Here is a 56845-nt window from a genome sequence, read left to right as displayed (position 1 = left end):
TTATGACTTTTGGGGTAGTAACAAAGTAACCGAGGACTTAACAAGGCGGGTAAAAGTTACGAGGCCCTTATACGTAAATAAGAAAGGCCCAAAATGCAAAATTACCCCTCCGTAAAACCAAGAGCCAACTGCAATAATTGTAAAAGATTTGAAAAATCTTACAGTAGGTCTCAGGCGGGCCACGTAAAGTTTGTCAAGAGTTTATGCGGGCCGCGTGGACAGTAGAAAGATATGGGTTCTGTCAGAAAGATTCAGACGGGCCGCGTAAAGGTTAGAAGAACCTTACGCGGGCCGCGTCAGCCTCCCAGATACAGAAAAAGTTGGCAGCAGCACTGTTTGGTGTTTTAACCGACTTAGAGCCATTATTAATAGCATGGGCGCCCCCTAAACGACCCCTAGGACTCACGGACACTTGTTGGTGATCTGGGATCCAGTGTAGACTTAGTTGTAATGATCCTAAGCATCCAAGATCACTATAAAAGGCCCTCATGTACAACCATTGTATCCACACCTTTATTCTGCATTCTTGATCATTTCTGGAGCTCAAGAATCCTCTCTAAGCACCTCTGTTCGTGTACTAGACTTCTGTAAGTGTGCTTAACCCTTCTTAGTTGAGTTTTTGCTTATTTATAGCTTAAAAGTCAAATCGTCGCAATTAACGGTTGACTTAACGATTAATCACAAATGGTCCAGTGATTAGCCGAATCAAAGGTAGTTATATGTTGGTAATTATGTGGGAATTAAACCCTTAAAAGGGCACCCTTTGATTCCCACTCTAACTAGTTCAAATGTCGGGTCAAAGTTGCTTAGAAAAAGTCAACAGAATGCTAATTTTCGATTTAACGCATAATTAACAACGTAGAAGGCTTGTAACCTATTTTATCACTCATACAACTTGATAATAAGTATAAGAACTGGTCTAAGCTTGTTTGATCCGACCATTTACTGTTTTGACCCGGTTCGGAACTGAAAGTCGCAAAACTTTGACTTTTGCTTTGACTTTAGTTCTGACCCGAAGTAGTATGATTTAGATATGCCTTAGGACTCTCTTAGGACCAGGTTACATGATGGTATAACCCTCTGTGGCTGGTCCGTTGTTTGTCCGAGTCGTTTGCACATTTCCGTTATATGCTTAAAAGTTGACCATAATGCCCTTATGACCTTAAAACGAGAATTTTGGACATGTGAAAGGACAATAACCTTAGTTACTGATTTCTAAACATGTCCCTAAAATTCCATGTCAATCCGAGGTCTAGAATAGGAGTTATGCTAAATAGCGCAATTAAAGAAAACTTTTGTAATTAAACGGCGCATTTAGCATAAAGCCTATCTAAACCCGAATTTCGACACCAAACCTTTTACACACTGATGTAAAATAATATTTTGAAATTTTTAAAGATTTTTAATTATTTTTAACCTGCTCATAACCTACGGTTATGACCTTGATTCGGTAAATACCAAATATACCCTTTTCGGGCATAAAATGAGTTCTACATGGTATTTTGACCCGAATCCAATTGCTACTGATTTCATATAATAAATAAAGTATTTTGAACTTTATAACCTGATCAGAAAACTCAGATTTCCTGTATAACCCGGAAATCGCTTTTATAATCATTAAAATGACCAAAATACCCCTACGGGGCATATATGGGGATTAAACTCGTTATGGACATAATGGAAGGTATCCTACTGATATCACAACCTCTTTAGAGCATATTGACTTAGGAAACTTGTGTAAGACTCTTACGGTTACCCGTTACGCCTTTTACGCGTTCGGTACAGTTTATGTAACTAGTTTACATAAATTAGCCGAAACGGGTCAAACCTTGTCGTTTTTATCTCAAAATCCAGAATGTGATTGGATTACCCATATTAAACAAGTCTTCAAACTTGTCGGATCTAAATCACATTCTATTCCGGTCTTCGCTTAACCGTGCGTTCGAACCACATCTTTCGTTAAAACTAACCGGTCTAAATTTGAGCTTAATCAAAGACCCGTTAGGATTCTAATAGGTTATTATTAAACCTTCGTTCCAGAATAGGAGACCCGGTAAAAGCTACTTGCACTTGCTGTTTGTGAATTATACTTGCAAAGGTAAATACTTTTAACTTATTTCCCTATACGGGCTTGGGGTACGGTATATAAAATACCGCTTGGTCGGGCATTTGATCTTAATCGATTAGTGGTTAAGTATTATCAAGATGACCCGTTAAAAATTTGATTTGTTGCTTAAAGCCTTTGGGGGGTTAATGACCATGTCCCGGATATCCCTGGCATCATCTTACGAGATGGCCACGACCTAAGCACGGGGTGTAGGCGTACACCTGACAGCTGCATATGAAAAATGGTATCTCACTTAAGGATTTACCTTGTGGGTATTATACCTGTGGTGTGTCTATTGGTCTTTAACCCGGTCTACGGAACAGGCTACTGAACGCAAGGAAACATGTAATTCGTTTACAAGTATTATATTAAAATAATTATCCCAAGTTATAAAAGTTTATGCCACGTGCATTCAAATCAATTTTATTAAACCTTTTACAAAAATGTCGGTTGAATGTATTTACCAGTGTAAACTGACGTATTTTCCCAAAAAGGTTAAGTGCAGGTACTAAACGAACTATGCTGGCTTTCTCCTAGCGTCCGCAATAAGTCTCGCAAGCTTGGATGTCAACTGTTGAACATCATTTCCTATTTATTTTTGATCCCCTGTGGATTATTTTCAACTATTTGTGATACATGATATTACAATAACATTCAGTTGAAATATATCTATTTTTTGCTTCCGCTGTGCATTTATATATTGTGTTGTTTGACTGTATTGTTGCCAACTACGTCACGGTAATCCCCCACCGGACCCACCGGTGAAACGTGTGGAAATCAGGGTGTGACAGTAAGCAGGTGCTGGGGTCATACTTTTGAAGTTTGTCAAAAATGGCCCTTGGACTTGTATAAATGTGTTTTTATTATTTCTAACCCCTCAAAACTTATATTTAAGTTATGTAAAGGATATTTGGGGTATGTGTAACTTATGTTCTTGTCCCATTACGTTAAACTGATTACATTAAGTATCGATTAACGAATCACTTCCAAAAGAAAAAGTTTTTGAAAGTTTGGAAATTTCCACAAGGGTTACAGTATTTGCCCCTGGACTTGTATTATCGTATTTTTTGCATTTTTAGCCCCTTTAACCTAATATTTAGGTTATATAAAGGTGTTAAGGCATGTGTAACTCGGATTTTTGTTCCGGAAATGTTGTGAATATCGTTTCGCTCGATCATTCGATTACGTATTTCGTAAATAAAATATAACATTCTATTGAATACGAAAATGATCAAAATTGTAATGTTGAAAAGTGCAATTGTCAGATATTATTAATAGATTTTATAATTTATAATTATATTTATAATTGCCTGTGTTAGACTATGGGGTATGATTCGGAAACAAGCTTTGGGATGCAACCGTGGAGGGGGTTCCCAATGGGGAACACCACCACCCCCCCTCGCGTCCATACTTCAGTGCCTATGGGAGATATTCCCCGTTCTCCCTGATGATGATTTGTGTTATTTTGTGTGTATTTTAGAGTTTGTTTATTGATTTTTTTTTTTGTTTATTTCTCTATTTTTGTCACTCTCTATTTTGCAGGTTTATGAAGGGGAGCTGGTTTAGGAACAAGGGGAGGAAGAACGGTTTAAGTTTTAAATACAACTTCAAGTTTGTTTTTTAGTTGCAAACCTCCTCAAGTTTGTTTTAATGTTGAATTATACACCTTAGAATCTAGTTTAAATTTTAAAAAGACCTTTCAAATTTATTTTAATTATACATATTAATGTTTTATTTTTAAAAAAGCTCCCTCAAATTTGTTTTTTAAATTATGTCTTTTTTAGTAAAAATTATGACTTTAAAAAAAAGTATGTCATTTTTATTCTAGTTTATGTACCTTTTTTTTTAATTTTAATGAGAAGTTTTTGTATATATATTTTTTTTTGCATTTAAGTATTAAAAAAAGGAATAAAAAATGGAAGGGGGAACCACATCACAACTTGGGGAAGGATGGTAAGGTGGAAAAGAGGGTGATGTGGTGGACTTAGAGTAGGGATGAGCAAAGGGTATAAAATACTGTCCCGATCCCGATCCCATCCCGATCCCGATCCCGAAATCTCGATTCCGATCCGTTTTCGGTACCGGAAACGGTATCGACTTTTGTGATTTTTCGGTATCGGTACGGTATCGATAAAATACCGACTTTTACCCTTAACATACCGATACCGTACCGATACCGTCCCGAACCGATGTATTTCGGTACCGGTATCAGTACCAAGTTTACACAAAATTCAGGATTGGTATTGGTCAGGATCGGAACAGTATCGGTATTTGCTCATCCCTAACTTAGAGAACCGCATCCGATAGCCTTATGTTATGGTAGTTTCTCAAAGTTGAAGGGGTGTAAGCGAAATTAAAATTGCCTACGGCTATAGGAACATCATGTGCTATATGAAAAAATGTTTATTTCCGGTATTACCCTTTGTTAAGACGACATCGTTTGGTTGTTGAGGCTTAGAAATTCTAGTGGCAGTAGGGTAATTCCACCGTGACTTGTGTCGTTTTTAATTACCATCACACACACACCCCTTGTGCTCCTTCCCCCAGTCATTCTCTCTCTATCTTGTTATGAGTCAGTCGAGAATGGCGGAAACGTAAGGACAGATTATCGGAATGGATGAAGCAAAGTGGGCGAAACATTACTGTTCGGATCATGAAATACTACTGGTAGGAGAAGGAGATTTCTCGTTTTCTCTTAGTCTGGCTAGGGTTTTTGGCTCTGCTTCTAACATCGTAGCCACATCGCTCGATTCTTATGGTAACCCAACCTCATCATCCTCATCCTTTGTTTTGGTGTTGTTATTTGTTGCTTTGCTTACCTAAGTTTGATTTTATTAGAACTTGTGATCAAGAAATACGCGAGAGCAAGAACAAACCTGGACATGTTGCATAAAGCTGGAGCTCAGTTGTTATTTGGAGTGGATGCAATGACAATGAAGCTTCATCCTGATCTTCATTGGCGGAAGTTCCACCGGATTATCTACAATTTTCCGCACGCTGGTTTTTTTGGAAAGGAAGATGATCAACTAGTCATCGAGTGAGTAATATGTAGTTAATATCCCGATATATCAACCGATATATCGGTTATTGGTCCTCTGCCGAGATAGCGATACAAAATATTGCTCAGAATATCGGTACCGATAATATCAGCGATATTGTCCGATATTTAACCAATATAGGACCGATATTTGATCAATAAATCACCGATTTTCCCGATTATCAGTACCATTCTTCTTATTTCTACCATTCATTTTTCTTCTTATTGCTGCTATTAGTGTCTTAATTGTTAGTTGTTACTGTTAAATGTTAGTGTTTAAGTCTTAGTCAGTGTTACCTGTTACAATTGAATTTAGCATGATATTAAAATTAGCGATATCCCACCGCGATAACCGATATCTCAAATATCGGTCCTTGACCGATATCCGATATTTTACCGCATTAACTAGTTAGTTAATAATTTGTGCCACTTTAGTTATTTATCAAAGCATCATTCATAAATGGGTATACCCAAGTGAACATTGTTTTATAAGTGGAATCCATTGGCATCCCTAATTTGGTTTAGCAATTTCTTCCTTGTAGCAAGCACAGGTATCTGGTTCTCGGTTTCTTTGAAAATGCAAGTCGTATGCTGAGGCCGGGAGGTGAAGTTCATGTATCCCACAAAACTACTCCCCCGTTCGAAAGTTGGAACATCAAAGAACTCGCTTCTAGAAGCTTCTTATCGCTGCTTGAATGTGTCGACTTCAAGATTGAAGACTACCCGGGTTACCACAATAAAAGAGGAGACGGGTGTAGATCCGACGACCCGTTTCCTTTAGGAAAGTGCAGTACTTTCAAATTCGTTGCATCTTCAACATCCAACATATCAGACATCCCACGTCATACTCGTCCTCCCTGTATGAACAACAAAGAATGCCATTGGATTTTCAAGGAGTATCTTGATCAAGCACTTTTGACTTTTGGGAAACATGATGACTATCTTTGCCATTCTGTTCGGGATACACTGGAAATCGGGTTCGAAAGATGCAAGATGGTGAATCCTGCAAATCCCTTGAATGAGTACATCAACCACGTGAAAGAGCTTCACGAAAAGAGTAAAGAAAGGATAGCGTATTTGCAAAAACTTTTGCTGGAAGTTGATCGCCGTAATGGGTTATAGACACCACCACAGTTTTATGGGCTAGAAAGAAAAGAGCATGCATAAATGTGGCTGACTCTTGGCTTTTGTAATCTCTAACTATAGGTATGAAAAGAGATTGTTACTTTCAAAGATCTGCATTGCTTATAACCAACCACCTATGAAGTGTATGCTAAAACTTTCTAACCAAGATTGCTTGTAACTTTCATGTTTTACCCGCGATCAGGTCTACAAAATCTATCCTTCTGATCTTCGACTTCCATAAAACTGTTATGTCTTTGTATAGTGTATCTCCAGTAGACATTTAGTCTTAACAAGCTCACTTAGAGCCTGTTAACTAAAGCATTATGCATGGCTAACCACTGACCAACAAATGGCCAGTGGTAAACACATGGGTAATGATTTGCCTCCATACATTGTGCTTTTATTATACACAAGTCTGTAATCGATGACCTTTTAAGGAGTCAGCGTATAGAACACTTAGGCAAATTATTTGCTTAAGACGACAAACAAATAATCATGACTTTTATAAAGGTCCATCGACTATGTTTGAACTGGATAACACGTATCTTATACACTATAGAATAATGTTTGTCATCGATCATTTCTAAATAACGCATGAGACTAGTAAGGATTAAATTGGGAAGGGGAGCAACTGGAAAGCAAGTTATAAGATTGCTGAAACGCAATACATGCCTTTGGATGTACACAAACAGTCGTTGAACCAACAAGGAGAAGTATCAAAATCCTCTGATAACCAACTCCAAGCAAAATTATTGCTACTGCGGAGATACCCCCAAAGTAAATATTAATGCTGAATGACTCCGACGAAATAATACATATACATATTGATTAATACAAAGTTACCATTTTTAGTTTACAACATAAATGACAATCTTTACTGAGTTCTAATCATAACTTGGTCTTCTCAGACACGAGTTCCATCTATACAATGTAATGGTTCTAAAAGTTTAAACCGTTTACTGAAAAGAAGCCCGGTTTAAATGTAATACAAGTAGATGAAATGAAAAGGTTGGAAACTGTAATGGTTTGATTCAAAATGTAAAATCAAATACTAATAAAAAGTTACAGATAATGTCACATGGCATTCTCATACTAAACAAAAGCCTACTTAAAGCCATATGTCATTTTCTCCTTCAATTCACATTTATTATTATTATTATTAATTATTTAATTAATTAATACAAAACAATAAAAAATTCCTTAACAACTTAATACTAATAAATATTTTATTGTTTACTTATATATTAATTATTTAATTTTGACTTATCTAAAATATATAGTTAGTTATTAGTAAAAATTCTACTTATAATAAACAATTTCATATAATGTCAATGTGACAACACCTTCTTATTCTTTAAAAAAGATTTCTTTACAATAAATTATTATTTTATATTATAATAATAAAAAAGGTAAATAATAGGTTAATCTGATATTTGAAAACCGGTTTACTTCCATGCTTTGAAAACACTTTTAATGTTATTAAACCTATGTAACAAACGCGTTTAAGGATATAATATCTTCATACTAATTTTGATACAAGTCTATACTCACTAGATGTCCTAAATGGAGTTATATTTTTAGGCTTGCCATACCATTGATAATTAACAAAGGTCAATGTTCCAGTGACGTTATTAAGAAAAATTCATTGAAAGAATAGTTTATATAACGAACTCGACTACAGGTCCTATCACTAGGTGACTAGGTTATTGAGGCACTCATATTATCCTCCGGAAGTAATAATAACACTTGAACATTTATCCCTAGATTTCGTTTAATACCGCCAAATAGAAATATTTCATTTATATTGAAAAGAGATAGATTCCTCTCGCCCAATGTTTTGCCATGACGATAAATAAAAGTATAGGACAATTTTTATGTAAAGTTGGTTTGTTTATAAGAGAATTAATTTTTACACATGACCAACTGTTGCATCATCTACGGTAAAGAATTCACTTATATAAATTTACGAAGAGAATATAAAATTAAATAATTTACAAATTTATATCATTAAACCCGTGAAGTACACGGGTCTAATAATCTAGTTAATTGAATCAAATAGTGCAAGAGTATAACAATGTAACAATATAATAATATAACGGAAAACATGATATAATGCACGGTCAATAATTTAAAATCATATATCATAACATTAGATATTCATATGTTAAAATCAAAATATCGAAAGTAACACAATACAAAATGTAGCAAAGTCAAAATATATATATAACTACCAGAGTTAATTGCCAAAATCGTCCCGGGGGTTTGGGCAGGTTTGTCATTTTCGTCCAAAATGACACTTTTGTACCAAGTTGCCCCCAACGTTTTTAACTTTTTGCCATTTTCATTCAAACCACTAACTTAGTTTATTTTTCCTGTTAAGTTGAGGATATTTGGATGAAACTGGCAAATATAAAACCACAGGGACGATTTTGGCAATTTACTCAAACTCTTTTAAATTTCTTTTATTTAATTAATTTTGTTACATATATAATAAAAAATAATATACATGCAATTTTTATATGAAAAAAATAACAGCTTTGTCACATAATTTTTATAAATTTTCATCCAACCACTAAGTTAATTTTTCTATTAAGACGAAGGATGTTTATAAACTAAGACAAAAATTAATTTCTAATTTTTTATATAGACCAGTTTATAAAAATAAAATCTTCTTAAACCTCTAAATTTTATAAAACTAAAATGCTGGTGACCTTATTGAAAAAGGTCAAATAAAAAATCTTATCATATGTACTAAGTTTATAATTCATCTTCTACTCTTTTAAATTTGCTCCTAAGAAAAAACAGAAGCCAGTCCCCCCCCCCCTCTATCATACAATGTATCGTTACCAAACTTTAAAATTACCCATCAAATTGTAATTATAATGTTAAGAACCAAAAGTTTCTTTACTCAAGTCACTCAGAATAAGTATTAGTTAGTTACCCTCATAATCTTAATTAAATAAATATTTTATTTCTACCAACATATTTCCTAGGTGCTCAACACATTTAAAAAATATGTAACGTTTTACAATTTTTTTCTATCTCTACAACTGATAAATACTAAAAGTTGTAATCGATTGTTATGTTTTACACACCAATGACGTTTTCTCTTTATAAAACTGATTTATATAAAGAGGCTGTAAATTAATTTCTGTCTTAATTTATAAATTTAAAACATCCTTCACCTTAATAGAAAAAATAAACTGAGCTAGTGATTTGGATGAAAATTTATAAAAATTATGTGACAAAACTATTATTATTTTTTTTTCTAAAAACTCCATGTATATTCTTTTTTATTATATATGTAACAAAAATAATTAAATAAAAGAAATTAAAAAGGGTTTGAGTATCAGTTTCATCCAAATATCTTCAACTTAACAGAAAAAATAAACTAAGTTAGTGGTTTGGATGAAAATGGCAAAAAGTTACAAACGTTGGGGGCAATTTGGTACAAAAGTGTCATTTTGGACGAAAATGGCAAATGTCACACCCCAACCAATGGCGGAAACATCGGGATGAGACGAAGTGTGAAGATTGCTAGAGACATCATAACGCTATTTGTGACAATATTTAGAAAATCCAAATTTCATTTCATTTCATAACTTCAAATAGTCAACATTACAAGAAATTCAAATACAACAAGTTCAACAAAACAACATGATAACATAACAAAATTTGATACAACATATTAAACCCTAACGTCTATATGTGTATCTAGGCATCAACGCTATTTCTTTTCTTAGCATCGTCCTCATCAACCTGTAACATGTTTAAAATAATTCAATGCAAAAGCAAAGGCGAGTATACAAGTTTGGTACATACATAGCATAAGATAAAAGTGTGAACAATTCCTCATAGCAAGCATGCGGTTCAAGATAACATTAAATATGGCATGTGTATAACATATCAAACCAAGAAAACGCAACTTGCTCATGACATAACCAAAGTTTCAGTAGAGGCGGGTCGTTAATCCTATAGCGCTACATATGTCAAGGTTTGGCTCGTACGAAGTTAATGATAAGTTCAACACATAAGAATCACCCAAATTTAAAGTATCAAGCCATCACATATACAAGCATTGTTATAGGAATGTTCGTGTGTTTAGACAAAAGTTCATGTGTAAGTTTCAATTGGTAAACATGTTACACCCCAAAAGTGGTAAAAGTAAAAGGGGAAAAGTACGAGTATACTCACAAAGTTTGCATATGTTTTCCGATTATCCAATTGTTGACGAGTAGAGATTTAGAGTCCGAATGTATAAGGGTTAAAGTTCAAGTATGTTTAGAGTCGAGATTCGGTGTTTAAAACAACATAAAAATAAGATATGAGAATAACATGGAAAATAATCATTTAGTACATATGATGCTTGTTCTTGACACTAGGAAACTCGAAGGAGTTTAGATGTTTTCATGGAACAAGGTTCCATTAGAATCGTGACAAGTTATCATAGTCTAGGATGATGTAATCTAGTACCCCGACATATGAACACTAGTTCATCATCAAAGATTCGATTATTCGAATAATATATTTAGGTTATATAATATATGTCCAATAGTTCAAGCATGAGGTAGAAGATTAAAATCTTCATTTTGGTACCTCTAAATGTCATAGAAGTCATGTAGGAGGTAGGAAGATCAAGTCTTCCATTTAGGCACCTCTATGTGTTCACCACTACACTTGATGTAAAAAAACAACCAAGGAGGGTCATGAACATACAATAAAGAATAAGAAATATACACACTAACTAAGAGAAATCATCAAATCATGTGAGGATTGTATGTTTGGACAACCCAAGTTGTTCCATAATCACTCATGTATCAAAGACAAAGTTTGACATGACTTGTGGGTTAAAAACCCTAAACAAAACACCAAGTTTATGAGGTTTAATCCTCTGATTTTAAATGTCTCAACCTTGTTTTTAAGCTTAACCAACCATGGGATAAGTTGTAAGCATTAGGACATAGGTATGAGATGTGTTGGACACAAGTTGCATAGGTTTAAACAAGTTTTTGATGAACATAAAAACAAACAGAAAGTTTATGGACTATTTCGGGGCATTTCCAGGTCTGATTTCTCCAAGGAGAAGTCTAGGAATCGAACCCCATGATTATACAAGCAAGTAGGAAAAAGAATCGAGTGAATCGGATAAGAATTGAGTGAGTTATGCCCATTTTCGTGAAGGGGTGTCAATCTACTCGAACCCTTGCTTTCAGCTACGGTTTGGTGGATGTTTTGTGAGTTTTTAGGGTTGCAAAAGTGGTAGGGAGGCTGGTTATAAGTGGTATTTATAGGGGGAAGGATTAGGGTTTCAATGGGTTGGGCTTTGGAAGTGTTTAGAAGGGGTTACACCTTGAAACTAGCCCACAAAACCCAACTATATGGGGCTGAATTTGGCTGAATTTGGGCTGCCATATTTCTTTATTTTTTTTATTTTTTTAAAACATTATAATGAGTAATTTTGTTAGTTAAGTTGTGTAATAATGTGCAACAATGTTTCCCCTAACTTGTAACAAGGTGAAATATGAAATAAAACATGATTTAACTAGGTAAAAAGTGTAATGTACAAGTTTTATTTACGAAGCAAGTTCCGTATTTTACAACGATTACAATGAAAGAATGGTTATAAGAACACAAGATTTCCAAAGTTAGAATTTCACGTAAGGTTTCTAAATGTAGGAAGTTTGAAAACGCAGGGCGTTACAGTCTCCCCTCCTTTAGGAAATTTCGTCCCGAAATTTATTCAAGAGGAAGGCTTGAAAGAGTTTTTGGCATAAAGGTGATCATTAAGAATTGAAACTTGGGAAGTTTGAAAGTTTTGAAAAGTACCAAATTTTGGAGAACATCAAGGTAGATTTGCAAGGGGAAGTTTTTAAGGATAGTATAAAAAAATCATACTTTCGTAAAACCTGTTTATTGAGAGGAACGAAAAGGTTTGTTACTTTAAATAAAGCAATAGAGAGATACTAAGTATAGTTACACAAGAATCAAGAATAGGGAGGCTATTTTATAGGTAATGAGGTAAGTTAGGACTCAAATGTTTAAACAAGCTGGATTGCGAACGAGTTTTGTATAAAATAATACGAGTATAGAATGAAAGAATGGCTCTTAAAGAGTACAAGTATGTGAATAGCATAAGTGTTGGATAGATAAACGTAGTGTGTTAAGGATGAAGTCTCGTCATGAATAATCGGATATATTGCGTTTGTGAGTTGCGTGAAGTTGTATTAGGTCCAAAAGGTCTGCAACACACTGAATTTCTCATGGCATGTTTTACGAAAGTTTGGTAACATGGTGAAAACACTTATATATAGGAAGTACCAGCGGCGTATCCACCATGTTTTAACCACATTACGTCCGTTTCGTTACTCGGGGTCATGTTACGTTCCGTGTCTTACCATACACAGTAGTACACTCTATGGTTCTCATACGCCTATCACTATAATCCCGTGTGCACCCGCGATTATACTGATCGTCGCATGATCCACATAGCTTGTACTAGTTATGTATGAATCAAGGTATACATGAATTTGAAAAATAAGAATGTGTACGTAGAAGAATGTCGTATGTAAGCATGTTTATGTTTAAGCATGTATGGGACCCACGTAAGCGAATCCCTCGGATTACGCTCGCGTATAGGTACGAATCATGAGTAAGGATGAAAGTATGAGCATAAGTTTAAGTATGAATACGCATGTATGTATGAGCATAAACATAAAACATGTAAGTAGTATGTGTACAAGCAGAAGCGTAAAACGTATAAGTAGTATGCGTATAAGTAGAAGCATAAAACGTATGAACATAGGTGTAGGTATGAAAAATAAATATTGCGTATATAGTGTTTGTTGGGACACCACGGATCTAAGTGTATAAAGCATTCAAAAGGTCGAGTATGTAATACGAATGATATAAATGATGTTATCGCGAGGTATCGACCAAAATGTGTACGATGATATGCATGTATAGTTGTTTAAACGAAACATTGAGTTTATTGAATCAAATTTAGATTGAGCTTGGTTTAAAAGGGTAGAATATAGTTTGCATATGTAAGAGTATATAAAGTACTTATTGGTCATGCATATCGCATTTCGTAATGAATGGAAATGCTACCTTTGTTTTAAAAGAGTTTACGAGATCCGAAGATGGTCGGTCCCCATGGAGTCTTCTTGCCCACGTGTTTTGAAAAATAGGTGTAGGAAAAAGGTAAGTTCGTTTCATCTAACAAGAAATTTTGGAGTTTTTTGTGAATACGTTGATCCTTGGAAAAGGGATTTATCAAAGGTCTTAGTGTTCATTTTAAAGGGTTTAGACAAATGGTTCGTTGATGTTGGAAATATTCTTTGGTAAAACGATCTCATAATATCTATAAGATCCTATAGGTAATTGAGAAAGGTTGGTTTGGTTTCAATTTAGAATGGAAGTCTCTAGTATGACGATATAATGTGAGCAAGTTTTAGTGATTAAGTCGAATACGAAGTTCATGGGCAAGAGTTTCATTGGGCCGATTAAATTGATAGGTAGCATTTCGTAAGGTTTGGAAATTCATGTAGTAAAACGGTAAAGACATGATTAAGAATCTTGTGTATATGATTTGAGTGAAAATGGGTGGTAGAATAAGAAGTACGTTTGATAAACAATGTATTTTGAAATCGGTATAAGTAGGTATTTTGAATAATGATAAATGATTTAGGTATAAAACATGATCGGGTTTGCATAATAAAATATTTTGAAAGAGAAGTTTTGGGTAACGGTCACCTAAGTAAGGGAATCACCCCTAACTCGTTGGTGAGGTCGTTTTAAGGGAAGAGGGGTGGAGTCAATCGTCAAGGTAAGGAAGTCACTCCAATCTCGATGATACCTCTCCACTAGTTGTTACAAGGAATATGAATTTAAATTATATGAAAATCATGCATATATAAATGTATCGAAAAGGTTCGATATGTTGTGCGTGTGAAAAGAGAAATCAAAGGTAAACTCGAGGTTGAAAGATTGCATCGTATAAAATGAACAATAGAAACACATGTTTGACCAAAGTTTGGAGTGTTCCAAACGGAACTTTGACTAACCAAAGTGGTCGAAAAGTCTTTTGAATTTGAGGAGCATGCTTTGGCCTAATAGGTAAAATACTCTCGCCGACAAGTCGGTTAACGGTATTTACCCTTCCGGTTACTACATGTCCCAAATCAATCGAAGTTTCGAGACTTGGCGGGATTTATGAAAAAAATCAAGGAGTGGAACTAGTCGACAAGGTGCGGGTTTCACCCCTATCTTGACGATTTCGTATCCTAAGTGTGGTTGGTACTCGTCGGGTCAAAATTTAAATTTCGACATGTTGACGAGGGTCCACTAGAATTTGAAATTTGAGATTTGCCATTTAGATGTGGATTTCACTCCTAGCTCAATGGCGATATCTCGTGTAAAAAGAAGAATAGATAGATTGAGAGTCGTTCACTAAATTGTGGGTTTCACGCCTATTTTGGTGAATTCGTCTCATTTGTACAATATGAGTGTTGTCGGATTTAGAATAATCGAGTAAAATGCATGAGGGAAGTGTATGTCGAAGGAGATACACAAACAAGTATAAACACATAAGAAAGCATATCAAGGATGATACTTAAATAATGAAATAAAACAAGTATTAACACATAGAGAATTATGTCAAGAATAACACATAAAGAATCAAACAACGAAACAAGTGTTAACACATAATAAAACAAGCATTAATGCGTAAGAATAACATGTCGAATATTACACATGAGTAACATACATGTTTAAAAGAGCATAAATAAGTAACAAATAAAGTATCATGTAGTAGTCCAAGCAAAGCATACGAATAAGGTTCTAAAACTATAGACTAGGCTAAAGCATTCCTACTTTTCCTAATTCCCTATAGTTATGGCTCTGATACCAATCTGTCACACCCCAACCAATGGCGGAAACATCGGGATGAGACGAAGTGTGAAGATTGCTAGAGACATCATAACGCTATTTGTGACAATATTTAGAAAATCCAAATTTCATTTCATTTCATAACTTCAAATAGTCAACATTACAAGAAATTCAAATACAACAAGTTCAACAAAACAACATGATAACATAACAAAATTTGATACAACATATTAAACCCTAACGTCTATATGTGTATCTAGGCATCAACGCTATTTCTTTTCTTAGCATCGTCCTCATCAACCTGTAACATGTTTAAAATAATTCAATGCAAAAGCAAAGGCGAGTATACAAGTTTGGTACATACATAGCATAAGATAAAAGTGTGAACAATTCCTCATAGCAAGCATGCGGTTCAAGATAACATTAAATATGGCATGTGTATAACATATCAAACCAAGAAAACGCAACTTGCTCATGACATAACCAAAGTTTCAGTAGAGGCGGGTCGTTAATCCTATAGCGCTACATATGTCAAGGTTTGGCTCGTACGAAGTTAATGATAAGTTCAACACATAAGAATCACCCAAATTTAAAGTATCAAGCCATCACATATACAAGCATTGTTATAGGAATGTTCGTGTGTTTAGACAAAAGTTCATGTGTAAGTTTCAATTGGTAAACATGTTACACCCCAAAAGTGGTAAAAGTAAAAGGGGAAAAGTACGAGTATACTCACAAAGTTTGCATATGTTTTCCGATTATCCAATTGTTGACGAGTAGAGATTTAGAGTCCGAATGTATAAGGGTTAAAGTTCAAGTATGTTTAGAGTCGAGATTCGGTGTTTAAAACAACATAAAAATAAGATATGAGAATAACATGGAAAATAATCATTTAGTACATATGATGCTTGTTCTTGACACTAGGAAACTCGAAGGAGTTTAGATGTTTTCATGGAACAAGGTTCCATTAGAATCGTGACAAGTTATCATAGTCTAGGATGATGTAATCTAGTACCCCGACATATGAACACTAGTTCATCATCAAAGATTCGATTATTCGAATAATATATTTAGGTTATATAATATATGTCCAATAGTTCAAGCATGAGGTAGAAGATTAAAATCTTCATTTTGGTACCTCTAAATGTCATAGAAGTCATGTAGGAGGTAGGAAGATCAAGTCTTCCATTTAGGCACCTCTATGTGTTCACCACTACACTTGATGTAAAAAAACAACCAAGGAGGGTCATGAACATACAATAAAGAATAAGAAATATACACACTAACTAAGAGAAATCATCAAATCATGTGAGGATTGTATGTTTGGACAACCCAAGTTGTTCCATAATCACTCATGTATCAAAGACAAAGTTTGACATGACTTGTGGGTTAAAAACCCTAAACAAAACACCAAGTTTATGAGGTTTAATCCTCTGATTTTAAATGTCTCAACCTTGTTTTTAAGCTTAACCAACCATGGGATAAGTTGTAAGCATTAGGACATAGGTATGAGATGTGTTGGACACAAGTTGCATAGGTTTAAACAAGTTTTTGATGAACATAAAAACAAACAGAAAGTTTATGGACTATTTCGGGGCATTTCCAGGTCTGATTTCTCCAAGGAGAAGTCTAGGAATCGAACCCCATGATTATACAAGCAAGTAGGAAAAAGAATCGAGTGAATCGGATAAGAATTGAGTGAGTTATGCCCATTTTCGTGAAGGGGTGTCAATCTACTCGAACCCTTGCTTTCAGCTACGGTTTGGTGGATGTTTTGTGAGTTTTTAGGGTTGCAAAAGTGGTAGGGAGGCTGGTTATAAGTGGTATTTATAGGGGGAAGGATTAGGGTTTCAATGGGTTGGGCTTTGGAAGTGTTTAGAAGGGGTTACACCTTGAAACTAGCCCACAAAACCCAACTATATGGGGCTGAATTTGGCTGAATTTGGGCTGCCATATTTCTTTATTTTTTTTATTTTTTTAAAACATTATAATGAGTAATTTTGTTAGTTAAGTTGTGTAATAATGTGCAACAATGTTTCCCCTAACTTGTAACAAGGTGAAATATGAAATAAAACATGATTTAACTAGGTAAAAAGTGTAATGTACAAGTTTTATTTACGAAGCAAGTTCCGTATTTTACAACGATTACAATGAAAGAATGGTTATAAGAACACAAGATTTCCAAAGTTAGAATTTCACGTAAGGTTTCTAAATGTAGGAAGTTTGAAAACGCAGGGCGTTACAGCAAACGTGCCCAAACCTCAGGGACGATTTTGGCAATTACTCTAACTACCAATAAGACCTGTGCGTGTTGCGGCGCGGGTACATCGCAAACATCGAATGGATTAATCCAAACATTATGTGATGCATTAACCATATGAAAATGCGTGTTTCGAGGTATTTGATTGAAGTCAATGTAACCAGTATAATCAATGTGATTGGATCAAAACATAAAGGAAATCTAATTTATATTGTACATTGATAACATATCATATGTGACCCAACTCATACATAGAAAACGTGATGGGTATAACGGAAAAGCTGCCACGTTTAATCATAAGGGATTAATTGGAGCTTTTGACAAAAAGAAACCAAAATTTGACTCTACTCGATTCGAAACAAAATTTATGAAAGATTCATAAAATAAACCCGAAAACATATTATATTTGACCTGATTGGTTTCGCAAAAAAGTTTTTGTCGAAACGTACACCAAATCAAATTTATCGCGAAATGTACATAAAAATATGCACGCAAAAATGTTTTCTAAACAAAGACGTATTATATTAGACATGAGATCAGATTCATACCGTCACGTACATATAAATATGTACGTAAAATTAGGTTTTTAAGTAAAGGAGGTACAAGGGTAAACTCGAAGCAAATTATTAGTAAAAAACTTAATAGGTTAAAAACGTTCGTAAAACCGTGCCATGTAGCACTAATGCCACACCACTGTCAGCGACCACAAACATCGTTAAATCTCGTAAAAATAAAATAAATAAAAAAGGAAAAAATAACACCGAATAAAAAGCATAAGTAAACTCGTTGAGCCACGCACACCCGGTGTAGCGTGTTAATGTTAAGAGATTAGACCGAAACGTAAAACATAGAAAATGATAACTAAGTCGATCTAGGACCCGCACGTTGCGACGAACCGGTCAAATGGAGAAAAATAGACGCGTTGCGACGAGCCTGCCAAATGGGAAAATAAGATGAAAAAACGGCGAACCCCACACACACATTGCGAAAGATTAAATGTACGGAGAACCAAAGTTGAAAATAAAAAAAAGTGTTGTGATTAAATTGTAAAACATGAAAAACTTTGTGTTAAAAGTATAAAATCAAAAGGGTTAAAATTGATAAATCAATTTTTTTTTTTTTTTGAAATGCTCCCTATGAGTGGGGTTAGTGTAAAAATGGATGGTTTTGTGAGAAGTGTAAGAAGTGTTTTAAGTCCTTAAATCTTGTAATTAATAGTTGAGATTAAGAAGGGCTTAAAATGTAAATTATGTTTTTTTTTACTAATTTGGCAAGATTATGGTTAATAGTGTATTTTTATAATGTATTGTTTAAATATAGAAAATGCCACCAGCTTTAAAGCACATGCATGTTCCACCCATCTTTTTTTGAACGTCAATAACTTTTTATACGTAACATTTTTTTTAAATTTACACCATAATAACAAGCTTTTTTTATCTTTAATATGAGCATCATATTGTTATATTTATATAGATAAAAAAAATTTGTGTATAGCATGATATGAAGCCTACTGGAATGCATGTTTAAAAAATATACTGGAATGCAGGTGTAAAACACCATGAATGCAAATGTAAATGCATGTTTAAAACACCATATGAAAAACATACAAGAACACATACTGGACTGTAGGTTCAAAACACCCTGAATGAAGGTTTAAAATACGATACGAAGAAGACATACTAGTCTGCATGTTTAAAACACCATAAATTGAGGTTTAAAACACCATGAACGCGGGTTTAAAACACCACACATAATGTGCAGTGCAATCATTCCAGATGTTAAAACACCATGACTATATTACGATTCAAGTTATGGTGTTTTTGGAATCTGAATAGTGTTTTATACTTTCAAAATAATCAAAATCATTCTAGATGTTAAAACACTATGACTGTATTGGATTCAAGCTGTGGTATTGTTTTGAATTCGTATGGTGTTTTATACATGTGAATTAACAAAAATGTTGATATGAATTTTATGGATTAAACAGTGCTTGAGATTAGAATTCGAATAATAGAAAGATATCAAATATATTGTTTCCTAAAATCTCTCAAAACACTTATATGGAAAGATTTTGTTAATTAAAATGATTGTTATTGAAATTACTCTATTACCCTTAATATATAATTTTAACTAAAGACACATGTGCTGACCATATTATTTCTTACACTTGTCACACACTTACCACTTTTTATATGATCCTTAATCCTATGCATATATTACAACAACATATAACAATAAAATGTTGCTATTTAAACAATAAAATCTATCATGTCTTCCATAAGTAGTACTCGTATATAACCCTGAAAGTAAATCTATCATGTCTTCCGTAAGTAGTACTCGTATATAACCCTGAAAGTAAATTGGAGGGTTGCATAAGTAACTATTCAATGTATCATTATGACATTATTCACACCGATCATCCCAAAAAATAAATTTATTATTCAGGATTGGTATACACACCTCGTTTGCCTTTACAAAGAGCACGTACTTTTTATCACTCTGTTACAGTTTGTGTCGCATCATTTATGTGTATAATGATATGCATGTTTAACCCCAACATGTAGCGACATGCTCGGCTCATCCATCTATACTAAGTACTATGTAAATGATTTGGAAAGAGCAACGATTTAATTAACATATTATAAATTAGCAACATATTAGTGCATAGAGGTGTTGTACTGTATGCTTTGGGGGATTATTAAAAAAAATTGATATTACACTTTTAACCCAAATCTCCTTGATTTTTTACTTTCAACCCAAAAGTTTTCATCTTTTTCATTTTAACCTCACAACTTTTTTTACTTTCAACTTTGGTCCACTATACTTTATATACTTCTCAAAATTTTCATTTTACGTTTCACTCTAAATTTTACGAGTTAACACGGTGCGACGTACGTGTATGGTTCGACGTTTTTACGTTTTGTTTTACGCTAAGCTCTAAATTTTGCAAGGTAACATGGCGCAACAATGCGTGTGTAGTTCAACGTGTTTCCATTGTCTATTTTTTTCCCGTTTGACAGGTTTGTCACAACGTGCGGGTCCTAAATCGAATTAGTTATTATTTTCTCTGTTTTACGTTTCGGTCTAATTCTCCGCATTAACACGCCGCAACTTCAGTGTTGGTAGTCGCTAGCGGGGATGTGGCATTAATGCTATTTGTCACGGTTTTAAGCCCCCACCGCAACGCGGGAAACTTAATACTAGTTTCAATTTAACTTTAAGCCACTAAAGAACATTATTGTTGTATTTAGACAAGTGTTGATACATAAACAACTTGATTTAGGCCATATGTAATGTGACATTCAACACAACATAACATTACAATACAATGGCTTTCTCTCTGGTTCCTAGGGCGACTTTGGCGATTTTCTCATAAACCCTACTTTTGTTTTCCAATCCTCTTCTTGATCGATCTGGGTTAGGTATTGGGATTTTTCGAATCCTTTATTGGTAAGGAATCTAGACTCTATCCTGGTCTCTAATCTTTTGAAGTCGTGATTAGGTTTGTTCGTTTCTGTTTCGTTCTAGTAGGGTTTGCCGTCATCTTCGTCTAGGGTTTCCACTTCTTGTTAGTTTAGTCTCGTACGTTGCATGTTTCCTTTGTGGCTGCATGATGTCTTCTGTTCCGGTTAACGTTAACAACCCTTTGGGAAAATCTAAGGATGATCCAGGGAAACCCCCTTTATCATTCAAGGGTATGTCCAATCGGGTAGGGGATATAGAAGGTGGGGGGCGTCTGCCTCGTCGTGGCACTATTCTAAGTTTGAATTCTGATCCCAAGAACATCAATGTCATTGATGAGCTTCTAAAAGTTACAGTTCCTGTGGATGTAGAGAATGAGCAGTATGTTCCCATTGATGTAGCGCCTGTCCGTTTGGGTGACAATGGCAACCAAACGTATGCTGAGAAGGTTCAATCACAAAAGCTGAAAAAGGAGGTTAACTTCAGGCATATGGAAGCTATAGATGCCCTGGAGGAAGCGGATGTTGTCATTCCTAAAGAGGCGGTACGTAAAGTAAAAGATAGGTTTGCAAATGTCTTGTATGGATATTTTTTGGGTAGTAGGCTACCGTTTCCAGTGGTAGAATATTATGCCAAAAATGTTTGGAATAAGTTTGGGTTCTCTAAGCTTATGATGAACTCAAACGACTTTTTCTTTTTTAAGTTTGATTCTACAGAGGGTATGAATAAGGTTCTTGAAGGTGGTCCTTGGCTAATCAGGAAAGTTCTGTTATTTCTTAATCTTTGGTCTCCGGCAGTGGCACTTAGAAAGGATGGGATTAAAACGGTTCCTGTTTGGGTAAAATTCCACAATGTGCCTATTGCCGTGTACACTGATGATGGGTTGAGTTTGCTGGCATCGAAGATTGGGATACCCAAGAGGTTGGATAGTTATACTGCTGATATGTGTCTTGAGAATTGGGGTAGAACAAGTTTTGCTCGGGCTATGATTGAAATATCTGCTGATAAAGAACTGAAAGACCATATTGTGGTAGCCATTCCTAAACTGGAGGAAGAGGGATATGTCATGGAGAGAGTCAAGGTTGAGTATGAATGGAGGCCGAAAAGATGTGCAACCTGCTGTTTATTCGGCCATGATGGTTCTTCATGCCCAAAGTCAGAGTCGGTGCAGTCAAAGAAGGTATCTATTGACCAGGAAGGATTTGTAACAGACAAGAGGAAAACAGCGAAACATGTGTTTCCCCAGAAAAAGCAAAAGCCTAAAGTTATTTATAAACCAAAGACTAGCGTTTCTATGCCTGGCCCATCTGGAACGAAACATGATGAAGGGGGCTCTCATAAGGATGGTACCAGTAATGGCGGTATTGGCAACAATAAAAGCTATCTGAATTTGCGTAATTCTTACTCTGCTCTTTCGAGTAATCTAGTAGCGGATGGTGAGTCGTTTGTGGACCTGAGGTATAAGAGTGGTTCTAATAGAATTCAGGAGGATGACGATGGTGTGTTGGATCAACTGCCAACTGAAATCTCAGAGTTTATGGCTGCAGATACGATTGCAAAACCTACTGAGGGGGCAAGCACTCCCGGATCAAATGGTGTTAATGGGTAGCATAATGGTTTGGAATGTTAGGGGATTGAACCGTCCCCTGAAACAAAGAGAGGTTCACCAGCTAATTACTGAAAATCATCTTAGTATCTGTGCAGTTTAGAGTCGCATGTTAAGCTCACTTGTAAAGGGGTATTTCGTAAATGGGAGTGGTCTTCTAATGGTAGTAGTTGTTCGAGGGGTACAAGAATTATAGTCGGATGGAATAAGGATACGGTGGACCTTATGGTCATCCATCATACGGACCAGGTTCTGCATGTGCAAGTTCGTTTCAAATCGGATGACAAAGTGTTCTTCTGTTCATTTATATATGCCGAGAATAAGTATCAGGATAGAAGAGATCTCTGGGAAAGCCTATGTAAACACAAAAGCTTTGTTGGGGGATAGGCCGTGGGTGGTGATGGGAGACTTTAACTCGGCACTTTCTTTGGAGGATTGCGTTGTTGGAGCTTCTAACCTTTCCATTGGTATGAGAGAGTTCTATGAGTGCGTCCAACATAATGAGCTACTTGATATTAAAAGCCATGGAATGCATTTCACTTGGAATCAAAAACCGAAACAAGGGGTGGGTGTGCTTAAAAAGCTGGATAGGATCATGGGTAATATTCACTTCCTGGATATGTATCCTGATGCTTATGCTTTGTTTCATCCGTACCGTATCTCAGACCATACCCCTTGTATTCTTAACTTTCATAAGTTCAAACACACTCGGCCGAAACCCTTTAAATTCGCTAATTTTTGGTGACTAAGGAGGGCTTCATCCAAAGTGTGTCTAATGTTTGGGCCAAGGAAATACAAGGGGTCACGATGTTCTCAGTAGTTAACAAACTTACACTCTTGAAGACTCCTCTGAGGCGTCTATTATTTGAGCAAGGTAATCTTCATAAACGGGTTCAAACGCTGAGATCGAAGTTGGATAATATCCAAAAGGCTATCGATGTAAACCCGTGGGATGAGTCGCTGAGGGAGGCTGAATCCAATTGCCTTAAAGAGTTTCAATCCGCTTCTTATGATGAAGAATGCTTCTTGAAGCAAAAAGCCAAAGTGGACTGGTTGATGGCGGGAGATTCTAACTCTAATTTTTTTCACAACTGTGTGAAAACTAGAAACTCTTATGGTAAGATTCACAACATTCAAGACGTTAATGGCAACCAGTTCAAGGGAGACGATGTGTATGCTGCTCTGGTTAACCACTATTCTGATTTTTTGGGTACGTCTTTGCATGTTGATAACCTGGATGTTAATGACCTGTTTTCTAATGTCCTTGAGTCGAATGTTGCAAATGCTATGGTTCGTCAAGTTACCCGAGAGGAGGTGAAGAATGCTATGTTTTCTATAGGGGAGAATAAGGCTCCGGGCCCGGATGGGTACACGTCGGCGTTTTTCAAGAATTCTTGGGAGATCGTTGGTGATGAGGTTACGAAAGCTATCCTTGAATTCTTTGACAATGGGAAGATGTTGAAGCAAATAAATCATACTATCATCGCTTTGGTCCCAAAAGTCAATACCCCTAACTCGGTGGTGGATTACAGGCCGATCTCTTGTTGCAACGTGATATATAAATGCATCAGCAAAATTATAACTGATAGAATTAAAGGTAGTTTAGATGTTTTGGTCAATATAAACCAATCTGCCTTTGTTCCTGGTAGAAAGATATCTGACAATATTCTTCTCACTCAGGAATTAATGCATAATTATCACTTAAACATTGGCCCTCCTAGGTTTTAAGATTGATATCCATAAGGCCTATGACACAGTGAGCTGGTCCTTTTTAGAAGACATTCTGGTTGCTTTCGGATTCCATCAGAAAATGGTTCAGTGGATCATGGTTTGTGTTACATCCGTCTCATACTCGTTAAGCATAAATGGCAATCTTCATGGGCATTTCAAGGGCAAACGTGGTCTGAGGCAGGGTGACCCGATGTCTCCTTATCTATTTACTTTGGTTATGGAGGTTCTTTCTCTTCTTTTAAGGAATGCAGCCTCTTCTAACAATGTGTTTAGATACCATCTTCATTGTAAGAAGCAGAAGATCATCAGTGTTTCATTTGCCGATAACTTATTTCTATTTGTGAATGGAGACTCAGCATCGGTTAAGGTATTGAGAGACTCTCTTCAGCGGTTTACTAGGGTCTCGGGGTTGGTTCCCAGCATGTTAAAAAGCACTGTTTTTTTGGCAATGTTTCTTATTCTATTAAACAGGAAATTCTAAGTGTTATGCCGTTCCAAGAGGGTTCGCTCCCTGTAAGATACTTGGGTGTTCCCTTAATATCCTCTAAGCTATCGTATAAGGACTGTAAGGTGCTTGTTGAGAAAATGGAAAAGAGGATTAATAACTGGACTACTAAATCGCTTTCTTTTGCTGGTAGATTACAGTTGGTGAATTCGGTTCTTTCGGCTATGCATATATATTGGGCTACGGTGTTCTTTCTCCCAGCGAAAATTATCAATGATTTGGAAAGACGTATGCGAGAGTTTTTATGGTCTGGTAATTACTCTCGGACCGTCAAAGCTAAGGTGTCTTGGAAGGTCGTCTGCCTCCCTAAGTGTGAGGGTGGTTTGGGAGTTTGAAGTATCTCGGATGTTAACAAAGCTCTTTTATTGTCTCACGTTTGGAGCATTCTTACTTATAGAAAATCATTATGGGTGCAATGGATCCATATGTACAAGCTTAAAGGCAGAAGTTTCTGGGAGATCCCTTGTAGAGGCCGCATGTCATGGGGATGGAGGAAACTTCTTGCGATTCGTAGTCTTATTCGGCCATTCTTATGGAAATCAATTGGGAGTGGGGCTGATACGAATGCATGGAGTGATATGTGGTGCGATTATTCCCCTCTTCGAGCTTTCATCAGTCCTAGAGTTATTGCTAATGCAGGCTTCACCATACACTCCTCGGTTGCTGACTTGGTTAATCCGTATGGTCAATGGAGATGGCTGGTTGCTTGGCATGATATTTTCCCAGTTTTAATTAATATAGATGCCCCCAGTTTATGTGCAACTGTTTGTGACCGGTTGATTTGGAAGGACCTTCATGGTAATGCACGGCCTTTTTCTTCTTCGGAGGTTTGGAACAATATCCGACATCGTGAGAGTGAGGTGTCATGGGTTAACATGGTGTGGTTCAAGCAATGTATTCTGAAACACTCGTTTCACCTTTGGTTGGTTATTCGTAACAAACTTAAGACACATGACAGATTATCTGTGTGGGAAGCAGGTAGTGGCATAAATTTAAATCACATGTGTTGTCCGTTATGCACTCATGACAGGGACTCGAGGGATCACCTATTTTTTGAATGTTCTTTCGCTTCTCAGGTTTGGAACAATATCCGTTGTCTTACAGATATGGAAGATGTGAATGGTAGCTGGTCCGAATAATGAGCTGGATGGACCGCAACTCGAGTTTGCAGAAGCCGGATACTGTTGTCAGTCGGTTGGTGGTTGCGGTTGCAACGTATTTCATATGGCAAGAGCGCAATAACAGGTTGTTTACTCGGAACCATCGTTCGGCTAAGGTGGTGTCTCAGGAGATTACTAACATTGTTCGTATGAAGCTTCTTACCTTCAAGTTCAAACGAAGATTTGTGAATGGAAGCTTGGTAGAAAAGTGGAAGATTCCTAGCAGCAACGTAGAGAATGATCCTGGCTAGGAGTAGTTTTCTGTTTTTGGTTTGTATGGTCTTGGCTGGGGTTTAGTTTTTTTTGTGTGTTGTGGCCTTGGTGCCTAGTTGTGTTTTCTCTTTTTATTTGGTTGTTTTGGTTTCTAGTCTTGGTGTGTCAAGGCTAGCAGGTGTGTGGTATTTCAGCCACACCTTTGTACTTATGAGTTGATTTATAAAATTTACCGGGGTAACCCTTTACCCAAAAAAATGTAATGTAACAACCCGAACTTTCAAGATCTGTAACGTTCAATCTTTTGATCTTTACTTCTCGTCATCTTTCTTTAATACGTTGAAACGTTCTGTTTGTATAACTTTGTTAAACTGATTGGTACAATGACTTAATAAGTGAAGTTTCGACATTTGGGCCGCATCTCCACCTGCTAACAATCCGTCAATGTATCAGCTCTCAACATGGGCCACCGAGCCCACTGAACATTTAGGTTGATTTCGGCCAACACCTTTTATGTTATCATTTGATCTTGGTCCACCTAACTATTTGACATCGGCCCACATGTATTGTGTTTTATTATCACCGGCCCACTTAGATAACCAAATCACTAATCAATTATGAACCCTATTAGATAACCGGCCCACTTCCTTGTTATTTTATGAACCCACCAGTCCAGTCAAAGCCTAAACCGCCCTAAACCTTCATGTTGTATATGTACGTAATAGGGATAGTTGATTTGATAGAAACTCAAAAACTAAACCCTATTCCTTAACCATACGTGCGACGGACGTAGGATACCCCCCCTGTTTGTTGTCAAAGCCTCCTTCTTGTGGATACCAAAACCGTTGCATCTTGCAAGAACCAACCTTCTGGTTAGTCACTTATACATGTGTTAATTCAATTCTTGTTTCATGGTGATCATTATATGTTAGTAAACATGCAGTCGTTATGTATTAATGTTCTTGTAGATCGAAAGTTAGGGGTATTAAGGTTGATAATTGAAGTGCTGTTACATGATTGATGTTCGTTATTATGTATGGTATATGTGTTTGATTGCGTCTGTTACGTCCGATGCATGGCCGATAGGCATAATAATGGATGATGATGAAGCCTGGGTGTTTCGTCGATAAAGTTGACACATGGAGCAGTGGACTAAGTTAATTATGTTGTTGATTATGCGTGATAATGAAGTCCTGTTATTGACTGTGATGCTTAATTGTGTGTATATTTGCATGTGTATAATTGCATGTGTTGTCAGTAGGCATGTGATGACTATATGCCTATATGTACCTCTAGATTAGATATAACATGTGAAGTACTGTGAACAAGAACAGATTATTAGGTATGAGGATAATGATTAAGATATAGTGTGTTGATGAATGTGCATGCTAATAATATTATATTGTTGACTTTGTTAATGATGACCACCGAATCTTTGTTTTGAATTAATTGTTCACGTGATGATCTAGCATTAGCATTAAACAACTCTATTCAACAATTTTGACATGCACTAATTGAATTAAGACCGACAACTTTGAAATGGTATCAACTCAACTTGATTTTGATTGGACCACTTCAACTGTGATGCATTAATGGGTTGTTGGTTCAACACAAATCTGATTGGGCCACACACACACATAACTTATACACTAATGGAATGGGCCGGCTGGATTATAAGTTGTTTTGTATGTGATAACATTTAATCATCTAATCATGATTGGCAATAACTGGAGTTGTGTATAAATGCATAAACCCCACGAATTGGGTCACGATGTGAAGTGTATTCCCTGGGCGGGCCGGAGAAACATGATGGGCTGTTGACAGGTTGGGCTGGCTGGGATGGGCTTAAATTGTTACTTAAGTGCAAACTAGTTGGCCAATGTTTGTAGTATGGTACTAGAGTATGTATTATGGTATGAAATTGTTATGTGAGCAGCATGTGAATAGTTTAAATGACATATGTGACAAATGCTTTCGTGAGACATGATCAGTGTTGATTGACAGATACAACTTATACAATTTATTTAGTAACTAGTGCACTATTTGTGTAGTATGTGCAAAAAGTGTATAACATATGTGATTTATGTGTATGGGAAACTGACCGGCATTGAAACCATACTAGGATTCGGGTATCCAACTAAAAACGAGTAATTAACCTTACCGAGCAAACCAAGGTGAGTTCACTGCTCTTTTTCCAAGCATGCATCTCGGGAGGGATATCGGGTAACGTTCTAGGGAGGAATGCTAGTTATTGGGATGTTTGTTATTATTACTCAGTTTCTATCACGTAGGACCCCTTACATCTACCGACAGTTGCCGAGGAGGCAACGAGGTTATTAGTTGATAGCGCTATTAGGTTTGGCACCCTCACACCGTACTAGGGTGGTCGGGCGTGAACTAATTTCCTTAAAGCATGGCCAATGTTTTGATAGAGACATTGGGGTTGGGCAAACACATCTTGTAGCCATTTCGGTAATCGAGTTAATAACAACATCAAATCAAATTGTTAAACTATTTTATACATGTATCTGGTAAACTGAACTCGGTAACCAAACTTTGAACTCACCAACGTTGTCTGACACACTTGTTTGCATGCTTGTAGGTCGTTAGCTGTTTGCATTGGAACTTGCTGTCTGGAGTAGCTGGAGAGGTCATGGGTCGACTGGGGGACATAATGCTATTGATTTCTTGATCCTATATATTGGTTTTTAAACTATTTAACTTCGTTTAATTTTGCTTCCGCTGAATACTTGGGTTTTCTTTTGAACTTGGATGGTGTTTTATTAATAATCAAGAACTTTATTTTAGAAACATGTATGGGTTCTATGTAATTAGTGGCTCATTGCTGGTACGTCACACGCCTATCAGGGACACTCCATAAGTGGTATCTTGGGGGTGTGACAGTTTGGTATCAGAGCCACTGGTTATAGTGAACTTGGTTTTAAAACGTTGTTATAAAACCAGACTATAACCGAACAACTTCGAAAATCGACCATGACACTCAGCTCCAGATTGCAAGGTTCGTCTTCTGTTACTTTATGCATTACTTGATTAGTAGTCACACACTCACAACCTACATGAAAACGACATACTAGATTTGATAAGTGTAGCACTACCCTTCGGCTTTTGTAAATCATGATTCTGTAGCACCCACTGCTTGGCTATTTGAATGCGGGGGAAACTTTTAGCGCAAGTTAAGAGGCACTGAGATGAGCATGCAAATTACCTTATTACTATGGGTGCACACATAATAATAATGTGGGGTGCATGTAAGTCCCAGTGAGGCTTAACGAACGTGAGAAGGATTCTGCCCTATTATGTGTAAACTTGATAGTAGTGGATTTTAATGTGATACTTAACTTTTACCTCGTTTCGACCCTTAAGATAGTTCCTTCTCTTATATAGAACCATGAGTGGACGTGGAGGAGGCCGAGGTGGCGGACGTGGCCACATTGCTATGACGCAGGCCGAATTAACCAACCTGATCAACACTCGTGTAGCTGAAGCTCTAGCGGCTTACCAGGCTGGTACAATATATGCCGATTATTTTCTATCCTTGTGTCGTATACTCGAATCTTACCTGTGTGTTGTACGTTCTTTCGTTTTAGGTCAACCTGCGAATCAAAACAATCCACATGCTCCACCTGCTTGTACGTTCAAGATGTTTATGGATTGTAAGCCACAGACCTTCAGTGGGACTGAAGGGGCTGTAGGACTCTTGCGATGGTTTGAGAAATCAGAATCGGTATTTGCGATGTGTAACTGTCCTGCTGAGGACAGAGTGAAGTATGCTACGGGCACGCTCGAGGATGGTGCCCTGGCGTGGTGGAATGCCCAGGTTCAGATGTTGGGTATCGAAATGGCTAATGCCACCACTTGGGATGACTCTAAGGAATTGATGAGGGAGGAGTATTGTCCCTGTGATGAGGTTCAGAAACTGGAGAACGAGTATTATATTCTGAAAATGGAGGGATCTGAGATAGAAGCATACACGAGGAGGTCCAATGATTTATCAACTTTATGCCCTAACTTGTCTCGACCCCCACCTCGTCGAATCGAGTTGTATCTCAAGGGCTTAGCACCGGCTGTTAAGGGGTACGTTACTGCTGCAAACCTAGACAATCTGCCCCGTATCGTCCGTTTAGCACATAAGATTACTGACCAAGAGGTCGAACGTGACAATTTGCCGCCACGTGTTTCAGCTACTACTTCGACTGCTACAGCCACCACACCTGCTAGTGATAATAAATGCAAGTGGAACGATACTGATAAAGCAACTAGTGCAGGTCAATCTCAGAAAAGGTCCGATAACAACCACAACCGCAGTTTCAGTCAGTCTTCTTCAGTTAATCAAGGCCAGGGCAGCAATCAGAATCAGGGTTCCTATGTTGGAAAGAAGCCACAGTGCAACAAGTGTGGCTATCATCACTATGGACAGTGCCTCCGAACTTGTCGTAGATGTGAGAAAGTGGGCCATGAGGCCAAAGACTGTAGAGCCCCACAGCCAAAGCAGCAGCAGCAGCAAAGCCAGCAGCACCAGTGACAGCAAAGGCAACAACCTCAGCAGAATCAGGGTTTTAAGAAAGGGTGTTTTCAGTGCGGGGACGAGGGCCACTTCAAGCGGGATTGCCCTCAGCTGAATCAGAATGCCAATAACCACAACAATGCTGGGAACAATAACAACAGGAACAACAACAATGGGGGCAATGGAGGAAATGGTGCACACGGGAGGGTGTTCACTATTGGAGCTGGGGAAACTAGGAATGATGGCAATGTAGTGACGGGTACGTTTTCTATAAATGATTTATTTGCTTCTGTTCTATTCGACTCTGGTGCCGATTGGAGTTATGTGTCCTTGGAGTTCAGCCGTCAGTTAGGGTTGACTCCCACACCTCTTGTAAATAAGCATGTAGTAGAATTAGCTGATGGTAATTCGATAGAGGCTTCTCATGTTCTGTTTGGTTGTAAACTCGATCTCATGGGTCAAGTGTTCGACATTGACCTACTCCCTGTTACTCTTGGAAGTTTTGATGTAGTCATTGGCATGGATTGGCTGTCCAAGCACCAGGTGGAAATTCTTTGCAAGGAGAAAATCGTGCGTATTCCTCTCCCTAGCGGAGAATCCTTATCGGTTCAGGGTCATCATAGTGGTGCCATGGTTGGTATTATCTCGGCAATGAAGGCTCAGAAGTGTTTACGCAAGGGCTACCCTGCTCTTTTAGCTCTTGTTTCTGACTCACAGTCTGATGAGAGAAGGATCGAGGATTTTCCAGTGGTTCGTGAATTTCCCGATGTATTTCATGAAGAACTCCCTGGTTTACCTCCACATCGTCAGGTGGAATTTCAAATCAACCTCGCGCCAGGAGCAGCCCCGATTGCTCGTGCTCCTTATCGTCTTGCGCCAGGAGAGTTACAGGAGTTGTCGAATCAACTCCAAGAGCTGTTGGATAGGGGTTTTATCCGACCTAGCTCTTCGCCTTGGGGAGCCCTAGTACTGTTTGTGAAGAAGAAGGATGGGTCCTTTCGGATGTGCATAGATTATCGTGAGCTCAACAAGGTGACAATCAAAAATCGCTACCCTTTACCACGCATTGACGACTTGTTTGACCAGCTGCAAGGGTCAAGTTTTTATTCTAAGATCGACTTAAGGTCGGGCTATCATCAGGTACGAGTCAGGGAAGAGGATGTACCAAAGACAGCTTTTCGAACGCGGTATGGGCACTACGAGTTTTTGGTTATGCCGTTCGGAATGACTAATGCACCAGCGGTCTTCATGGATCTCATGAACCGCGTGTGCAAACCGTATCTCGACGACTTTGTCATTGTTTTCATCGACGACATCTTGATTTACTCCAAGAGCGAGGAGGACCATGAGCGACATCTACGTCTTATCTTGGAGCTCCTGAGGAAGGAGCAGCTGTACGCGAAGTTTTCTAAGTGTGATTTCTGGATTCGAGAAGTACATTTTCTTGGGCATATTGTTAATGAAAAGGGGATACACGTGGATCCTGCTAAGATCGACGCTATTAGGAATTGGGCGGCACCAAAGAATCCTTCGGAGGTGCGACAATTTCTTGGTCTTGCAGGGCACTATCGTCGGTTCATTCAGGATTTCTCAAAAATCGCTCAACCTCTTACCTCCTTGACGCAGAAGAACGTAGTTTATTCTTGGGGAACGAAGCAGGAGGATGCTTTCCAACTTTTGAAGCAGAAATTGTGCAGCGCACCGATTTTATCTCTACCAGAGGGTACCGAGGATTTTGTGGTTTATTGTGATGCTTCTATTCAGGGCCTCGGTTGCGTGTTGATGCAGCGCAACAAAGTGATAGCATATGCTTCTCGACAGTTGAAGGTGCATGAGAAAAATTATACGACTCATGACTTGGAGTTAGGAGCTGTGGTTTTCGCGTTGAAGATCTGGAGGCATTATCTGTACGGTACCAAATGCACCATCTACACCGATCACAGAAGCCTTCAGCATATCTTCGACCAGAAAGAATTCAATATGCGACAACGGCGTTGGATAGAGCTTTTCAATGATTATGAGTGTGCCATCAAGTACCATCCGGGCAAGGAAAATGTTGTGGCCGACACCCTCAGTCGAAAGGATACTGCACCCAAGCGTGTGCGAGCATTACAACTCACCATTCAATCTAGTCTTCCTTCCTAGATACGAGATGCCCAGGTAGAAGCGTTGAAACTAGAAAACGTCAGGGCTGAAGCTCTACGCGGCTCAAGGCAACGGTTAGAACAAAAGGGAGACGGCGCCTACTACGTAACCGGACGCATCTGGGTCCCACTCTATGGCAATTTACGAGAACTTGTAATAGAGGAAGCACATAAGTCACGCTACTCAGTACATCCTGGTTCGGATAAGATGTACGTCGACCTGAAGACTACGTATTGGTGGCCTAGCATGAAAGCTCACATAGCAACTTACGTTAGCAAATGTTTGACTTGTGCTAAAGTCAAAGCGGAGCATCAGAAGCCCGCGGGTCTACTTCAGCAGCCAAAGATACCCACGTGGAAGTGGGAGCAGACCGCCATGGATTTCGTTACAGGGTTACCAAGGACTCAGGCTGGAAACGATACTATTTGGGTGATTGTTGACCATCTCACGAAGTCAGCGCATTTTCTGGCAATCAAGGAAACAGATAAGTTTTCACAGCTGGCAGCAGTTTATCTTAAGGAGGTGGTTTCTAGACACGGGGTGCCAACTTCTATCATCTCGGATCGGGATCCGCGTTTCACTTCTGAATTGTGGCAGTCAATGCATAAATCGTTCGGTTCACAACTTGATATGAGTACCGCTTATCACCCACAGACGGATGGTCAGAGTGAGCGCACCATTCAGACGCTTGAGGACATGCTGCGGGCATGTGTTATCGACTTTGGCAAGAGCTGGGAAAAACACCTGCCGTTGATAGAGTTCTCTTACAACAACAGTTACCACACTAGTATTCAGGCAGCTCCGTTCGAAGCATTATACGGGCAGAAATGCCGTTCTCCTCTCTGTTGGGCCGAGGTAGGTGATAGCCAGATCACAGGTCCTGAGCTTGTTCTTGAAACGTCAGAAATGATTGTTCAAATCAGGAATCGTATGGCAGCAGCGCGTGATCGTCAGAAAAGCTACGCAGACAAGCGTAGAAAACCTTTGGAGTTCGAAGTTAATGATCGGGTTATGTTGAAAGTGTCACCGTGGAAGGGTGTCGTACGCTTCGGGAAGCGTGGCAAGCTTAATCCGCGTTACGTCGGGCCATTTAGAATTCTGGAGCGGATTGGTAAAGTCGCTTACAAGCTTGAGTTGCCTGCTGAGTTGGGTAATGTTCACGATGTCTTTCTCGTTTCGCAGTTGAGGAAGTGTTTGGCTGATGAAACACCAGTGGTGCCATTTCAAGAACTCAAGATCGACGATAAGTTGCAGTTTGTCGAAGAGCCGATAGAGATCATGGATCGGGAGGTCAAGGTGCGTAAACATAGTCGCATTCCAATCGTGAGATTTCGTTGGAACTCAAGGCGTGGACCGGAGTTCACGTGGGAGCGCGAGGATCAGATGGAGCTCAAGTATCCACATTTATTCCCAAAGGACAAGTCCAAGCCCGGTGAACCTACGACTAATGCAACTAGTGAATTTCGGGACGAAATTCCTCTTCAAGTTGGGGATGATGTGGCACCTGGGGAAAACTTGCAACAATCTTGATTTCTCACTTTACTCCTCTGTACTTACTTGTCAAATTTCGGGACGAAATTTCTTTCGAGTTGGGGATGATGTGACAACCCGAACTTTCAAGATCGGTAACGTTCAATCTTTTGATCTTTACTTCTCGTCATCTTTATTTAATATGTTGAAACGTTTTGTTTGTATAACTTTGTTAAACTGATTGGTACAATGACTTAATAAGTGAAGTTTCGACATTTGGGCCGCATCTCCACCTGCTAACAATCCGTCAATGTATCAGCTCTCAACATGGGCCACCGAGCCCACTGAACATTTAGGTTGATTTCGGCCAACACCTTTTATATTATCATTTGATCTTGGTCCACCTAACTATTTGACATCGGCCCACATGTATTGTGTTTTATTATCACCGGCCCACTTAGATAACCAAATCACTAATCAATTATGAACCCTATTTAGATAACCGGCCCACTTCCTTGTTATTTTATGAACCCACCAGTCCAGTCAAAGCCTAAACCGCCCTAAACCTTCATGTTGTATATGTACGTGATAGGGATAGTTGATTTGATAGAAACTCAAAAACTAAACCCTATTCCTCAACCATACGTGCGACGGACGTAGGATACCCCCCCTCCCCTGTTTGTTGTCGAAGCCTCCTTCTTGTGGATACCAAAACCATTGCATCTTGCAAGAACCAACCTTCTAGTTAGTCACTTATACTTGTGTTAATTCAATTCTTGTTTCATGGTGATCATTATATGTTAGTAAACATGTAGTCGTTATGTATTAATGTTCTTGTAGATCGAAAGTTAGGGGTATTAAGGTTGATAATTGAAGTGCTGTTACATGATTGATGTTCGTTATTATGTATGGTATATGTGTTTGATTGCGTCTGTTACGTCCGATGCATGGCCGATAGGCATAATAATGGATGATGATGAAGCCTGGGTGTTTCGTCGATAAAGTTGACACATGGAGCAGTGGACTAAGTTAATTATGTTGTTGATTATGCGTGATAATGAAGTCCTGTTATTGACTGTGATGATTAATTGTGTGCATATTTGCATGTGTATAATTGCATGTGTTGTCAGTAGGCATGTGATGACTATATGCCTATATGTACCTCTAGATTAGATATAACATGTGAAGTACTGTGAACAAGAACAGATTATTAGGTATGAGGATAATGATTAAGATATAGTGTGTTGATGAATGTGCATGCTAATAATATTATATTGTTGACTTTGTTAATGATGACCACCGAATCTTTGTTTTGAATTAATTGTTCACGTGATGATCTAGCATTAGCATTAAACAACTCTATTCAACAATTTTGACATGCACTAATTGAATTAAGACCGACAACTTTGAAATGGTATCAACTCAACTTGATTTTGATTGGACCACTTCAACTGTGATGCATTAATGGGTTGTTGGTTCAACACAAATCTGATTGGGCCACACACACACATAACTTATACACTAATGGAATGGGCCGGCTGGATTATAAGTTGTTTTGTATGTGATAACATTTAATCATCTAATCATGATTGGCAATAACTGGAGTTGTGTATAAATGCATAAACCCCACGAATTGGGTCACGATGTGAAGTGTATTCCCTGGGCGGGCCGGAGAAACATGATGGGCTGTTGACAGGTTGGGCTGGCTGGGATGGGCTTAAATTGTTACTTAAGTGCAAACTAGTTGGCCAATGTTTGTAGTATGGTACTAGAGTATGTATTATGGTATGAAATTGTTATGTGAGCAGCATGTGAATAGTTTAAATGACATATGTGACAAATGCTTTTGTGAGACATGATCAGTGTTGATTGACAGATACAACTTGTACAATTTATTTAGTGACTAGTGCACTATTTGTGTAGTATGTGCAAAAAGTGTATAACATATGTGATTTATGTGTATGGGAAACTGACCGGCATTGAAACCATACTAGGATTTGGGTATCCAACTAAAAACGAGTAATTAACCTTACCGAGCAAACCAAGGTGAGTTCACTGCTCTTTTTCCAAGCATGCATCCCGGGAGGGATATCGGGTAACGTTCCAGGGAGGAATGCTAGTTATTGGGATGTTTGTTATTATTACTCAGTTTCTATCACGTAAGACCCCTTACATCTACCGACAGTTGCCGAGGAGGCAACGAGGTTATTAGTTGATAGCGCTATTAGGTTTGGCACCCTCACACCGTACCAGGGTGGTCGGGCGTGAACTAATTTCCTAAAAGCATGACCAATGTTTTGATAGAGACATTGGGGTTGGGCAAACACATCTTGTAGCCATTTCAGTAATCGAGTTAATAACAACATCAAATCAAATTGCTAAACTATTTTATACATGTATCTGGTAAACTGAACTCGGTAACCAAACTTTGAACTCACCAGCGTTGTCTTACACACTTGTTTGCATACTTGTAGGTCGTTAGCTGTTTGCATTGGAACTTGCTGTCTGGAGTAGCTTGAGAGGTCATGGGTCGACTGGGGGACATAATGCTATTGATTTCTTGATACTATATATTGGTTTTTAAACTATTTAACTTCGTTTAATTTTGCTTCCGCTGAATACTTGGGTTTTCTTTTGAACTTGGATGGTGTTTTATTAATAATCAAGAACTTTATTTTAGAAACATGTATGGGTTCTATGTAATTAGTGGCTCATTGCTGGTACGTCACACGCCTATCAGGGACACTCCCTAAGTGGTATCTTGGGGGTGTGACATGTAATTGGACATTATGGGGCGTATTCCCCTTTAAAAAACAAATTTCACGCTGCTATACGCCACTGATGTGTATAAAATGCAACATATAAATTACATCAAATGTGGCATAAAACTAACCCTTTTTTAGTACTAATGTTGCAAAAAGTGTGCTTTTGTCTTCCTTTTCTATTTTCAGGATTAAATGAGCTCAAATGAACAAAAGAAGCAAAAAGTCAGCTAAATCTAACATATATACAAAAAAAGGAATAAACGTGGCATGCCCGACCCCTTGACAGTATCCTCCCAAGCAAAAACAAGAGAACAGAAGGCTGAACACGCCCCGTGCTCAGTGAGCACGGGTGCGTACCCAAGTGTCTGCAGAAAAGACAAAGTTGTAGATGATTCTATCACCCACCACGGGGGCATGCCCAGCGGACACGGGGCCGTGGTCAACTCTAAGATTCGCAGAATCTAGGCAAATCTTGATAGTACAGATACGCTTTTGCACATGGGGTCGTGCCCAACGGACACGGGGGCGTGGTCAAATAACGCAGACAAACTGCATTTAATGAAGAAAGAGAAAATGGGTGGACACGGGGCCGTGCCCAATGGACACGGGGCCATGTCCGGGCTTCTGTGCAGGCTATAAATAGGGGTGCTTGGCTCACTTGCAAATCATCCCTTGGCAAAACACCTCTCTCACACTTCACCCACCCACCACCACCATCACAACCCACATCCACCACCATCATCCATCATCCATCATAGAGTGTGTGTAGTAGTCTTGGGATCCAAGAATGATAGTAAGAGTTCATGACAATCAAAAGCCATGTTTGCCTAAGTCTCTTACATCACTTGGTGAAGACAAGCATTTAGTGTAATACTTTTTATTTTTAATCTTTTCGCACTTTTTATTTGGTTATGTATTAATGACTTTAATAACTAGTTTCTTATGTTGAATGTGAATCTTCCTTATCATTTGTCCGTGGTGTCTTGGCGTTATTTTACTGTCTATATAAAATAAAAGATTTACACCATTCATATCTCCACAGTCTATATGGAGATATGTTGGCTACCTGGTCGGGGGTTAAGGGAATGGTTTGGTAAGAGTCTTGCCTTGTTCAGTGTATAGATCCTGCAAGGACCTGGGTCAAGCATAGTAGGACCTCCTTCAATACCCACTGGTATTGGATGGCGGGGGTTCGAATTTCTTGATCCCCTCATATGTAAGCTACTATTAAAACATTAACCCGTCTACTTAGGATTGTATCCCTGCTGACTCAAACTACTTAGCCGAGGGTAACGTCACCTTCAAAAGAGGGGCCTACCATATTACGCATTAATAACTTAATTAATTATCTTTCAATCATCCAACCCTTTAGGATTGTATCCTTGCTGACTCAAACTACTGGGTTGAGGGTAACGTCACCTTCAAAAGAGGGGCCTACTACTATAACTAAGATAATCTCTTAAAAAGTGCAAAAGTGCGGAAATAATCAAAGGTTACACTAAAGGCGAGTCGGATCCAAGTGATTCATCTTGTCTATCTGTTTTTATTTTTTTTTCAGCATTTTTCGTTTTTATTTTCTAGTTTAAAGCCTTTTTCTAAACTTTTGATTTGATTAGACGTTGAGGATAAACCGGTATTAAAAGCTCTTATGTCCTTGGACGACCTTGGTATCTTACCAACACTATACTTGCCCATATGTGTGTTTGGTGATAGTAAATATCGTGTTTTATAAATTTAAAACTTGACTAATGTGTTAAAAAGGACTAAAAATATACTTAAAAATATATCACACCACACACGCATCAAGTTTTTGGCGCCGTTGACGGGGACACAAGGATTTTAAGAAAGTTAGGAATCAACGGCCTAATCGTTTTTTTCTTATTTTTCTGTTTTTTTTTAGGATTTTTCTTAATTTTTCAGCTTCTGCAGAACTCAGCACGGGCCGTGCTCGCTGAACACGCCCTGTGCCCAATCTTTGGTACTGGTAATCCTGTTTTAAGTCAGACAATAGCTGAACATGGGGCCGTGCCCACTCAACACGCCCCATGCCCAAGTATCAGTTACTGAAAACAGAACCGTAAGATCCCGACGGGTGGTAATTTCTGACGCAAACATGAGCGATACTGATATTTTTTTACTATCGGCCCTCTTATGGTACGTGGTGTCAAATATGTGGTGACCCTCATAAAGATTTAGAATGTTATTTTCTAAATTATAAGCCCCGCTATATAGACCCATTATTTTCCTGTAGCCTTAAGAGGGGCGAAAGTAAAAATAATCCCTATCTCTCCCTCGAATGCTCTCAATCGAACCTTCTAGGAGAAATGCTTCTTAATGAATTATTTCAAATGGAAGATCTAATTCTTAATTGGGTAAAAGAACTTGAGATGGATATCATTAATTCATCTCAAGACGACACCCAAGAAGAATTATTGAGATCACATTCGGATAAAAACAACTTCGTTGTTCCCGATATCACCTCTAACTCTGGAGAAGACTTAAGCGATAATCGTCACTGTGTCGATTGTGCCGTGAAGGACTCCCCATCGACTTCGTTCGATGCATACATAGACCTGAGCGATTCGGCATACACCTTCTTTAACGAGAGCCCGGGAAAGGGTTGGACTTGTCCACCTACATTTAGCATAGGAATCACCCTTACCGATAACCTCTTGCATTCTCGTCTAAATTTAGAGCAATTAAGGTATCTCAGGCACTTCGGTGTTGTCCCGTCAATAAGGAACCACCCAATCTGGATAAATTTCTTAAAACTAGACAAAACTCCATAAGAAAGCCTCTAGACACGGGGCCGTGTCCAGGTCAGCACGCCCCCGTGTCCACCAAAATATTCTCGTCTGACCTGTGGTCAGAATACAGACAAAATGTGTCAGGATCTTGTCTGCACACGGGGCCGTGTCCAACCAACATGGGGCCGTGTGCAGCGTGCTGTCGTTTTCTATAAAGGCAGCAAGATTCCTGCACATTTGGACCACTCCAAAGACAAAGATCTGGTGAGATCTTCACACATACCATCCTAGGTATATTCTAAAGAAGGTTCTCAACAACCATCTTGTCTTTTCCACTTTTTTTCATTGCCTTTTTCTTCTTCAGTTTTTCACTCAACACCTCCATTAGAGCTTGAAATCACCATGGTTCCAAGCTTTATTGTGATGTTTGTTAGGTTTTTATTCAAGTAATCTTGTTAAAAGTAAGCTCTACAACAGTGCTTTAAGTTATTTCTGCTAAAAAACGCTTTAAAAATCATGAAAATAATTTGAAACTCCAAGATTCCTTGTTCCAAAAATCTGCAGACATATGAACACGGGGCCGTGCTCAATGAGCACGGGGCCGTGTCCGAGGGACTGTTCCAATAAAATTGAACTCTTTTCGGTCTGTTTTCTCAGAATGGTGAGCAGAACTAGCGGAACATCTTCATCGCACTTCAGGAACAACCGACAAGGGAGAAGGTCATCAATGATAGAAGACTCTCTTGTAAACTACGATTACGCTTTAAGAGAGGCCATTGATGAGATGACGGGGGTAGAAGAAGCATTGGTCGACCGTATCAATCACTTAACGGTGGGACTAGAAGGATGTCTTCGAGAGGTCAACCTTTTGCACCAAAGGTTGAACATTCTCGCTTCTCCTCCTTTGGTGCCAATCATCACCCAAAGGGCATGGAATGTGGTACCGGAAGTCATCATACCGGCCGAGTGGTACACCATACACCCGAAGCCCCCTTGAGACATACTACAAGGGGTTCCGGTTGGTGTCACTACCCCTCCACAAAATGTTAAGGAAAATGAAGCCGCCTTCTTCCTCCCGAGAGAGATAGAAGAATGGCTTTAACAACATCTAGGGGACACCTCCCGGTTTGGGGTTCTACGAATACTGGAAAGCTATTTCCGGAATTTTGATTCCTATTGTAAAAGTGGAACCCCTTAGGATGATTTTATGTATCACTTGACCTATCTAATTTAGGACTTTTAACTTTTATTTTTCTGCTTTATTTTTAATTTTCTAGGACCCTATGTAATGTGATATTTTAATGGAATGATGGTTTTAATTAAATTGGTGTTTGGATGATGTTGTAATGCGTAAAACACACTCGGGATGGTGAATGATCCCAAGGGAAACTTAAACCAGCACCCCATGCACAAAAACAGAGCCTCCCGACATTTTTTCTTTATTACAGCAAGTTCAGCACGGGCCGTGCCCACCCAACACGGCCCCATGCTGAACAATCTGCAGGAAATCGCCCAGTTCAGGTAACTGGACACGGGGCGTGTTCGCTGAACACGCCCCCGTGCCCAGGCTTCTGTTTCTTTTTAATGATTTCTGTTACTGGCAACCTGAACACGGGGCCGTGCCCGGACACCACGGGCCCGTATCCAGACGCCCAGTAACATTAAAATTTGTTTTTAAACACACTTTTACACATTCAATCAACCTAAAAACTTATTTTTGGGACACATTGAGGACAATGTGTAATTTAAGTGTGCGGGGATGCTAAAACCTTGAATTTTGCAAGTCCTAATTACAAGCCTTACACAAAACTCTATTGGAACCGCTAATCACCCAAAAAAAAAATTTCAGAAAATTTTCATTTTTTTTACTTGTCTCGGTTTAATTTGGGAATTACAAGTTTAAAAAAAGGTTATATTTTTACAAATTTACAACCGATAGCATCGTGATAAAAAGAATCAACATAAGAAAATTATGAAACGGCATGACAAATCTAGTTAAAATTTGATTATATATACTTGATCACATAAAAAGTCATTCCCACAAAAAGTGAGTTTTTAGCCTTTATTGAGCATACAAATACACATCTTTAAACTAAGTGCTCATTTTTCGTTTCTTGTGTGAATAGCCGCTTGGTTTCTTACAACTCTAGAAGTTGCCACTACGATTCATTCCCGGTCCTTACCAACTTAAACCCAAGTAAGTAAATGATGGAGGCATTAGGACTAACACTTTTTATTTTTACACCATTATTTTTCTTTTTTTACCATACCCAAAATCCCCCTAGTTAACCCCTTTAAGCCTAAACCTTTTCATTTCTTAACCCACAAAAGAAACACCCTTTTACCCACCAAAACCCTTTTTTATTTTTAACCCTTTATTTTAGTAAAAAACTCGGTTTTTCATATGACATTGCTTATCAAAAAAAAAAGAGAGGACGAAGCCAAGAAATAAAACAAACAAGTTCACCTAAAAGAACTTTGTTTGAAGAATTGCTTCATTAAAATAAAAAGTTATGGAAAAAATAAAAAGTCTTACAAAAACCGACGCTTTTTACGCGTTTCGACCTTTTCTACTAACCACTAACCCAACCACCTACCTTTAACCCAAGCCTAACCCTTCCCCAAAGTCCTCTTGATATTTACAAATGTGTATAGTTAAAAAGGAGGAGGATTGAATGCTTGGCAAGCATATGGTAGAAGTAAGTTCCATGCCGCTCTCGAGTGTTTCACAAAAATACATCTTCAGCCGAGTGTTGAGTGATCTCCCGTGAGGTATGTGAACTTGTATATAAATGGAATTTTAAAAAGGCATGTTATGCCTAAATAAGTAATTTATCTTATGTAAAGTTCTAAATAAATCATGACGAATAGAATTGTAAATAGCATAAAAATAAAACCTAATAAAAATATTGGAATCCCGACACTCTATGACAAGCCCAAAAACCTTCTCTTCTACCCATTCCATTTGGGAGTGTAAAACCACATTCTAAAGAGTTTTGCTTGAGGACAAGCAAAGATTCAAGTGTGGGGGTATTTGATGTGTATAAAATGCAACATATAAATTACATTAAATGTGGCATAAAACTAACCCTTTTTAGTACTAATGTTGGAAAAAGTGTGCTTTTGTCTTCCTTTTGTATTTTCAGTATTAAATGAGCTCAAATGAACAAAAGAAGCAAAAAGGCAGCTAAATCTAACATAAATACAAGAAAAGGAATAAACATGGCATGCCCGACCCCTTGACAGTATCCTCCCAAGCAAAAACAAGAGAACAGAAGGCTGAACACGCACCGTGCTCACTGAGCACGGGGGCGTGCCCAAGTGTCCGCAGAAAAGACAAAGTTGTAGAAGCTTCTATCACCCACCACGGGGGCGTGCCCAGCGGACACGGGGGCGTGGTCAACTCTAAGATTCGCAGAATCTAGGCAAACCTTGATAGTACAGATATGCTTCTGCACACGGGGTCGTGCCCAGCGGACACGGGGGCGTGGTCAACTAATGCAGACAAACTGCATTTAATGAAGAAAGAGAAGATGGGTGAACACGGGTCCGTGCCCAATGGACACGGGGCCGTGTCTGGGCTTCTGTGCAGGCTATAAATAGGGGTGCTTGGCTCACTTGCAAATCATCCCTTGGCAAACCACCTCTCTCACACTTCACCCACCCACCACCACCATCACAACCCACATCCACCACCATCATCCATCATAGAGTGTGTGTAGTTGTCTCGGGATCCAAGATTGATAGTAAGAGTTCTTGACAATCAAAGGCCATGTTTGCCTAAGTCTCTTACATCACTTGGTGAAGACAAGCATTTTGTGTAATACTTTTTATTTTTAATCTTTTCGCACTTTTTATTTGGTTATGTATTAATGACTTTAATAACTAGTTTCTTATGTTGAAGGTCAATCTTCCTTATCATTTGTCCGTGTTGTGTCTTGGCGTTATTTTACTGTCTATATAAAATAAAAGATTTACACCATTCATATCTCCACGGTCTATATGGAGATATGTTGGCTACCTGGTCGGGGGTTAAGGGAATGGTTTGGTAAGAGTCTTGCCTTGTTCAGTGTATAGATCCTGCAAGGACCTGGGAATGGTTTGGTAAGGACCTCCTTCAATACCCACTGGTATTGGATGGCGGGGGTTCGAATTTCTTGATCCCCTCATATGTAAGCTACTATTAAAACAATAACCCGACTACTTAGGATTGTATCCATGCTGACTCAAACTACTTAGCCGAGGGTAACGTCACCTTCAAAAGAGGGGCCTACCACATTATGCATTAATAACTTAATGAGTAAACTGCCATTTTGGTCCCTGTGGTTTGGTCAATTTTGCCACTTTAGTCCAAAACTCAAACTTTTTGCATTTGGGTCCCTGTGGTTTTTTCTATTGCCATTTTGGTCCAAAAATGAAATCAGGTCAAATTTTTCTTATAAAATCTTGTTATTTTGTCATTTTCTGCAGGGGCAAAATGATCATTTCTTTTTTATAAATAAATACCATATTTTATAAGACAATTATGACCTGATTTCCCCTAAGGAAAATGGCAAAATTGCAGGATTTTATAAGACAAGTATGACCTGATTTCATTTTTGGACCAAAATGGCAATAAAACTGAAACCACAGGGACCCAAATGCAAAAGGTTTGAGTTTTGGACTAAAGTGGCAAAAGTAACCAAACCTCAGGGACTAAAATGGCAGTTTACTCTAACTTAATTAATTATCTTTCAATAATCCAACCCTTTAGGATTGTATCCTTGCTGAATCAAACTACTGTGTTGAGGGTAACGTCACCTTCAAAAGAAGGGCCTGCTACTATAACTAAGATAATCTCTTAAAAAGTGCAAAAATGCGGAAATAATCAAAGGTTACACTAAAGGCGAGTCGGATCCAAGTGATTCCTCTTGTCTTTGTTTTTATTTTTATTTTCAGCATTTTTAGTTTTTTGTTTCTAGTTTAAAACCTTTTTCTAAAGTTTTGATTTGATTAGACGTTGAGGATAAACCGGTATTAAAAACTCTTGTGTCCTTGGACGACCTCGGTATCTTACCAATACTATACTACGCTCACGATGGGTGCACTTGCCCATATGTGTGTTTGGTGTTAGTAAATATCGTGTTTTATAAATTTAAAACTTGACTAATATGTTAAAAAGGGCTAAAAATATACTTAAAAATATATCACACCACACACGCATCGCCACCCCCATGGCGTGTTCCATACTTGGCGTTTTCTATTTCATGCCTAATTCTATACTAAACCAACATACCCTTTGACCATGTGTAAGGGTGGGTTAGTTTTTAGGCCCTCCCTTGGGCATGACCCGACATGTGGCAGTCCAGTCAGTAAATGGACATTATTGGGCTTGAAGTTAAAATGAGTGTAGTGGTATAATGCCCCATAATTCCCCTTGCAATGATTACCTAATTATTTATTTATTTTTTAAATTAAAACTAATAACATTTTATGAAATAAATAAAAATTACATTACCACTAATTATAAATACTAAAAATTAAAGATGAAAATGCCGAAATCTAGATCTAATGTCTGTTTGTCACGGATTTGTTGCGTACGCATTTGAGCTAGGAGCAACGCTTCTCCTTGAATGTGATCGATCGGTTTAGACATAAACTCGATATTTTTCTCCATTTGCCTTGCTTCTTGTAGCGCGATGAACCTTTTGTTTTCGGCGTTTCATTCTTGCATTGTTTCCAAAAGCCTATGGCCAAGGTCTGGTATGCCTTGAAGTCGTCGGTTCATCTCTTCGAAATATTGTTTCATTTGCACACCCGCCGAAGATGACTCCACCCTACCCCCTGTTTTCCCACTTCTTCTGCCGGGCGGTCAAGGCAACTCCACTTCCTCATCCTCATTAATATTAATAGGATTATTTAATTCGACGTTTCGAGCATCGGATGTAGGTGTTTCCGGATCAACCGAATATGAGGTTTTGGACCGTTTCGCTTTACACCTATTACTAGACGTCATGGTCGGCACGTTATACCATTTAGGACTTCCACGTAGAAGCTCCCACCACTTCATGTACGTTGTAACAACCCGAATTTCCGAAATCAAATTCAAAGTACAAGTCAAAGTCAAAGTAAAAGTCAGGTTGTTATTCAGATCTGTCTTTTCTTGCTTAATTATGCTTGTACTCTCGAGATTCGATAATCGGTATATTGGTTAACGCTAATTTAAACTACGATTTATTATTATGTGAAGTAACAATGCGATAAACGCAGAAATCACAACTAAACGTTATTTTACTAAACGCTATCACATTGCTATCGCATCGCAACTCGAAACGTAGCTATTGGTATTGTTCTATGTGTGTGTTATTATGTGCTTTACTTGTGTATGTTTTGGGATGTTATTCGCAAACGCAATCGCAACTCTATCGCAACGCAATCCCATCGCAAACTTGAAACGCAAAATTACTTTTATGCTTGTTATGAGTTATGTTATTTATGTAACTACTTGTTTAATGATATCACAATGCTTACTCGCAACTCGCTTAAATGCAATGCAATGCTCAACGCACAAAACGAAAGTCGGAAAAACTAACTCACAAGCGCCGTCTGATCGAATGACCACTCGGTCGAATGATCATCCGACCGGATGACCATCTGATCGAATGGCCATCCGATCGACTAGCCATCCGACCCACTACACTGCACCGCCTCTCTCACCTCTCACCTATAAATACCCCTGTCACATCAACTGTTCATTAATGTGACAGCCCTATCCGACCAGCACGCTCTCGATCTCTTTTCTCTCGATTTCAAACCGATTCTCGTAAGTTTTCTTCCTAAATCTTGTACTTCCATCTTCAATACACACATCTCCATCATCCTCTCCACAAGAATCATTACTTTTCACCATGAAATCGCTTGATTTGGGCAACTTTAGGGTGACGTCATCACGGGTTCCTATGAACACTGAAGTGTGACATCATCTCTCAAAGTTTGTTCAAATCTAAAGGATTTTTACATGTTTTCACACTGTTTTCGACTAGATCTAAACGTTATCAACTGTTTTCAAACTTTTCTTTAACATTCTTCACCTTTCTACTAAAAACCGTTAGAATCTGGACTCGTTCAGGCTCTCTACTCCTTCTCTAGTAGAGAACCGGTCTGAGAACGTATTTCTACCGAAGAGGCGACTGATTCACGGGTTGAACATGAAACTCCGTCAAGAACACTTAAGTCTGATCGAATGGGGTGATTCCCATCCGATCGACTGCGTTGGACTTGGTATGGGTTCCGTTGTTTGACACGTCATCACACTGTCTCCGTTAAACTCCAAAACTTTTAACTTAGAAAATGTTACGAGTTTTCAAAACATCAGATCGCCGATCGAATAGCCATCCGATCAGACGACCATCCGATCGAATGACTATTCGACCAGGTGACCTGTAAGTTCAACACTTAAACTACTTTACAACACTTCAAAGAATAGTAGCTTTCAATCGAATTGCCATCCGATCAAATGACTTGAATTATACTACAACGAAAACTTCAAAAGTTTAAACATTTTACAACACACCTCCCCAATCGAATGACCAACCGTTCGAATGGTTATCCGTCTGGATGGTCATTCGATCGACTCATCATCCGATCGACTCACCATCCGATCGCTCATCTCACCGAACACACTGTTTACACGTTGTTCAACGCTTACACTATCGTTCTGTGATCAAGCTAATCTCCCACGCTCCATTCAATCCAAGATTGTGTTTATTTACTAAACACGAACTGTGAGTATACTCGAACCCTTTTTCTCTTGACGCACTTTTGGGTGTTACATACGTTACCTATATCAAATCACATCAACACACAATGCAAACACTTTTATACGCTAACCGCTCTCGCATGTTATACGTGTTTTTCGATGAATGCTTGTATGTTATGTTTACACAGTGATTGTTGCCTGACACCTTAGCAACGATAGTACTATAGTTTGGACTCAGCACCTGTCGTGGACAGGGGTTGTTAAGGGTTTTACTTCACATGGTCACAGTGGTGATAATGTGTTACGCATTCTACACTCGCAGTCATGTCGGTTGCATATGTCATTGTCGATAGCTTACTTGCTTCACATTTCTACGTGTTACATGCTGGTTATGCGTAAATTGCTTTCGCTATACTATATGCTATTAAACTTGTGTACTCACCTTTACACGCTGTGTATTGACTTTATTTTAATGTATGTGACAGGTGTCTAGGATGTTATGTTTGTCGATCTTTGTGGAATCAAGATAAGCAGTCTAGAAACTACACAAATAGAAATCTAGGTTGTCGGACTTGTTTTGTTCTTGAGACTCTCTATCTGTAATAATTGTTTGTGGGATATTGTTGATTGGTATGGGACAATTAATCGTTTAAATATTGCCATATAATAGTTGTTATGGACCTCATGTGCAATCTGCTTTGCCTAGTGTCACGCCTCGATGTTTCTGCCATCGGATGGGGTGTGACAGATTGGTATCAGAGCCATAACTATAGGGAATTGGAAAAGACTCGACTAATCCGGGTCGATGTCTTAGAATTGGCCTAGTCTATAGTCAAGTACCAACAGACCGCCTTGTGTGAACCCAGTAGGGGTTCTGCACGGGCCTATTTCTGTTACCCTCTCGAACTCATTCTTGCGCGAACACCGCATACTACAGCTTCGTGCAAAGACGGCTTTTCCTAAGGCCGGAACACTACATAGCCTTTCCTAAGGCTGACACAACACACACGTTTTCGAAAACACTCGCATAACACAATCAAGTGATTTGGTCGAGATTAGGTGTGAAAACCGAGAACTCTCGATAAAATCGCTCACTCTACGCGAAATTTTTACTATTAACACGAGAATTTTCGTTGAGTCAGGAGTGAAATCCATATCTCGACGAAATTCTCCCTCTCTATCTCGTGGCGTTGCCACATTATCAGGAACAAGTTCGTTAGGTTAGGGGTGAAACCCGCATCTTGACGACTAGTTCCAGTCCCTACTTTTGTTTTACAAAACTCTTACCAAAGTCTCGATGAATTCCAGCGACTCAATTCGCGTAGTAACTGAAAGGATGAGTGTTGTTCACCGTATTCGGTGAGGGAGCATAGTCTATTAAGCCAAAGCGTGTACTCGAAGTCCTTGAGAATAGTCGAATCACTTTGGGCAGTCGATGTCTGTCACCCAAGACGCTCTATTTTTTATTCTAAGCCCGCAATCACTGATTTTAGGCTTGACCGCTTTTATGTGTTTTTATGTGTTTTATATTTATGTGTTTCGATTTTAGAGATTTATTTGCTTTTCGCTCTCCGCTTTACTAAACGCGCACAACTCGCACTGCACACTTACCTCAAAACGCTAACAAATCGCAGACAATCTATGAACTCTCGCACGCTATGTTACTTGCTTACGCTACTCGCAATCGCTACCCTCACACGCTACTCTCGAACGCGCTTCGGGAACTTGAAAGATAGGTGAATACGTGCAAAATATATAGGTGAATACGTGCAAAATATAGTTGAATACGTGCAAAATATGTGCTTATGTGTTTATGTGCCTATGTGGATTATGTTACTATGTGCCTATGTGTTAGACGTGTTCCTGATGCTTTATCTAGTAATAATAAGTATGTTGGTTAAACACTATGAGGAGATTCAAATATATCCTCTAAACCATGTGACGAAGTTTGTTGCAAGCAATGTCGTCATTTGGTTCTCACACCTCTCGCGCTACTAGCCACAACCACGCTGACAAACACATTGCATCGCTAGTCGCCAAGGAAATGGCCAAGGTCATTCCAAAAATCGTCAGCGAGATCAACGAGGTGAAGAGCAGCTCCTCTGTTGAATCAAAGAGCGACTCGTCGAAAGCTCCTTTTAGCTTCAAACAATTCAAGGCCTGCGGTCCTAAAGACTTCACTGGTGAAGATGGGCCCAGCGCCATGTTTCAGTGGTTTGACTCGATTGAAGTCACTCTTCGTCAAAGCGGATGCCCAGACAACCTCCGCATGTTATACGTGTTTTTTGATGAATGCTTGTATGTTATGTTTACACAGTGATTGTTGCATGACACCTTAGCAACGATAGTACTATAGTTTGGACTCAGCACCTATCGTGGACAGGGGTTGTTAAGGGTTTTACTTCACATGGTCACAGTGGTGATAATGTGTTGCGTATTCTACACTCGCAGTCATGTCGGTTGCATATATCATTGTCGATAGCTTACCTGCTTCACATTTCTACGTGTTACATGCTGGATATGCATAAATCGCTTTCGCTATACTATATGCTATTAAACTTGTGTACTCACTTTTGCACTCTGTGTATTGACTTTATTTTAACATATGAGACAGGTGTCTAGGATGCTGTGTTTGCCGATCTTTTGTGGAATCAAGATAGGCAGTCTAGAAACTACAAAAAATAGAAATCTAGGTTGTCGGACTTGTTTTGTTCTTGAGACTCTCTATCTGTAATAATTTTTTGTGGGATATTATTGATTGGTATGGGACAATTAACCGTTTAAATATGGCCATATAATAGTTGTTATGGATCTCATGAGCAATCTGGTTCGCCTAGTGCCGCACCCCGATGTTTCCGCCATCGGTTGGGGTGTGACATACGAGAATACCTCTCTCGTTGCGTTGAACTCCTCCAACGCTTTAGTTAATATATCTTCTTCGCTTCGATCGCTACCCCAATTATCTTTCGTGCATTGGAAAACTTTTTGAAAAGCATGGCATTAAGAATATATATCGCTCCATTTGCTTGATAATGAATCTTTGTCCCGATATTCACCTTTACCAATCTCCTTAAAGAAAGTTTCACGAATTTTTATCCAAAATAGAGATAGCATTTGGTAGTTGGCTACAGAAAATACCACATATATATATATATATATAGTACTATACTTTTTTTTAAATAATAGTACCCAAAATAAAAATAAAAACTACTTTAAAAATGAATACAACTTAAAAAAAATAAATACTACTAAAAGATAACGCTTACCAACATTCGGATCCTCTGAGATGTCGAGCCACGCTCTGTGACAACTGTCACTTTTCCGTACATTCCGTACGCGAATTGAACAGTAATATGTGCTTTAATAACTGTGCATGATCTAGTTTACAAGACAAATAAATTTCTGATCACTGTTATATACATACAATGGCATTTCATGTTGCAAGACTTACTACATGCAACACGATATAGTTCTAATAATGCACAGAACAGAATTGACACCATTATCAGACAAACTAAAATGCTGACGAAGTACAGTACATAGCCAGACAGTGTTTTGAGGCCCAGCATGAGCCAGAGACCACGTATTACACTAGTATAGAGTGTAGGGAAGCAAGGACCACAAAACTGCTTTTCTAGGTGATAGATAAAGTGCCGGAAAGTGCCTAAAACCCACATAAAGTGCATAATTCTGCATAAATAAGCAAAATTCAGCATTTTAACAAGTTTATTACATGCAAAAATATGACTAAATGGTCCTGAATGCTTTCCTAAGTGTCGGGAATTAAAAATGTCACAAAGGGGTACATAAAGAACAATAAACAGAATAGTTTGACACTTTAACGAACCAGTATCTAACCGAACAACCGGACATTACCCGAAACACCAAAATTATACTAGAAACATTGTTTTAATGTTTCTGAGCTAGTTATGATCCCCGAACACTCTAACACACCATATAACATAATATATGCATACACACTAACTAATGCACTTAACTTCCAACTAAATTCTCTAACTTATCATTAAAACCAAACCAATACCCCCCCCCATGTTCACGGTCACCATGTGGCCCCCACTTGTGATCTCCTTAAATCTCACATGATCTTGTGAAATCTTCCATGATCTTCCTTAGATTAGATAAAGATTATGCTATGTACTATGGGAACACTATACACAATGGATAAAGCTTGAACATGGATTAAAATAAACCTTTAAGCATCATTCTCACACTTAACATTTCACTCAAAGCTCTCTCCCTCTCCCTCTCCCTCTTTGGTCACGGCCAAAACCCCTCACCACCATAGCCATCTTCATTCAACTTTCCCATCCATTCTAAGGCCATACAAAGGTGTAAGAAGGTCATTAATGAAGCTTGGTGGTCTTAAATCTTGAAGGACCTTCATCATTTGCTTTTATCTGTCACTTTTGTCATCATCAACATCAAGTTTTCTTCCCTAGCCTTGTGATAGTAGTAAGGCTCTTATGATCTCTTGATCTTTCATATATAGTTGGTTAATAAGTGATGAACATTAAAAGACATAATCATAAATCTCTAACATAAGCTTATAAACATATGAATACTTAGTTGATTTATGATTATTTGCTTCTTGTTGATTGATTACTAGTGTTAGTCATGTTAGACATCATATGGAACCTCCTAGATTGTGATTAAACACATGATCTAGTAAGTTGATGTGATGATCTTGTGAGAAACCAAGATCATCATGTCTTATGTTTACATAAACTTGAACATTAAAAGTTGTTTTCTTGTGATGATGATTTAAACAAAGATACAAGTCTTGTAAGTGGATAATTTCTAAAATATTTTTTTCCAAAGAAACCAAGCTAAATCACAAGATTTGTATAAACATAGTTTTTAAAGAAACTAATCATGTTTCAAGTGGTGAAATAAGTATAAGAACACTTTGTTTACAAGAAAAATCCAAAAGAATGATTTTTGAAAAAATCATCTAACAAGTTGTAAACACTCAAAACTTTCAAGAATGAGATTTTTAAAGAAATAAACACACTTTAAAGGGTAACTAAGTCTACTAAACATACTACCAAGTTACTACAAGTTTTTATGAAAACTCAAGTTCATGATCATTATGTAGATAGCTTTGTTTTAGCACTTGGTAAGTGTAGATTGATTGTTGATTGTCTATGATGATTTTTGAAAAGAAAATGATATGCTTTAATAGCATGGACACCTCCATTTTTAGGGGAAACTATGGCGAAATTTTCTAAAAATACGAACACTTAGAAAAATATTTTCTAAACAAGTACTTACAAATAAGTTTTAACCATGATTTTCAAAATAAACTTTGCCATAGATTTTGTTACAAAAATACAAGTGTCGGAGGTTGGTTTTTATAAATAAAAGTGGATTAATATGTATTTAAAATATATATTTACATTAATAACACATTGTGTCTGATTATTTGTATACTTGGTGTAATAGTTATGTTATCTTAGGATTTAAAGTAATATAACTTAACAAGATACCAAGGATTTACAATCCAAAATAATACAAAAAATCACAAGGAATAAATATATAAGTTACACACTTAATAATGTGAAATCGAACGCAAGAACGTAACTTACAAAATATTCCGGAAAATACCGTTATAACTATATTTTTGGTAAATGATATTTTGGATACAAGAAATGAAAGTATGATTTTTATTATTACAAAGTATATCATATTTTTGACAAAGAGAAAATATATTATTTTTGGAAGTACAAATATATTTTCTTGAATATTTAGAAGATATGTGATTTTTGAGAAAAATATATATTTTCTTGAAATACATTATTTTGGACAAAATAAGTTTTTATATATATATTTTCTAAAGTGAGGCTTGAAAATATATTGTTAAGAAAATACGTACATACCGGAATACAACGCCAGTACATGGCAAGATATATAAATACAAGGATACGAAAATACATGTATGAAATACTCTCATCCTTGGGAAGGAAATACGAAAACAAATACTTGGGAAGTATTGTTACAAAATATTGCTTAGCAATTATTCCAAAATTAAATATAATTCAAAGTTAAAATATTATTATTTTAACAAGTAATTATAACTTGGGATAACATTGAAGACATAAAAGAAACATAACTCAAAAACGTAAATACTAAGGCAAGGCACGGCCCATTCGTCTAATAGACCCTAGTACATTGTAGGGAGTCGTGTTTGCTAAGGAGATTTGAGTTACGAGTATCGAAGACGCAAAACAGTGAGTTCATGTTCCCCCTTTTCTCTTAACTGTTTTTGGTTTTATAACTCTCGGGGGGTGGAATACATGTTACGAATGCTTAAACGGTATGAATTGCCTATGAAATGCACTATTAGATCATGTGAGCATAGACTTAATATTGAAATGCCATTAATTCTTAATTAGGGACGAAGGTTAGATCTAACGGGTACGGCCGAGCCCCACTCATGATCCTCATGTGATCATTTGAGTGCTTCGGTGTCCCAGTCGAGGGAAATCGACATAGTCGAGGGAAATCGACATAGTCGAGGGAAGTCAACATAGTCGAGGGAAGTCGACATAGTCAAGGTAAGTCGACATAGTCAAGGTAAGTCGACATAGTCAAGGTAAATCGACATAGTCGAAGGGAAATTAGACATAATCGAGGGAAATCGACATAGTTAAGGGAAATCGACAAGGGTATAAGCTTACTCATTATGAGTGCTCCCTATGTCCTCACATGCCTTAATATCCTTGTAAAACATTTATTTAGTATGTTCATGCACGCTTTTCATACCTGTTTTCAAAGGAGTCTCTCAAAGGTTTTCAAGTTTACCAGTACTTACACAAAATGCATGAACTCGCTCAACTTTTGTTGATGTTTTCCAAAATTACATGCATTTCAGGTGACAGGTTGGATCTTGGGCGCGGGTGTTGTTTCTAGAAGTAGACTTCGAGTTTAGATGTCATCCACTTTTGTTGGTTTCTAACCTAGTCGAAGGTTGTATTTTAAAACTTAAATAACCGGTATTTGTAATACTCAAATTTTATGAATGGATGAACATCGTTTTGATCATGTAGTTGTTTACTATGATTGAATGCAATGATATTAAACCCGTCACACATCATACGCTTCCGCACAAGTCAGGGTGTGACAGTTTGGTATCAGAGCTTCGATTGTGGTGAACTAGGATTCCTTCTCGAGTCTAGACTACAATCACTAGAATTCTCTCACAAAAACATTTTTACAAAAAGGTTTTTCATTGCATTCACGTAAGCGTCAAGATCCTTGAGAAAAACAATTTTCAAAGAATAGACAAGGCAAGGACATTAGTAGGGAGGAGAATACCCCAAAATAAGGTGCTAACTAAGGCATAGTCTACACGAGTTAGACTTGCCAAAGACAAAATGACCCCCCCCAAAGGATAAACGAGAGTTATATGTGATATGATGCATCGAATTGCCTGTTTATGCTAAGTAACATATTTGTTTATCGATATATACATACGAATAAGTGTACGGAATAATTATTGACGTGAATAAGATACCTTCGACTCTGAATCCTATTATTGTTCTTACTCGCACGATGAAGCTATCGACCTCGCGTTCATTGCAAAGCTTATGGCTGGAGTGATTACCAAACGAGATTCTGAGCTTGCTTCCGTACGAGATGGATGCTCTTCCCTCTCGATCGTGAAGGTGCCTAACTACGGTGGTGACGGCGAGGCAGAGGCGGCAACCTTGAACAACTTCTTAATCAGCGGGACGAGATCCCTGCGGCTTTTGTGAAGCGAGATTGACGACATACTTGACCAGAAAAGGAAGATGAAGTAATCATCTTGAAGGTGCCCCTCCAACTACCAGGAATTCTCCTTATTCCTCTTTCGTTTAATCATCGTGCCTATACGCGCGTAATGATAACGAGTGTTAGCGCGTGGACCACCGCAATGGTCTTTTCCATGTCAGAAGTATAAGGACAGTAGTGTCCCCTCCTTGGTTGATCATCTGCTTGGACGAGGGAAAGTTGGGGTGACCGTGCAAGACAATTTATTATTACGGGGGCCCATGTAATAACAACTTGTAGTGCATGGAAATCCTGGTGGACTCTGCGGGTCAGGTTAATGATCACCATCCCTCCAAAAATAAGCTATAGGTGTTCACACCTTCATCTGGTAGAACAATGCATAGACCATTGCTTTAGCACTTTATAAAGTAGGAAACATGTCTTTGCCTACTTCGTGTCTGACACGTCTACCCGTGTATGTGACGTTGGAGAACCGATGTTTAAGCAAGTAAAGATGGATAACATTCGGAAAAGATTCAGTAACGTTACACCCTCTATCACCCTTACATGAACAACCCCATCTCTGGGGAAAATATACACATCAGTGAAGCTAAAGACCTAAGAAAACTGAAACTTGTGACCAAGGTGATGTAACCTCGAGTTCATTTTATTTTATTCCCATTACAAACAATAAGCCAAGTTGCCAAGCCTATGTGAAGGCTCAGTAATTGTTTCCTCACTTATACATTGTTGAGTATATATGCATGTGATATTGGGTGATTACACATTGGCTTATGGTACTATGTACCTCATAGACAATTATGGAATGTTGTCTAACCTACCTCATACCTTTTGACAGAAGAGAATGCCGCCCAGACGAGACATAGACACCAGTACCTTACCAAGGACAGAAGCCGAGCTTCAAGAACGCATCTCACAGGCAATTGCATGGCATGAAGCCCTCCGCTCTAAGCACAGAGATGGCACTTCCGGAAATAACCCTCCAACTGGCTGCACCTATAAATAGTTCCGGGACTGCAAGCCATTGAATTTTGATGGCACAGGAGGTGCCGTTGCATTTGTTCGTTGGGCAGAAAAGACTGACTCCGTTCTAAGAATGAGTAACTGTTCACCCCAGCGGAGTGTTACCTATATCTCAGGGTTGTTTATGGACGGCGCACTCTTTTGGTGGAACATTCAGGTTCAGACCCTTGGTGAAGATGTTGCTTATGCACTGAGTTGGGACGAGCTCAAGGAAATGATGGAGAAAAAATATTGTTCTAGGGCTGAAATCCAGAAGCTTGAGGTGGCGTTCTGGAATTTGAAAATGGACGGGCCAAAGATTTCTGAGTACGTCCAGCGATTTCACGACTTGTCTAGGGTCGTTCCCTACTTAGTCAAGCCGGAATTCAAGAGAATTGAGCGATTCATTTGGGGACTTTCACCTCAAATTAGGAGTATGGTTACTACCTCAAAGCCCCCAACCATCACAAAGGCTATCGATTTGAGTGTCACTCTTACTGAAGAAGCTCTACGCATGGGAAAATTTTCGGAATCTGAGGATAACAAGAAAGAGACTCACGTGGAGTCATC

General features: G+C 38.2%; 2 protein-coding genes across 2 annotated transcripts; both read left to right on the top strand.

Annotated features, from left to right (window-relative positions):
* The first annotated feature begins 4606 nt into the window (after positions 1-4606).
* On the top strand, positions 4607-6496 carry LOC110937052 (heavy metal-associated isoprenylated plant protein 41). The gene is made up of 3 exons (XM_022179461.2): positions 4607-4865; positions 4946-5144; positions 5687-6496. The coding sequence occupies exons 1-3, from the start codon at positions 4721-4723 to the stop codon at positions 6264-6266; spliced, it is 924 nt and encodes a 307-aa protein (XP_022035153.1). The 5' UTR covers positions 4607-4720; the 3' UTR covers positions 6267-6496.
* An 18648-nt stretch (positions 6497-25144) lies between these two features.
* Positions 25145-25845, top strand: LOC110933805. Its single transcript, XM_035974218.1, has 2 exons — positions 25145-25697; positions 25796-25845. The coding sequence occupies exons 1-2, from the start codon at positions 25145-25147 to the stop codon at positions 25843-25845; spliced, it is 603 nt and encodes a 200-aa protein (XP_035830111.1).
* Positions 25846-56845: the final 31000 nt, after the last annotated feature.

The sequence above is a fragment of the Helianthus annuus genome, chromosome 6 (genome assembly GCF_002127325.2).
Source record: "Helianthus annuus cultivar XRQ/B chromosome 6, HanXRQr2.0-SUNRISE, whole genome shotgun sequence".
Classification (NCBI taxonomy): domain Eukaryota; kingdom Viridiplantae; phylum Streptophyta; class Magnoliopsida; order Asterales; family Asteraceae; genus Helianthus; species Helianthus annuus.
Note: the sequence above shows the minus strand (reverse complement) of the source record. Positions and strands in the feature narration are given on the sequence as shown.

Coding starts and splice junctions, on each gene's coding strand:
- LOC110937052 (XM_022179461.2), top strand. CDS start 4,721: ATGGATGAAGCAAAGTGGGCGAAACATTACTGTTCGGATCATGAAATA. Junction 4,866..4,945: donor CACATCGCTCGATTCTTATG/GTAACCCAACCT, acceptor TGATTTTATTAG/AACTTGTGATCAAGAAATAC. Junction 5,145..5,686: donor GATGATCAACTAGTCATCGA/GTGAGTAATATG, acceptor TCTTCCTTGTAG/CAAGCACAGGTATCTGGTTC.
- LOC110933805 (XM_035974218.1), top strand. CDS start 25,145: ATGTACAAGCTTAAAGGCAGAAGTTTCTGGGAGATCCCTTGTAGAGGC. Junction 25,698..25,795: donor ATTATCTGTGTGGGAAGCAG/GTAGTGGCATAA, acceptor TTCGCTTCTCAG/GTTTGGAACAATATCCGTTG.